Source organism: Telopea speciosissima, chromosome 5 (genome assembly GCF_018873765.1).
Source record: "Telopea speciosissima isolate NSW1024214 ecotype Mountain lineage chromosome 5, Tspe_v1, whole genome shotgun sequence".
Classification (NCBI taxonomy): Eukaryota; Viridiplantae; Streptophyta; class Magnoliopsida; order Proteales; family Proteaceae; genus Telopea; species Telopea speciosissima.
Genome location: NC_057920.1, coordinates 16,337,307 through 16,395,521, shown reverse-complemented (window position 1 = coordinate 16,395,521; position 58,215 = coordinate 16,337,307). Strand labels below are relative to the sequence as shown.

The following is a 58,215-nucleotide window of genomic DNA, read 5'->3' as shown; positions in this document are numbered from 1 at the left end:
TGAGCATATCAGCATAGGTTAAGAGTGCTTTTTCTTTTCTGTAGTGAGGGTTTTGGTTGAGAAACCCTGCTTTTTGGTTACTCATTGTTTGGGTTTTCCTTTTGGCTTCTCATCGTCTTTGTCACATGATTTCCCTTTCTGTTAATTGAAGTTACAATTTTAACTTATGGGTTGTCTGATTAATCGCTGATCAATTCTGGGCTTAGTCCGTTGGAGTCTTAGGGTTTTGTTTTCTGTAGTTTGATCCTGCAAATTGTCGATCTCTGGTGAGGGAGATGGATCGGTAGTTACTCCGAATCTCTGCTGCTTCGGTTATCTGCTTTGTTTGTCTTAGTATGTATTCTTTCCACTTCAGCTCTTACATGGAAAATTTTCGTAATAGCCCAAATTAGGAGCTTTTGGTTTTTTGGAAATTACAGTCTGGTTGTACCTAAATCGGGAATCCTTATTCTTCCTCTTCTTTTCTGCAGGAATTATTTTATTTTATTTTTATTTTCTTTTGGGGTGGGGGGTGGAGAGAGGGGAGATAGTTGGGAGTTGGGAGTTGCAGGGGATGTTGAACCCGTATCTCTTTATGGACGGTTTTAAATTTTGTGCAATGGTGGTTCCATCTGGAATTATAAATTCACAGTTATTTGTTGATAGGGTTTCTCTAGACCAAGTATTACGAATATGTGTCTTACTCTTACCCACATTGTATAATCTGAGCCCTTCATTTATGCATTCTATTGTGTGACTAGATTAATGTTTGGTTTTGGTTAGAGCTAGGTCTGATTATCTTTGAAGATGATTTTGTTGGGTTTTTTTTTTCTTTTTCTGATATATGTCATTTTTCAACCGTTTGCTTGTTGCATCTCTTTGTCTATACAGTATTGTTGTTCAGCTGGACAAATTTCTTATTTTGATTCCATTCCATGTTGTTCTTTGGCTTGGGCAGAGACCAGATTTTCACAGCTGAGGAGCTGTTGAACTAAACATGTTTAGGCAATCACCAAGTAGGAATCAGAGACCCAAAGGGTTCAAGGTTAAACATATTCTCCAAATATGTGTATTGCTTGCCATTTGCATCTGGTTGCTTTACCAAGTCAAACACTCCCACGATAAGAAAAAGGAATTTGAGAACACTAAAAAAATCTCAGAGAAGGTAGAAAGTGGGCATGAAATCATTAAACTCGGAAGAAAGGACCTCCATCCACGTGTGGAGGAATCAGCTTCGGAGACTGAGAGTCAAAATGAAGAAGAAACCGAAGAAGAAGAAAACAAGCCTGAAGAAGATGAAAACAAGCCCGAAGAAACTGAAGAAGAAGGACGAGATGGTGGAGATGATGAGATAGATGAACATGATCAAGAGAGAGCAGACGAGGAAGCTGAACGTGGAGAAGATTTCTTTGATGAAGAAGAAAAGGACAGGGAAGAGAAAGAAAATGAGAAGGAAGAACAGAATGATGATAGCGGTTCATCAGAGGATCAGGATCGTGATGGAGGAGACAGGATTACTCAGGAAGCACGAGAGGAGAATTATAAGGGTGATGATGCTTCCAGTGCTGTGGTCCGGGATACCCACGAAATTGAAGATTCAGGGGGCTCAAACATGGAAGGGCAAGTAGAGAATGTAGGAAACAATGAGTCAGAGCAGGAAAATACATCCCACAGTATCGAGGAAGTCACTGCCAATGAGAATGATTCAAGCCCAAAGATGGGAGAAGATGAAAAAGTTGTTGCTAATCCTTCTGTAAATGCTACAGCGACTGAAGAGAAAGTGGGAGAAGATGAAAAAGTTGAAGTTAACCTCTCTGCAAATGCTACAGCCACTGAAGAGAGGGGTACCGAAGGAACCTTGTCTGAATCAGAGCATGAAACTACTTCTAATTCAACATTAACAACAGAATCCAACAATCAAATAGAGGTGAATGATGACTCAACAACTGAGACCATCACTGATCCAACTCAACGTCAAAATACATCAGAGGCAAGTGGAAGACCTACTGGAGGTGACAACTACTTGCAAACTGTTGTATCGGAGCAGATAAACTCCAATACAACAGATAGGGAGGGGAAACCAGAGGCCAATACAAATGTTGCCCTAAACACTGAAAATTCAGATGTAGCCACTGGAGAACCAACCGATGCTTCTGGTAATTCTAGTTCTGTTGTTCCAGAATTGCAGGCCATGGGAGCTAATGCAACTGCTGGAGCAGAGGATGGATCATCATCTTTGACCATAAATGAGAATGCTGAAATGGTTCAGAGAGAAAAGTCTGACAAAACTACTGGAATGGAGGAAAATAAGGATGGCTCCACATCTTCAATGACCAATGAAAATGAGCATGCAACTGCAATTCAACATGACACCACCGATGCTTCTGATTCATCCATCCCCCAGGAAGTGAAAGAAACTCGGACAGATCTAGGAACCTTGCCAGAGATCAAAACTGAAGGAACGAATCATGATGATGTGGCAACAGAGTGACAATAACAGTAATAGCCCTTTACTTGCTTCTTTTCTTACTGAACTAGATGAGAAAATATGTAAGTTTCTTGCTTGTTTTTGTTCTTGGAACATTAATCAGTGTTTCAGGAGGATGAGTAGGTTGAGTTGTCAAGCTTGTAATTGTAAAATTCAATAGTGTCCGTTGTTCATCGGTTATCTTGAATCTGCATATATTTCTTCTTACGGGTAGCTTAAATAGCTCTAACTGGTCGCCACCTTGGCATCATGAGTCTTGGCTCTTCTAGATGATCTCTGTTAAGTCAAAACAAGTCCATAATTACTAATGCAGCTCCATTGCATAACCAGTATTAAAGTTTATTTGGTGACAATTTGTACTGTGTCAACATGATCATCCTCAAGACTCCATCAAAACAGACTACTGGGAGATCAGGGTTTATAATTTGCAGTGTGGTGTTTCAGCAAGAGAACAGACAAAAGGTGGAGTGGTATGTTCATGGGGCACTCTAGCTCCAATTACACATTATACACTTTTATTTTGCAGTCCGAAATTTGGTTTGCTGTGGTAAAAAAATGGTAGAGGTGGTGGTTTTCATCAGAAAAACAATAGAAGTGCTAAAGTTATTGGAACTCCTCTTTTTCTGTGTAGTCCTGAAAATGGGGCTTCCACAGATGCAGCCCTGTAGGAGAGGCTTTTGCATTCCCTTTCTTCACTTTAAAGGTGTGGAGCCTTTGTATTTGGAAGGGGACGTCATGCCTGTTGTTAGCAGAGGGAAGATCTTATTTACTTTTGTTGAACTACGAAATCTGCAACTTTCCTCTTCTAAAGTAATCTAAACTTTTCTTCACAGAAATAGAAAACATAATCAAATAGAAAAACAATAACGCTGCGTAAGGATTGGGTCCTGAACTTTTTTTTTTAATTTCTTTTTTTAACTTTAACTTAGAAGGAAAAGTACAAGTCTGCAAGCAGCATCATACTTCTCATACTCCCATCTACCTGACCTGGCCTAATTAGCCAGACATTTAACATCCTGCATAACAGACCTTAAATTTTAAGTTTGAGAATTCACACAGTATTTCTCCATCATCAGTAATGCTTGAAAACAATCCCATGGCCATATTGTATCCTGATGCTTAGGGACTGCTTCATTAGCTTGTCATCCAATGCCCACATTTATATTGATTCGAATCCCATCTGCACACCTGCTTTTAGCTGTTGGAGAAGGGAAAATTATCGCGTCAAGTACTTGACGTGGTCAAGTGCGCATCGTGCAGTTGGGCACCGCCCATGTGCGCATAGTGGGTCCCACCGTGCGCACATGGGCGGTGCCCAGCCGCACGATGCACACTTGACGCGATAACGATCCTTGGAGAAGACATCTGGCTTGTGCCTCCATTGCATCGCATGTGAAACCAACCGGATCTTTATCTTCTCAGGTTCCTTACCCGGTACAGTTCATACGGTTCCTCTCATGGGAGGCGAAAATGATCACTTTATCCCATGCCTGAGTAGGGTCCACCCCCTCTTATTAGAGGGACTAGGGAACTGTACCTGGCAGGGAACCTGAGAGGATAATTTTTCCCTAAGCCACATCCCATAAAAGTAATCATGCTCCCAATGAATAATTATAGAGGCCCACCCAGCCATACGATTGGACTGATCAAAATCATCTGCTACTGTAATTGAATCCTTAGTCTGAAATTAGAGAAGTGGCCTCTCCAGCCTATTCCCTTGAAATCTAATCGTTAAAATAGTGTCATCACCTTCCCACATGGCACCATTAGTTGGACCACCCGTAGATTGTGATTGATGGGCAAGAGATCGCTGCGTGATTGCTTGACCCTTACACTAAGGGAGGGGTCAATGAGTACACAGGGACATCAACATGGATGAGATTTTTTTTTCTTTCATGGGGACAAGATGATAATTTTGCATGCTTGTGTGCCTAGGCATATGAGTCACACAACCAGGCAGTCTTTCTCCTTGTGATTTAGTTACCGTCTTTAAGAGAATAAATTTGAATGAGGCCCTCAGCAATCAAGTGTACAGTGGATGAATCGTGCTGGTATAAAAAGGATAAAGATGCATTTTGTAGTCTAAATACCCAAATTCATATTATCAGATCCTTGAAAATCTGACGCATCCAAACAACTGGATTAATATCCCTAAACCCCTAAACCCTAAATAGATTCCCAATAATATGGCTTTGGTGAAGATTCAAATACTGCAACAATTCCCATCAAATCCAGACACTCATTCCAGATCTGCGCATACAAATGCATCCCGAGGCATAAATGTCTTCTACATCATGCAGCCTGAGAAGTATCTAGTCGCTTACTGCAGAGAAGCAGGGAAAGGATAAGCATTCACAGTAAGTACCCTTGAGCGGGATGGGATTGGGAGTAATGCCAATTTCTAAGCCAAAATGCATTGTCCATGATTCCAAATAACATTGAGAAAGAGAACAGAAATTACATGGACTAAGACGCAACCCCTAAACCTAGCAGCACAAGCCTTATGACCAACCTACTGTACAGACACAAGTAACATATCCTGTTTTAAAATATTTACAGACCCAAACCGTGGAAGAGTAATAGATAGATCCAATACCAAAGAGAAAAACTCCCAAGACCAACATGACCTGCTCTTATCAAACCATAAAACCAAGTCCTGATATGCTGTCCAAACTTCTAATTCTGTGTATACCATCTCCATTGCTCCCTGCAGTCGCTGTCGAAGACCCCTTGCTTCTGCTTCTTGAAGACATCCTGAAACACCAAAGTCCAAATAGGAAGAAGGGTTTAGAACTAAACATGAGAAATGGCATTGATAACGTGATAACCATATAAAATAACATGTGATAGCAGCAACAGCAAGAATAGAATGCTTATCAATTATAGTAAGAGAGCTATCACAAAGGAAAGAGTCAAAAAAGACGAAGAGATGGAGCTCAGAAAGTTTCAGTATGCATACCTAAAGACCCTGCAAACCAAATATGTTTAGAGAAACTACATGATAAAAAAATGGGAAAAAGAACCAGGGGGATTAATGTCTTTCAACAAGTATACCGGAGGTTTCAGCCAACCAACAATATAGCCGAAAATTCAGATGAAGACATGGAGACCATCGCTTGGGAAACCCCATTCCCCGAAGATGCTTTAGGGATTAAACAGGACGAAACCCTACCTCTTAATTTTGAAAAAAGATTCACACCTTTAGGACTCGAGTTAGCCAGAGGCAGAAACATTCAATATCTTCATCTGTATTCGAGGTTTCTTACCTCATTTTAGGTCTGCTTGGAACACTATTGGGGTTGGTAGCTTTTTCAGAGGAAGAACTTGAAATGAACTCCGATGGTTCTCAAGCACCTTGTGCCGACTTCAATGGAGCGGAGATTCCCAACAAAGCATCAGGATCATACTTACCTGCCGGCGATGAGTGAAACCAGATTTAGAAGAGGGAGATGAAAAACATCGCCACCGCCATCTCTGAGATGAAGAAGATGAATAGTGTGTCTAAGAGACGTAACTCAAGATAATATACCCTCTCACCCCAGTAATGATAAAAGTAATAACAAAAATAGAAGAAACAGAATTAAGTCCCACCCCAGGCCCAATAAACCCACATAGCAAAAGTTTGCAGACAATGATGATACAACCCCCAAACAAAGGAATTGAGCAGGGGAAGGATGAGGGCTACCATTAAAGGAAAGACTTCTGAAACCAGTTATACACGACAAGCAAAGAACCTCAACCTTAGAGAAGATGAGATGGAGGGAGAAAATAGAGAGGGAAAGTGTAAAAAGATATAGACTTGATCACAATAGAGAAGATGAAGAAAGGAAAAGGAGAAGAGGGACATGGTAATGGAACAGAGAAAGATCGACAAACTTGCAATTTGGACCAATATGTTGCAGAGAATCCTGGAAGCAAATATTGATGTCAGTGATCTCCGTATAGGTGAGAATTATGTGAGTCCCTAGTTGATGAAATTGTTTCCCACCATTCCCCTCCCCCTCCCCCTCCCCCTTTTCTGTGCTTTTGTTTGCGAGTCCATTCCACAAGGTTTGGGCTAGTAGAGGCCAGAGGTCCACTTGCTTCTCATTCTGCACCTTCTAACATCCATCTTGAAATGAGCTACCTCGTTATGTTATTTGCTTTTCTTCTTCATGTCCTTCATGTCTTCTTCAATCGGAAGAGAGCACTCCAACTTCTATACATTATTCCGGTCCTTGATGAGCGATGTCATAGAGCTCATAGAAACTATCGGATGAGCTCCAGGATCTGTATTTATCAAATGAGCTCAAGGTTTTAAAGAACGCAATCGGTCTGGATTGGTCTGATCAGTCTTGAATCGGTCATTATTAAATCGGCCAAAGGAATCGGCTTAAAATTTAAAAAAAGGAGAACCCAGAGGTCCCAGAGGTCAGAGCCCTTCATAATCTCGATGGAATACATCTATATATAAGGGAAATAAAAAAAAAAAAAGAAGACTACTAATTGGTTCTAAACTGAAATAACTCCAACAAGATAAAATTAAAAAGCAAATTACATAAATAACCCTAATAAACCCTACGCATAGCTGCATCATTGAGGAAGCAAGGGAATGTTCTAACCATATCTTAATGTTTAAAGCGATATCTACTGCGAGTGCCCATCAATGGTCTTTATGTTTCTTCTCAAAAAGGCTATGCTCACCTGTACCATAATATGCCAAGAAGAAAATTGTCAAAAGCTTTACAATCACGCAGAAATCAATTAAAATTGAACATAAATCAATGTGACTGGTTATTCAATCATCCCAAAGAGTCTGAGAAATTCAACTCAAATGATAGAAATAGTTTGATCATGAATCACAAAGGATCAAATTTTTTTCACAAATCGAATTCACAAGAAAATTTTCACTGGAATTTCAGTGGGTAAACTTAGTTAAATTTGGAAAGTTTTGAGGCTTAGAACCCAAGCCACAGAGATGTCTGTGTCAATGACAAAAGATATCAGTAGATGCTGCAAAAGGGATTAGACAGCATACCACATGGAACAAAAGCAAAGCACTCTAAGTCAATCAAGAAATTGTAAACACAACTCATTGTAGGCCACTAATTTAACCTTCTCAAAGAGTTCAGAACTTCAAATTGTTAGAGACATATACCCTTAACTGAAATACCTTTAATATTTTATGATAACATTAGTTATTAGAATAATCATTTTTTATGCTTTTATTTCATGCATTATTTGTGAATGACTAGCATCTGTCTCTTAATACAATGTTCCCTATAGTTCAGAAAGAAATCACAAAAATAATGAATCAACTAATTATCCAGCTAACTCCACAAAGATTTCCATCAACTAACAACCATGTGATACATATTTCCATCAATATTCCATATTGGTCATCATACGGTCATACTATGTATTATCGAAACAATTTAGATCATTATCAGATGACATGATACAACAACACATCATCGCTAGAAACTAGGCGCAGTTTCAATTAAAGAGCATTTGTTTAACATCACATGATTGCTGGAATGTGATGCAGTTATGTACATGGTTGCTTAGGGCTATTTTGTAATATTCTTTTTTTTTTTTAATTATTTTATTCCTGTTGATAGAGTTGTAGGAAAGACTGAGTCTGATTCACTCTATTTCAGTGCAAGAGTTGGAGTCAAATTTATTTTCAATTTTAGTATTTTATTAGGAATCGATTTTTATCCTCTTTCTATACAAGTATGTAACCAAGGATTAAGAATGGAATGGAATAAGAAATAAAACTGGTTTGCTATGTTGCTTTGGCATGTGCTTGCTGGCCGCTGGCACAGTTTCCTCTCTTCTGATTCTCTTCAAGGCCTGGCTTCTTCAGATCAATTGTGAGCTATCCTTCTTCCTTCTTCTGTACCTTTTTCTTCTTTCTCTTATTTCATTTGTTTAAAAGCTGAAAGAACCTCTGTTTTCCAGACTCGTTTCAGCTTGCTTAATCTGTTGGTAACTACTACACACTAGATCTGTTTCTCTCCAGATTTTATGTTTGACACATTATTACTGATATCTTTGAAGTTATAAGATCGATTCTTTAATTTCCAGGTCTGAAATCACCAAACAGCAACCAAACTCTGTTTTGAGATTTTTTTCCTGCAACTAGGCTATTGCACCACTTAAATCCTCCAAAGTATTGTTTTCTGCTCTGGATTAAGAGCCGACCCTAAGTTCTGAAATCATAGAATTGTTTGAGGAGTTATAGTTTATTCTTTGATAAGGTTTTACCACTGGGTTTATGTTCCTATCATGGGTCGAAGATGATACTGTTCACTGAAATTACAAATATACCCTTGCCCACTAGAAGTGGTCCTATTTGGTCCCATTTTTATTTAATAAGTACCCTCCGCTTAAGTAACTATTCTCAGTTTATTCCTGAGACTGTTTTCCAATTCCAAAAGGACCCTACACTGTTCACCATAATTAAAGAATTATTATTGCTTTAGAGGGCCATAGTGCCCCAATATAAGGGTTTCGGGCATCAGAATGGATCAATCTACTAGAAAATGCGGTTGTTATTTGCTGACCGCAATAATTACATCCAACACAGTTTTATTTGACAAGCCTTTACAATGCTAGCATGCAATCTTTCTCTTCCCTCTTAAAAGATAGAAAATCAACCTATATTTGCAGAAAAAGAAAAATATTGAAGATGTTACACCAATTTAAAACCCTAAAGCATGAAGAGCTATTGTTGTGGATGACTACAGAAATAAATTATCACATTTGGGGGATGTCTAGATACAGGTTTTTTTTTTTTTTTTTTTTTTGGGGGGGGGGTTGGAGGGGAATGTGTTTGGAAACAGAAAAACAGTTTTGAGGACAAAAACAGCATTAGTCTTTGCTGTCCCCCACCCTCTGGCAACCCCAGCAACAACGGCGTCTTTCTTCCTCCCAACCCATCCCTGTTGCCATCCCATTTCTGTCCCTTTTACACGAAATAACCAACCACTAATGGACGAGAATCAGTTAACTTAAGTATTGATTGAAAACAATTTAATTTGGACGCAAACAAATAAATCATTTTAGTTTTGAAAACAAGTCCATTTGGATGGATATATATGTTCAAAACAAAAACAGAGAAACTAAAATTGTTTCTTTTCCCCTTCCTTTTCTTAAAACAGAAACAAGTCAAAATGTATCTAAACACCCCCCCTTCAACTTGATAACCATTATTTACAAGGCCAAGGCTAATAATGAGTATTAGTGTTATGCTGGTTCACCAGCCAGCTTCAAAGGACTGGATAAAAGAAGAGGAATAAGTAATCTAGAATATAACAAGAAAACATTGCATTAAGATTATTATTAAATTTCCCAAAAGGTTGCACTTTACACAGTAGTGTAACACCACAACCATCGAATGATAATGCAAACACTAAAATTACTAGGCAAAAAAATAAATGTAACATGTTCATGATGTCTGATTTTGTCACGAGTTCATAATGCAGATCATGTCCAGTTGAAGAACAATTTTCAGATTCGATTTGGTTCAGTTTTTTGGGTCAAGTTGAACCCATGTTTCCATAAGTTAGGCCCATATTTAAGACCACAATGGATTATATGGGTCAGGGATTAAGTAATTTTGAATTTTCTATTGTAACGGGCAACTATGCTTGTTGCCCAAGCCTAGATGCCGTGACAACTATGCTTGTCGCCTAAGCTCTTAGGCAACCATCCACTGCCTTGGGTCACCTTGACAACTATGCTATACAGGATTAAGTAGTTAATGTTTATTTTATAATAGCTTCTAAGTTGTAATGGTAGTTACTTCTAGGCCAAGTTGGTATTGCTACTTAGTTGTTTCCTTTCTTTTAGACTTTCTAATTTTTGAGAATTGCCTTATTGTAAAGGATCTCTTTCTATTTAGAAGAGTTTCCTGTTTTTATGATGTAGCTATCAACAACAATAAATAAATGAGGGGGTATGCTGCCCACAGATTTTGGCTATTGTTCAATTGAATGTCTATTTTAGGTGGTGATGCCAAGAGTAGCTCTTGTGGTGAAGCAAGTGCAACCCAAGGTGGTGAATCCTTGGTTTGGGACTGGTGGTGAAGCCTATTGATCATATCCCCTTCTATCTTCTCATCTTCTTTTTTTTTTTTTCTCTTTCCTCCATTTCTATTCTGTATGTATTCAGCAATTTTCCCTCTCTCTATCATGGACTGTTATTGGGTGAACTCTGAATTTTTTTTTTTGGATAGATAACTCTGAACTTATTTGTGTCTTAATAGTCCTTTGTTGCTGTCCTCATAAACTCCTTTATTTTCTATTAATTTTACATATTGTTTCAGGTCTGCGATATGACTGTTTTCACAGCATACATGTCCGAATTTCAGTCACTGTATTCTGAGTATCTAACCTTTAGATTGGGCTGAGTTTTGACTATGTTATTCCCTTCCCCTTCTGCTCCACTAGACCCAAACTTGAGCACCATTGCACTGATGGATTGAAAGTTATTCAAGTTTTCTTTGGTTTCTATTTTCTGTCCATGTTCGTATCTCCTAATCTAACCATCATCTTACTTTGCTAATTAAACACATACTCACCCCAGTACGACCTCTAACATATGTTAGTTTCAGCCCCATCAGATTTGTGGTTTGCAATTTCTAATCACATTTAGTTTCTTCCATATTGATAGTTTTCTGGTTCACTAGTTTTTTGTAGGTTCGCTAGTGTTTGCTTTGTTTCAACCTAGCCTACCTTATCAGTTCACGTTTACTACGCAGTAGACTGGGTGATGCAGATGCAGTTGCATGTCTGGATAAGCAATATCCAGTTTGGAAAACTAGGCCAAGGGAATCCAGGCCTAAGTTAAGCCATCGAGTCCAGCAAAAGATAGCTTAGTCTTCCAGGATTATTTGGTAAAAAAAATATTTCAATTTGAGAAAACTTAAATTGGGGTAATTAGGTATTGTTGACAGGTATGGCTACAGGAGACTGTTTAGCTTTTAAAAAAGGGAGTACCCAGTGTACGAGGCTCCCGCCACTGCGGAGTCTGGGGAGGGTCATAATGTACGCAGCCTTACCCCTGCTTCGCAGAGAGGCTGTTTCCAGAGACTCAGACCCGTGACCACTTGGTCATAATGGAGCAACCTAACTGTTACACCAAGGTCCATCCTCTGTTTAGCTTTTATTTAGTAGTATTTGAGTCATCATAGATTCCTAGGAGCATAATTGTCACGGCATCTAGGCGAACCAAGGCAGTAGAGGGAGTCAAAGAACTAAGGCGACACCAACAAGGCGCCCACTAAAAAAAATGCACCTGGACGCCAAGGCGACGTCATGACAACTATGCATAGGAGACTACATGGAACTAGCGGTAGAGGAGTTGAGTCCAGTATAGATGTGGAATTCAGTTTCAGCTTGCGAGTGGGAATCCATATGTGAGTTGGTATTGTTAGTAGCTCCATATATGTAAGCACCCCTATCGAACAGTTTTGAATGAATGGAAATTGAATTTACACGTCTTGCATGGCTGTTGATTCTGGTCTGACTGACTGTTCCTCTCCTCTATATATTCTGGCCAGGTGTTATCTCTTCCTCTCCTCTTCTTGATGTAGATAAGTCACCTAAAGGGTTTATTTTATTGAAAATAAGCTTCGAGTTGTGCCATATATGAAATGGGACTTCGATCCCATGGGTTTAATTTGTAATCGGCAAATTTAATGATCTTAAAATATGGGTAGAAAGTAGGAAAACGGGATTTATTTCATTAGTTCAGTTAGAGTCCTATTTTGAGTCTGTTTTCTTTATTATTTCACTTTCCTAGTCAATTTAGGTTCCCTTATTAAAGATAGGGTTAGACCTTCCCTTTTTAATGTTTAAGTCTATTTTTGAGTCTTCCATATAAGTTTGCAAGGGAGGCCAACATTGTACACGAATTTGATTAATGAATATTGGCTTGAGCCTTTGTGAAAATCCTGAGATAGGATGGGTGAGATGCCCAGGCTGATATAACCAACCCTTCCTTTCCCCCCTTCTTCTTCCCTACTCGATCCCCATTCTTCTTCTATTTACTGCTTTGCTTTAAAACCTGCAACCAAGCCATCGGGTGTGTATTCTGGAATTTGCATCAAGGTTTTGAGATCCAAGAGTCATTCAACACAACTGGTTCAATTGTTGCGGCTTCTCTTTATTCAGGAGATTATTTATTCTTGATTGCTGCTTCAACAGGTTACAAATTTGTGGGTTTATAATTATTATTTCTCTTGTGATTACCAATTTGAGATCATCTGATTCTCCTCCAACCAATTTGTCTCTTGGTTATCTTTTGAGATCTCATCATTCTTGTTCTTTTGAGATCCCATTGTTCTCTTTGGGATCCCATTGCTCTCTTTCTTGTTCTTTGGATATTTTCAAATTGATCCGGCCTGGGATTAGACCTATTCGGGAGTCTTACATTACTTCTTCTATTCTTATTCTTTTTACTTATTATTTCTTCTACTTTAGGTCAAACCCCTGTTTTCGGTTAAATTCTCAGATTGCTTGATTTGATTAAATCGTCTTCACTTCAGTTTTGGTTACTCCTAGATTTGATAATTAAGGGTCCGTTGATGATATCTCCTGAATTTTGAGTTCATATTTCAGTTTCTTAAGCCTTAGACTACTGATCTGAATTCTATATTCTGCTCCTGGATTTTCTCTAAAACAGATCAATCGCAGATTCCAGATTCCTATTAAAATATTCTTTCTTCATCTAAAGCCAGTCTATTTCCTGGGTGACTACTGACTACAACATACAAGTTACTGTTCAGTTTACTGGGTTTCTAAGGAGTTACTGGTCTTCTTCCTAATTTTTGTTTACCACCCTCTCTTTCTTCTTTTTCTGAAATTTCAAAATTATTTACTCACGGGTACATCCTTAAGGTAATGTTTGATAATTAAAAGAAGGGAAAATTACTTGTACACACCCTATACTATGGCCCGATTGCTTAATAACCCCAAATTTTCAAACAATTACTTGAAGCCCCATGAAACCTGACTGTGTTAGTCTGCCGCTAGTGGTTGAATGGAAAAGTCCATTTTACCCTTATGAGTTATTCAACTGAAACTTATGAAGTTAAAATGGCCAACTCACCCTTTAACCATAGTTGTCAAGGCGGGAAGGCGACAATGGAATTTTAGAGGGTAAAACAACAAGGCGACACTGCCATGGCGGCAAGGCACCCGCCATGGTGCCCAAGGCGTCCAAGGCGACCAAGGAGTCTAGACGCCATGGCGATGCCTTGATAACTATGCCTTTAACTATTTCTTCTTCTTCTTCCTCCTGCAACCACACCTCCTGCTGCAACCCACCCCTACACCCTGAACTTCACGCCACCCCTCCGCCGTCCTCTCCACCCCTGCCCCTGCCATCCCCGCCACCCTTGCCCTGCACTCCTAGAGACCACTGCCAAACCCACCCGAGGCCCCAGGCCCCAGCCCACCCGCATGACATCGCCCAAGCCCATGCACCCCTTGCTCCTCTGTGCCTCCGCCCCTACCCCTTGCCCTGCGGCCATCACAGTTTTGATTCTTCTCCCAAAAACTACACCCTCAGACTCAGAATAAGATTTCACAATATCGTTGTGGGGATTATTACAGCGATGGAGTTAAAAGTCTTGCATAAGAGGGTGAATGTAACCGAGTCAACAGTTTTTTTTTTGGGTAAATTGAGTGAACAGTTGATGCTCACTTTTTCCTTCTACAAAATAAGAATAATCATATTAACGCATTCTTTTCACCTCAGATCATAGTTGCCACGGTGTCACGGCGATCCAAGTCTGTGGAGGGGTGTCACGTCGATATATCGACATGTCGCCCGCCATGGCGAGCATGTCGACCATGTTTTATTTTTTATTTTCTCTATTTTTAATGTCATTTAGTATGATATAATATATATCCTATAACATCAAAATCAACATGAAAGTGTACTCACTAATATACTATGGTTTAATTCATGAAAGTGTAATATCCATTAGTGTATATGAAAGTATGAAAACATAGATTAGTGATCGTAGCAAGCTCGCAATCGCAAGGCAAGAAGAATGAAAAAAAAAAAAAAAAAAGAGAACTACTTCTTGTAAATCTGTAATAAATCCCTGCCCCACCTTCGTCTCTCGATTCTTTCCCCTGTCTCTGTGTGTGTAATTGTATATGTGTGGCTGTGTGCAGGGCAAGAAGAAGGGAAAAAAAACACCTTCTCTATCTATGTGCAAGCCTGCAACTGCAAGGCAAGAAGAAGAAAAAATGAAAAAAAAAAAAAAAAAAAAGCGACTGTAAGCAAGCCTGCAACTGCAAGGCAAGAAGAAGAAGTTAAGAAGACGAAGAAGTGAGAAGAAGAAGAAGAACTCACGGAGAGAGTTGCCGGAACTGAAGAAGACGAAGAAGTGAGAAGAAGAACTGAAGAAGAAGAAGAACTGAAGACGAAGAAGAAGAAGAAGAAGAGTCGCCGGAGGACGGAGGAGATTTGAGAAGAAGAAGAAGAACCAAATAAATAAAAAATAAAAAATTACTCACCTGGAGGTTGCCTGATGGGTTCGAACTTGCCGAGAGTTGCAGCTTCAGTTTTTCTTCTTCTTCTTCTCACTTCTTCGTCTTCTTGACTCCATCAGTCTCAGTCTCAGTCTCCGTGTCTCTGTCTCACGAAGTCTCTCCTCTGTCTCGACAAATCACTTTGTGATTTCTAAAATCTCCCAAATTCCAATTCCAATTCCAATTAGGGCTTTAGGGTATAGTAGTAAAGTGTACTGTTTAATGGTTTTAATTTTGTATGTTAATGTGATCAATACAAATCAAGGAAAAAGCATTTAAGCTTGTAAATGGTTTTAAAAAAAATAATATTAAAACCTAAGTTTTTTACACAAATATCGACCGATATGCCCATATATCGGGCAATATTTATACATAAGCCATGTCGAAGCTCGATATGCCATCTTCTCCAGCGCCAGGACGCCATGGCGACGCCATGACAACTATGCCTCAGATAAACCATTTTTGACTACTGAAGAATTAAATGGATCACCAACTAGTTCTTCAGGATCTAAGAATAGGAACAAAGGGTTACATGCACTGATATCTTCACATGTCATCTGAATTTTCTGGGCAAATTATGACGAGGAAGGGAAAGTATTTGAGAAAATCTTCTATGCCATATGGAAACCGAGAGAACATTAAATTTTCATTAAATAAAGGTAAAAACCAAGAAAGCGAGAGTAGAGAAGAATATGAAAAGTCACTAATAACAAATTAGAACTGTTAACAGATAGAGTTGGAGATTTAATCTAACAATTCAACTGGTTCTATTGTTCACTCTGCCTTACTTACATGGCTTACACTTTTATGACCAAATCTACCACTGAGTACAAACCAGCTCTTCCCCTCAACCTCTAAAGCACCATTGGAAATAAAATAGATAGATCCCATCAAATTAAGTACACCCAATTACCATTTCCATTCAATTCATAATTACTACAGTCTCCGATCATCACGTATTTCACCCACTTTGATGCTTCGGTTTGGAATGATTTGACATAGGGCTGGGGCAGACAGGGCAGGGGGTAGGGACGGAGGCACACAAGGCAAGGGGTGCAGGGGCTTGGAGCCTTGGGCAATGGCATGCGGGTGGGCTGGGGCCTGGGGTGGGTTTGGCGGTGGTCGCTGGGAGTGCAGGGCAATGGTTGCGGGGATGGCAGGGACAGGGGTGGAGAGGACAGCGATGGGGCTGGCGTTAAGTTCAGGGAGTAGGGGGGTTGATGTTAAAGAGTAAGTAGGTCATTTTAATTTCATAAGTTTCAGCTGAATAACTCCAAAGGGTAGTTTGGACATTTATGATTTTTCTAACCCATGACGTCATCACTAAACGGTGACCGACTAATGGATAGGGACTAATTGTTAGAAATCTTAAAATGCAGGGGGTGTTCAAGTAAATTGTTTGAAAAATTGGGGTGATCAAGCAATCGGGCCATAGTACAAGAGGTGTACAAGTAATTTTCCCTTAAAAGAATAAACCATTTTTCCTGAGATTCACATTAAAACACTGGTTTCAGTCAATTCTGATTCTGGTCTTTAAGGTGTGGTTTTATCATTCCAGAGTACCAAGACTCTTTCCAGACTGAACCACATCAGTGGCTGTGTCAATGTGATAGAGGATCCCACACTCATCAAGATCAAATTTCAGCATTAAACAAGCTTTCAAAATTATTAGAAAAAAAAAAGTGCATCCTAGAATGCCATTTCACTGCAATGAAATTTAATGGCATTTCTGTAATTTTCTTTAATTCCAAACTTACTTATAAGGCACTTCCCCTACCTGTTTTAGGCTGGAGCTGGAACTTGACCAGTGAAATGAGTGTAAGCTACTCTTATCACATGGACCCATCCATTTATGCTGATGTGGCAGGTCGTGATGATTCCCATTGTCACAAACAGATCATTATGAATATCACAACCCGTTAATAATAGTCACACCATAAATTATACAGCTAGTATGAAACCATGATATTAAGATCTAAGAGCATACACATAATTCAAAGCATAATGGTGGGTTCCCTTACACTACAGCAATAAAACAATACAACCAAAAACAAATACTCAGAGAGAGGGGAGTGTAAAAAAGAAAACCATTATTCACATAAAGTACTACAATCCACTGAAAAAATGCAAGATTCTCCAAAAATATTTGAAAGGAATGAAACTCACCCCATGGAAACTCCTTGTTACGGATGTGCAAATATGGGTATGGCTGCAGAAAAAGGATTAAGTAAAGAACAATCATTAGAGAAAACCACTAGACAAACAAAATTAGCATCTTTTTTTCTGGAAAGTGAACAAATGAAAGACCAATATATTTCAGGAAACTGGTTAATCTACAACAACAATAACAGAACTACAGAATGCAAAAATCAATATGCAACGAAATTAACAGACTTTGAACGCATTTGCAAATATAGTAGCGGACCCAACTCTAGCTAACATGTTCAGTGTGTCACCTGCTTTCCCCCATCTACGTATTGATTGTTGCATAAAATGTACCATAAAGGATACAATGTCAACTTTACAGGCAATTCTAGACAAAAAGGTTTGTAACTCAGTAGCACTAATTAACCAAATACACTCAACTTTACAAGCATATTTCTATACAAAACAGTTTGCAAGTCAATAACATTAATCAACCAAATAGTTCGTTGATAGCCCAAGTGTCTGTGGCCATTCGTATATGGTTGCATGATTTCTAGATGCAGGAAAACTTCAGACTCTGTTTATCAAAAGAAATTAATTTTAAAGTAATGCTCACATAATGGAGTATTGTATTACTGTGCATTTAAATATTATTTCCTCTTGTTTTTTCCCTTTACAATTTTGAAGAGGTCTAATCATAGGATAGTAAGCTCACATTACTGTGTGTTCAAGAATAATGAAATATGATCACTTTTTTTTTGGGGCAAGGATTGGAATGGGTACCTTATTCACTATGACCAATGGGCAACCTATACCAAGGTATTCACTGTGAACAGTGACAATCTTTCAGTTGCTCTGATATATTCTACAATTCAGATTTATTAAGTTACCTGTCCCGGTCCAATATGTCTATCAGAAATCAGAGTTCTGATATCTGATTTATAATTTCAAAGTAGGGCAGTTTTTGAACATTTAAAAACACAATTTGAAATCCAGAGCTATAGAAATGGTTCTTGGATTCAAAATAGTTTTAAGAAGTCTGTTTTGTTTCAAGAATTTAAATCCTCATTGGTGAAAGATCTAGAACCAGATTCCCATTGCCGACCACACCCTGTTCCTGAAACTTAATTTATTTTTAGTTGGGCCCACTACCTGCAGGTTTATAAATCTTGCTGCATCATTTCCTCTGACCAAGCTCCCAATAAGCATATGGGTTGACTAGAGACAACCACGATTTTAACAGTCAGATGCCTTTTGGCTGAACAATGAAGCATGCTAAAAAGATATATATAAAAAAAATTCTCAGCATGGATTCTCATCCATAGTTGTCACGGCGTCACGGCGATCCAAATCGGTGGAGGGGTGTAACGTCGATATATCGATATGTCGCCCACCATGGCGAGCATGTCGACCATGTTTTATTTTTTATTTTCTCTATTTTTAATGTGTTAATAGATGTATACTCAAGCCATGTTTTATTTTTTCTCTATTGTTTCTCAAGTTTTAAGAAGAAAATTCAGAAATCGAAGAAGAAATCGAAGAGGGAAGAAGAAATCGAAGACAGGAAGAAGAAATCGAAGAGGGAAAGAGAGACAGGAAGAAGAAATCAAAGAAAGTCGCCATGCAACCCTCTCCAGCGCCAGGACGCCATGGCGACGCCATGACAACTATGTTCTCATCAATACTAGAGTGGCACAGCACTGGCTGAAACCAAGCCACCTCCCCCCCCCCCCCCCCAAACTACTTCAATAAAATACGCCAGAGTCGCCTCATTATCTCTTACCATATTGAAGAAGGGGAGGCTAAACACAGGCCTGTCAGCATACCCTTCTTTTTTTTTTTTCAAAATCCTGACCCTTCGCCTCCATGCACTTTGAATGACACCAAATTATTCAAAGCTAATGCTGCCTCAAGGTGTTATTTGTATTCATACTCATCGTAAAAACCTATATGGGTTGACTAGAATTCAGAATCTTAGGGATAATCCATCTTCAGGGTACCAAACTGCAAATCCAGGAGGATATCTCTGAATGGCAATAAACTAGCTATGAATTTTACTTCAGAGAGAAAGACAGGGCATCTGGACGAAAAAGACATCCATATATTTACAGCTGAAACCCACAGTAGAGGCAAAGAAAAACTTACAGGAGGCTCTTCATAGTGTGGATGAGGCTTCGATAAGTTGTAAATTGCCAAGACTGTGCACGCTGCTATGCCAACGTAAGTTATCTTTTCCCATTTTTCCGCTTCATCTGACCAATGATATTTCTCACTTTGATGAGTGATCAAGTCACACACAGGATGAGCCAAAACAAGGAAAATAAAATAATGAACAAGAACCACCTTCTGGTTTTAGTTCAAAACATAAAAAAAATAAATAAAAAATTGTATGTAGAGTGGTTTCATACTTTAAAAAAAAATTCTCATGAACCCTTCCAGAGAAATCATCCCTTTCTTTTTATATGAATCTGTTAATCTTTGATAAAGGATAGAGCAGATTATAAGTAAAATTTAAAACTAACACGAACAAGATGCTTACTAAACCCCAAGTAATGCAAAAATGTCAGCTTTTCCACATGATATAAGACAATAATATCAGATGAGAATGATAACATATAGATAGAACCGAAATCAAAATAATAGCGCGGAGGATAAAAATTAACAACGTAAAAGAACCAAAGCAGAAAAAAAAAAAAAAAAAAAATCAAAGTCGGTTTCCTTTTCCTAATATTGTGACGGAGAGAAAGTGAGAGAGGAAGATGTCTCACAGGCATCATCGTGTTGAGCAGAGGAAGCGAAGCTCCTTTTCGAAGGAGCTGTTCGTGCGCCTCTGCGAAGGGCTGCTTGAAGTCCAGATCTCATCATCGACATCGACATCTTTTGTCGTCTTCCTCCCCACCAATCACGTTCCTTAGCAGTAGTAGAAAAATTAAGAAATTTATTGAGGAGTTCATAATGTATTGTCCTCCTCGCCATCGATCACCTTCCTCAATCCAGAGAATTCTTCACCCAGACGGGAAAAATAAAACGGGAAATCCAGAGAACTCCAGAATGAGGAATTAAGAGTACTCTGGAATCTGGATTGACTAGACCACTCGAACCCGTCGGATTCATAGATGGGCTGTAGTTTGACCCGGTAACACGATAACGAAGTTGGTGGATAAGCATGGGCTCAGAACCCAATGGGCTACTGCCACCCTCAGGGAGTTGGCTCCTGTCCAGCACCCTGTCAGGGCTGCATGTGCAGCGTCGGACACAGTGAGGCATGAAAAGATCGCCTCATCCTTGTCTGAGCGCCTTGCCCGAGCAGGGGTGAGGCGATCTATTCATGCCTCACCAAGTCCAGCAATGCACATGCAGCCCAGGCAGGGTGCTGGACAGAATCCTTTTTGCACCTTCAATGACTCAATCCACATACAAGAATTCCTGATAGGTCTTCGATTTGGAACAATATTTGCTTGTGTCATCACTTATTAGATACTTGAACAATACACTAAAAGCTCCAAAACCGAATGAACCAGTTAAATCAAGCTATTTAATTTATCACATACTAGGTTGACCCAATCTAGCGCCCATACACTATAATGGGCTCCATTTGGCACATAACATCACTCTCTTGAAAAATCCGAGAAATACAAGTATTTGAATTGACGGCTGAATTCTTGGAGTGGTTTCCTTCACTGTACTGGAGTCGTATGTAGGGAATAGTGTCTACACCATGGTTTTCGATTTGTTTTGCAGTTCTCAAGGGAATGTTAATCTTATGCATAAATTATTTCCTGCTTCTATTGCCTTTTGTTATTGTTAAAATTTCTTTAATGCAATTTGATAACGTTGATTCAATTTTTGTCAATACAACAAATAGGGAATGTCTATTTTTGCTATGTTCTTTTATTAAACGTATTTAGGTTGCTAGGGTGCTAGGGCTTAGGGGTCGTAATGAATTATGATCATATGATTCTCTTTTGGGTCTTTTTAGATATCCTCTCTCAGACTTCTCATCCTCTTTGGAATGTAAATGGTTTTTTAGTATATCTATCATCACCCTATATTTCATCTGGGATCATCTGAATCAAGTTGATTTTTGGAATATTTCCTTTTATTTTTCTTAAAAATTTGTCTAGATTAAGGATTTACGTCTATTGAACTTTATTGACACTCCCTCACCTACACATTTTAGTATTACCTCTCTTTCAAATTCTATTCTGACTTATCCCCCATTGTGTGATCTTTTTCTCCAAACTAACAATTGAGAATCATCCTGTTTTAGTCATTAATGGAGTGTTTAATCAGATGAGGATCATGCTTATTTATGTCCATAATCAATTTGTGTTTGTGGGTATGAATTTTGGTGGCGTAGGAGACAGGGTGAAAGTAACAACAATGGGATTGCTCCAGAGTCTTCAAGAGGCAATTTCCTTATAGGGATTAAATCCTTGGAGGTGTGAACTTATTCTAGTGAGGTGGTGCAAATTTTGACAATGACAGAAGTTAACAAATGACCATGGGTTTTTTTCATTCATATTTTGTTAGATATTGACTCTATTTTGAATCATCTGACTTTATCTTCTAGAATGTATTAAGGAATGACTGCATTTATTTAGTGCAAACTCTAGAGAGAAGGTATATAGGATTAGGGCTTTTTTCTAATGTAAGGGATCTCTTGTCTACTCTATGTTAATGTGATGCTTTTTTGATCTTTCCTTTCTTTCATCAAAAAAGGAAACAAAAAAAAAAAAAAGCAACCAACCATGGTCTAGCTGATTAGAAGTGGGCCTGCCCTTGTCCCCTTGATATCAAGTGGATTTGGGCCAGGCATGGAGCCTTCACACCCTCTCTTTCTTTTTTTCTTTATTTTTTTTTTTTTTAATGAAAACACAAATCACACACCAATCCCAAAAAGTTCACCGATTTTTAGGACAATGGAATGACAGATATACACAACACACACCATATGCACACACCCAATATGGGACCAATACACGCACCCAGCGCACATAGCACAACTTTTTTTGATGAAATGTAATCACACAAACCACACACCAATCCCAAAAGGTTAACCGACATTCACACCCTGTTGATTTCATTATAAAGATAGAAGAGTTAAAAAGAAAAATTTTTACTAGGGGTGTCAAATGGTCGGTTCGGCTCGGTTTCGGTCGGGCTGAATCGGTTTCAATCTTTGAATTAGTGAAACCAAAACCAAACCGTTAAGAAACTTAGGTTTTCGGTCGGTATCGGTTTTTCAATACCGGTTTAGATCGGTTTGTTTTCGGGTTTGAATCACAATGAAATCTTACATTCATAATTTGTAGTGAGGAAAAATTCGATAAAAATACTTTAATTCACCTTTCCCAAGTCAAAACAAGTAATCAACCATGAATAAGATATGTTCATGTTTTTTTTTTTATGAAACAAGAAAAATCTTTATATTAACAAACTGGAGAAATTACAAATTGGTTAAAGTTTGGGAAGTTAGTCCTAATCATCATAGATAACCCAAAAAAAATATGGTTATCCCAAGACATATGAACAAAACTACAATTTCGGGCATCATTCAAAACATCAAAAAGAAGGGGGACTAAGATCCACGGCCATGGTTGGTCTTTCGGTTGGGGGAACAAAAAGTAAAACATCTTCACTCGAAGCCCAGATTTCCTGCAGCTTGAGGTCCACAGCTTGAGCCCTCTCGATTCCTTTCTTCATCGCCAAAATGTCTAGTTCCAGCAGGTGATGTGCATCTATTTTCCCCTGTATCTGCCAAAATGATTTTTCCATGCAGAATAACACAAAAAGCCCAGGCCAACTTGTCTAGTCTTGGTTCAAAAGATCCTGTACAACATAGAATAGGATTGTCTGAGTATATAATATTTTGCGGATGAAGTAGAGAAACATGTCTCTTAGGTGAATTCACATGATCATTCATTGTGGGTGGGGAGATATTCAGAACATTGAGCCATCTATTAATATTGTTTAAAGTTTGAACTGGATCTGACTTAAATTTTTCAAAATGTTTTTTATTTCGAGCTTCCCAAATGAAATAGCAAGTGATGATAAGGACCGAAAAGAACCAGGTTCGAGACCACTTATCAAGATTTCCACAATTGAGAAAATGACCACATAAAGATATAATAGAAGGAAAGGAAAGGAATTCCGTTCTTAGGCCAAGGGGTCCAGCAGCCCAGATATGTTTGGCTATCGGGCAAGATATGAGAATATGCCAAATTGATTCCTCATGATCTCCACATATAGCAAAGTTGGATCGATTGCCATCCACTTTGATAAAATTCTTCTTGTTGGTATTCCTGCATTTATGACACGCCAAAAGAAAATTTTAAACTTAGGATAAATTGGTAACTTCCAAAAAAAAATTCCACCAATTGCTATTTTTAGACATGTTGTGCGAATTATTAAGAATAAGGAAGTTAGCAGTATGTTTGGTAGAAAATCTGCCATCTTTGGCAAGAGTACACCACTATTGGTCCTCATCAGAAGATAAACGAATATTGGTAATTCTATGAACAAAAGACAGTGGAAGAGATTCAGCAAGTAAAGAAATGTCCCAAGTAGTAGGGGTACAGTAATTACTTACCAGTTCATGACGAGAATTTAAATTGAGAGAGGGAGGGATGGATCGGTCCTCAACAAAAGGAATCCAAGGATCATTCCTGAAATCAGTAGTAGAGCCATTACCTATTCTTTTGAACAGTATGCGTTTCAGGAGAGGAAGAACATGTGCAATACTGTTCCAAGTCTTCGACCCCCGTTTTGTCAAAGTTATAGGATCAAAAATAGAAAGATGGGAGAAGTATTTGGCTTTAAGTACGCTGGCCCAAAGGGAAGAAGGTTGCGAGATTAATCTCCATCCCAATTTAAGGATAAGGGCAGAATTTTGGGTAGAAGCTTTCCGAATGCCTAATCCCCCATGGAAGTAGGTTTGCAAATATTATCCCAGGCAATCAAGGATAGCTTTCTGGAATTTGAGCAATTATTCCAAAGTTTGATGCAGATAGAGTCTAATGATCGACAGATTTTGATTGGAAGAGAGAAGCATGACATGATGTATGAGAATATTGAAGAGAGAACCGATTGGATTAGCACACGACGACCTGCATGAGATAAAAAATTAGTTTTCCATAAAGCAAGTCTGCGGTTTACCCTGTTAACAATGTATGAAAAATCCTTGACTCTAGATCTAGAACAAAATAGATTGGTCCCAAAATAGGAAGAAGATTTATCCATTTCTTTTATTCCAATAGTTGAACATAGATTTCGTTTATCAGAGGCAGAAACATTTCTACTAAACCACAACCCACTTTTTTCAAAATTAATTACTTGACCAGAAAGATCAGAAAATAAATCCAAAATGGCCTTGATAGTATTGAGGTACTCCACAGTTGCACAACAAAAAATACAGGTATCATTCGCAAAAAAAAGATGCAAGATCTCCGGGGCCCTCCTAGCCAACAAGATATGTTCATGTTGTAATCCCAACAAAGAAAATAAATTGTAAAAAGAAGAATAGAAGATAACTATTATTAAAATCAATGGACAAATAGAATTTGTAGCAAAATCATTGTTACAAATCATGGAATTATTTATCATTAATTGTAAAGGAAAGATAATTAATATTGAAACCAATGAATAGCTACTAAGAAGATAACTAGTATTGAAATCACAAAATGAACCCTACTATCAAATTATTTATTTGAAAACCAACTAATTTTGTATACAGTGAAAAATGAGATCATTGTAAGAAACATTGTTACAATTCAATTTCCCTATTTTCATAACTTCATAATCATTGATTTGTAACAATTCCCCTTACAACCATAAATTTGGTCACTAATATTGAAATCAATGGATAATCAATTCAATTATTCATAATCTTATACTCATTATTTTTTTATCGGTTTCATTCGATTTGGTTTTCGGTTTGTTATCGGTCGGTCCGGTGAGGTCCTGTTTTCAGCCGATCCCGTCATACCCAGTCCAAAACCAATCAAATAAGGTTCGGTTCGGTTCGGTCTGGGTTTTTCGATCGATCATAACGGTTCAGGCTAGGTTTTGACACCCTTAATTTTTACTAGGAGAATTATTTATCTACAAATTAAAGGGTCAAGGACCCAAGGTATAAGTTTTCAAGGGTACATTTTTACAAACAATTTTTTTTGGGAAAATTACATGGCGACCCTCTAAGGTTTGCCACAAAATACAGTGTGATCCCTTGTATTTCTAAAATATACATCCGACACTTTTAAGTGGACGGTGTTAAGCATAAAATTTAAATGGCAATTTTGCCCTTCAATTAAAATAACCCTATTCCAACTCTTATTAAAAGACCCCATTCGAACCCTACGAGTTGCAACCGAACCTCCAAGCATATTCTCGTCTTCGCAAGCATAGGACCTGTAACTCCGGCACATAGGTATGACCTTCTCTACCTGCCAGTATCTCTCTCTTCTCTCCCTCATCTCAATTATCCCTCTCTTCTCTCTCGTATCTCCCACATTGATGTGCCTTTACATAGTGTTCTTGTGTCTATGGCTAAACTCCCAACAGGACATAAGTTGGATAAACGGCCAGAACTTTGAAAGACAGAAAGTAGAGTGGAAAGAGGTGGGTGTTACCAAGCACCGTTGCACATTAGTGATCCACGGCCAACCTTTTCTTGCTACTGATCATAGACCACTCTCTCCCGGTGGTTGAGCTAATTTACCGATGGCGCCCTGTTGAGTTTTGGTTTTCTTGTTGGGGCGCGCGTTAGCCCTTAAAAGGTTTAGAGTTGGGGCAAAGCAACCTGACACGTTGCGGCCCTATCGGGCGCTTTCACTTGCTCCTTTGCTTGCTTGAAATGAAGGTGCCGAATTTGTACTGGGCAGAAGCTGCATTCGCAGTTACTGCATATCTTCTCAATCGCACCCCTACTCCTGTAACAAAGAATGTCTCTCCACTTCAGAGGTTGACTAATCGGGTTCCATCATATGATCATTTACGAGTCTTTGGATGCTGATGTTTTGTTCTTCTTCTGTCCGTCAGCCGTGACAAGCTTTCACCAAAGGTGGTTATGTGTATTTTCCTTTGATACCCATTTGGGCAAAAGGGGTATAGCTGTTATGATCCCTCTTCTTGCAAGATGTATGTGTCGAGGGACGTTCCTTTCTTTGAGGACCAGGCCTATTTTCAGGGGGAGTTTGGTCCCTCAACCTTTTGATGATATGAAAAGTGGTCCACTATTGAAAACTTGCAGAATGTATACGTGTATTAGATATTAGTGAAGAAATTCAAAAATACAAAAACTGTATTATGACACCATTTAAGCTACTCAAACAACCAAATCCACTTAAACAAAAATTAATAAATTGGCACCAAAAATGGAATCAAACAACAAGAAAAGCCCACCCACCGACGTTGCAGGTTGTCGGATGGTGTTGAAGATGGTCTTAGCAAATTGCCACAGCAAGAACTCTAAACCCCTTCTTCCTTATCCAGTGAATGGTTTGAATAGAAGGGGATGGAGTTGAAGATTGCCTCAGCAGATCGCCACAGCAAGAACCCTAAACCCCATCTTCCTTATCCGGCGAATGGTTCGAGTAGCAGGGGATGGATTTGAAGATGGCCTCAACAGATCGCCAGAATCCTAAACTTGCAAATGATTCGAGTAACAGGGGAAGGGGGTGTGAAGTTCGGGCTGTCGTATGGGCAAAATGGTAAGCTCACACCCCATTAGGAGTACATTTGTCATTTTGAAGCATCAATGGCCAACACGTCAGCAACTAACAGGAATGCTCTAAGGGAGTGGGGCTGAGTGTAACAAGTACCCTAAACTTAGGGGGTTGCAGTCTATATTTTAGAAACATAGGGGATCGCACTGTATTTAGGACAAACCTCAAAGGGTCGCCGTGTAACTCTCCCTTTTTTTGTCCTTTGTAAACATTTGAAAATGGTACTACCAAATTCACTTCTCAAAGAAAAGGGGATCATTACCCAGTGTTGGTCCCACCTACACTGGATCCTAGGAGGGCTGAGTTTGGAGTTGATCCTTACCTTTGGCAGTTTTTGTGTAAAGTGAGAGTCTCAAGACTCCACCGACCATAGTAAGTTTGGAGTTGTTTCTAACCTTTGGCATTGTAAAGTGGTAGTCCTCAAGACTTTGTTCTCACCCAAGCATTCATAATGAAATGCTAAAAAATAGGATTCATTTGATAATAGGGCCCTTCCTCTTGGCTTCTATCTTCGCCTCAATTTTTTCATGGCAAAAGATCCCAAAACTAAGTTGACCCAAATATTTTCCTAGTCTTTTTATTTGAACTTAAATTTTCTTTTTTTTTCTCTGCTAAATATAGGATTCATTTGATCAATCCAACCATCAAATAGATGTGTTGTCCTCTAATAGATATTGGTGGACAATATATCTTTTTTTTGTTTTTATTTTCTGTGATAAAACCAAACAGAATCATATATTGCTAGATTATGTCCCTTTTTTTTTTTTTTCTTTTGGTGAAATGCTAGATTATGTCTTTATTACAATTCAAAGAGAGATATTATTATCCATATAACTTCATATAGATTCACACTGACATCTACAGACACTCGGGTTGATAGAACGCATTGAGCTCCTCTCCAAGGAGCCTAGCGCCCAGGGGGCATCCAACGGCTAGGTTGTGCTGAACACATCCTGACGGTTGACTAGCGCATGCGGGATGTGTACAGCACAGCCCAACTGTTGGATGCGCCCCCTAAGCGTTGGGCTCCCTGAAGAGTTGGATCCGAATAGAACACTGGATTTGGCTCCTCTCCTATGAGTCTAGCACCCAAGGAGTGCCCAGTGAGGCATCCAACGGTTAAGCTGTTGGGTGCGCACGGGGATGTGTGTTTGTATGAAGCCCATTGCGCATCCCAATGCGTGCCTAATAGCCCAATTGTTGGATACCTCACTGGGCACCCGCTGGGCTCACAAGAGAAGAGCCCGATCCTAGAACACTTCCTACAAATGGAAACATATAAACTTTATCAAAAAATAAAATAAAATGGAAACATATGAAAATCCATACCTCTTTTTTTATTCCCACTTGGTTATACTCTCTATATCTTTTGTTCTTAATTGGCAAAAAGTTCTATGAGTGAAGACAACATGCCTTGTTGTGCCACGTTGAAGGTTTATGTGACAATTCTATCTATTGGATAGGGCTCTCAAGTAATGACATTACCTGTGATGTTTGAGAAATCAGAACCTAATTGCTTTGCCTCCGCCGTTTAGGATTTTTCATCGCTTTGCCTCTGCCGTTGTGCGTGTAACACTAGGATTTTTCCGTCGTTGTGTGTTTATCACCTTCAACTTGTGCGTGGAATCATATTTCTCTCCTTCTTTGCTCATTCAGCCATGATCCTTGGAACCGCTATAGGTGACGATGCCGACGACGCTGACGATGATAACGATGACGACGAACCTACCTGGAAAAGCATTCCCCCTTTCATGGATCATCACCGTCCTCTATGCCCGCCCCCCCCCCCCTTCCGCCCTGCTCCACCGCCCTCTGTGCCCACCCCCATTCCGCCTTGCTCCACCGACCACCGTCCTCTACGCTCGCCCCCTTGCTACCCTGCTCCCACCATGGCTGTCACTGCCAAACCTTTCTGCCATACACCTCCCCCTCCCTTGAAGCTCCTCGTTCTGCCTTATCCATTTTGCCCTCTCATCCTATGGGCTTCAGCTATGTGCTTGGTTATGGTCTTTAGCCATCGTCAGCAAATAATCGTAATTTCTATGCTTAAAATTTGGGTTTTAGTTTTTGGGCTCTCTGTGGACAACGCCGAGGGGCTCCCAAACAAGGGAGATATTTCCTTTTTCTTTGTTTTTGTGTTTGTACGTGATGTCGACTCAGGTGCTAGTGACACCGAGGTTTTTATCGGCTCCGAAGCTCCAGCCGCTGTTAAATCTTCACCATCCCTCTCTTATTGCCAGACGAAGCTCCACTCATCGATCCGACAAATCCTTGCAGATCTGTTCGAAAATAGGTTGTGGCAGTGATTCTGGTGGTCTTCTTGCTATCGGTCGAAGCTCCACTCGTAGATCCAACAAACCTTTGCCAATCCGGCAAATCTATTTGAAAGTAGGTTGTGGCAACGTGACGATGAACTTTTCGGCACGTATGGGCCCCCCTCTATTGGCACACATGTGCATGCACTTAGTTTTAATTGTATCTACAACGTTTTATCTAGAGAAGTGCTTGCAACCCATTCCCTAGTCTGGATGACCTAGTCAATGGCATGTGAGACCAGATCAATTTCCATTCTTTGATTTTAGATACCGTATATCTATACCTTGTGTTTCTCATATTCTCTATCTGTTTTACGCTTGATTTGGACACGCTTCAATGAATAGCCTTCTTTCTACCCATAGAAAAAAAGTAATGGCATTAAACTTCCCATGTATGTTCATTCATCTTTAGTGATTTTTTCAATGATTTGTTGCCTCTCAAGTAATGGCATTACCTTTCCATGCATGTTCATTCATTCCTAATTTTTCAATGATTTGTTTGCCGGATCATGGCCAATTCTTTCTGGGATTTGGATCCTCTCCAACGCAGGAGTGGCTGGGGTCTCCCAGTGAGCTACACAGGCCACTCAATCTGACACATGTGCTGGAGAGGATCCAAGGGCTGGTCTCTCACTCTCATGTGTTCTCCTAGTTTTCCTCTCCCCAATCTGGAACCGACTCTTATCGATCTAGTACGAGACCAAACCCATATCGTATCGCAATCAATTATGTTATCAAACGCAATATATCACTATGATAGTCATGCCATATCGCGGAAACAAGATATTGCACGATCCGATCGCAACGTCGATTTTTTGTCGATCATTCTTTTCTTCCTCTTCGTGCAACTAAATCCAGTTTCAATTTTTTTATTGATACCAAAAAAATAACAAGAATTAATAAAGAATAAAAAAAAATTGATAACTTTTGAATAAAAAATGAGAAAAAAAATTGAAGACACAGAGAAATTGGGAGAGCACTTGCTCAAAGCTCACAATTCATGGCATTTAGTAAATCACCAACCTGATGATGTATAGAGAAATTAGATGGAGGGAAAAGAATAGCAGTAACACCTTTCACAAAGAAAGAACAACCAAATTCCAAAAGTTGTTAGGAACTTTGGACCCTACCTCCGTACTAGTTTAGCTTTAGGATTGAAATCGCCATTTTAATTCGAATCAATCAAAAAAAGCTAGGTACTTTACAGCTAACAAATCCATAATTTATCCCTTAAACCAATACAACTCCAAGACAATAAAACAAGTAACATCATCCAGCTACATGTCGTGCGTCGTGCGTGCACGCATGCAAACACTTCGGTTACCAAACATCCGTCCCCTTTATTTGTATAACAACTTATTCAATTTCTTCCTCCTCAAAAGAACCTTTAATCCCTTTCATGGATAAAGTAGTTAGGGGGAGAGGAGATCATATTCTTCATATTCTACAATTTATCTGCCAAACACTTTTAGTAACTTTAATTGATCCAAGTCAAAAGACCGTGTAATTGAAGAACAAAAGAATACACAGCCAATCCATTCCCCACTCAATCCTAATAAAGAAGAAACAAAAACCCAGCAAATTAAACCGCTAATCTCTATACTTTCTGTACAGTTTCAGATCAGGAAAAAGAGGAAAATAAAACAACTACACACTACACTGTTGTTAGGTTAGTAGCGACGAAACAAAATTTACGGCCAACCCCACTAACAAAAACACAGGGAAAGAAACGAAGTCGAAGGAAGAAAAAACATTAGAAGACGACGAAGAACCTAATCCAAATTAGCCCATCAAATCCTTTTGTTGGCACATTTCCTTCCTTAGTTTCTGAGAAAATAGCCTGCAAGCGTCCATGCTGAGATCAATGGCAGCAGCCAAAGCCACAAACGCAGCCGCATCTTCAGTGCAGCTCACGTGCTGCACACTCACTTCCACAGCGGGTTTACTGCATTTTCCTTCCCCTTCCACTCTCGACGACATCACGAACCCTCTGTACATACAATACGGCCATAAACCATATCCAAAATCACCGCTGCTTGTTGGGCTACTAGATGGTGTGGACCGCCCATTTGCACTCATGTCTATCAGGAATTTCCCACCTTTGTTGGTACTCAGCGTAGACTCGGCCAACACAATGCCTGCCGTGTTCATTCCACCATTGGTGTCAGGGAGAAGCTCGAAGCGGTAGCCAAGGCCATCGCTGCCGCCCCGCTCACGCCAAGCCTCCAGACGGCCCCAGGGCTTCCAGGTACCATCACCAGGGCGAAGAATCAGCCAAGCCCCTGGGTTGGTTCGGCTAACTCGGTCCGAACCCGGTGATGCGACGAATGGTGTCACCATCGATGCTGCCGCCACTGGAGAGCCAGAGAGGTCGTGGACTGTGATCGACCATCCCTTTCGCTCTTTCCCACTTCTCTCCCTCTCGCTTCCTAGCGAGCTCAACCATCCCCTTGAACTGCCCGCGTCTGGCAACGATGATCTGCTCAGCAACAAAGCACAAGATTAGATAATGAATCCATGACGAAAATTAACTCAAAAAAAAAAAAAACGGAAAATAAGATGCCGCGAGGAGATTTCGAAAATTCAAAAGGAAGTAAAGGTAAATCTGGCTGAATAAAAAAAGAGAGAAAAGTTCTCTGTGGTCTGGTAGTCAACTTTTCTAAAAACGAATAAAATCAAACTCCCTTATCTCCGTCTCTCCCTCCAAATTGAATATAGCGTATTAAAAACAAATCCAGAGAGTTCAAAAGATTGTGATTCCGTACATTTCCAAAGTTCTAACTATCACTTCACCACTACAAGCTCCAAAAGAGTCTAGAGTTTAGGGTTTAACTAGAATTTAATTGCTAAATGATTATTTCCTAAAGAAATTATTCCGTTCGTTTTGAGAAAGTTTTAATCGTCCAACGCTTCAAATATTAGTTTTGACAGAATGCGGCTTGACTCTCATCGAAAATAAATCCATCAATAACGAACAATTCAGTTTTCTGTGTTTAGGGAAAGGAACAGGAACAGGAACACCAAAATCTCAATCAGGCCAACATCTAAAGAAAGAAAGAAAAAAAAAATCAGAGGCTTACCTGGATCTCTGGTTCCGGTCTCCGGAATTTCTGAAACTGAACTTGCAAGAAAAAACAGGCTGTCGAATATACCCCTGGATCTGAAACACTTGAGGACTGCACTCCGGTTCGCCGTCAAACTCAAACACGAACCTCGGATCAGGCTCAGCTCTCACATTCAAGTGCAAACGAGCAGACGAACCCTTAGCATTCTTACCAATCGAAATCCAACCATTATGAAAAACACAAGGCCTAGACTCAGTTCCTTCCAGATCCAAAGGCACCGTAATCCTTCCCAACAGTCTCCCAGAGGTGACACCACAAGTGGTTCCGCTACGACCAGTATAGATAGCAATCTCAAGGCAAGGCTTGGCAGCAAATAAAGACTTCGTAGCAAGCTTCTCTAGATCGGCTTTACACAAGTGAAAACTTGCTGCTAAGGTTTGAGCTTGACCATCAGGAAACTGACTCTCTAACGTAATCAAAGGCACGATCGAAGTCTGAAGAGGGAAATTCTGAAGCCTGATCTTGCAAAAACATGGAGAAGACGCCGGATGGATAACGGAACGAGCAGGCTTCGAAGCCACCGGAATCTTAAGAGCAAGGTTTCCAACGAGAAGTCGCACGAACGGACAAGGATCCATGTGTCCTTCCGGCGCGTTACTGTTGAGTGCGTCTTCTTCTTCTCTGCTTCTCTTCTTTCAGTTACGTGAAAGAAAGTGATCAGAAAGATCGAAGAAATAAAGGATTCGATGGAACAGCTTTAAGGGAAAGTGTAGTGCGGTAGGGTCGCTAAGACGTCAGCTCTGCAACAGGCTGGAATAAGTGGGGACCATTCTATAGAATAGCGTGCGCCATGGGTGCACCAAGGGTTGAGCTGGTGCGCAATGCGCACTCTTTTTCTCTCTCTGAAAACAGTAGTCAAGCTTATAGTTCCGTACAGTAGTAGTTTGGTTATTATGTCTCTTACCTGTAATTGGTTTATTTACTTATTTTAATATTTGTTTAAAATTAAAATTAAAATTTTAATGAGATTTTATGCTTAAACTAATTAAACGAAAGAGTTGCAGGGGGGGAGATTTGATTACACACGCTTCGTTGGGTTACAGCTATGGACAGGCTGTCAGTGGACCCCACTAATCCACCGCTATTGGATTAGTCGATGGAATCAGCTCAGCTCAGGTCAGGTCTCCCGTCTCCCAAGCTAAGCTCCAAAAAATTTCCAACTAATATCACCTATATATCCAGCTAAGCTTTACTACCCAACCCCAATTAATTGTCATTTATACCCTAAGGACTTCTTGGAATGACAATAATAGACTTGACACATCACATATGAAGTAGGATTAAGAATAGATACCAGATTGTCAATAATCAACGGATGGGATAGTGACACGTCGTTCGTGACGTTCGAAGCTGGATATGAGGACCAGAGTCTATCCAACAGGAGCCAACAATATTGGATTATTATTCGGTTTGATCTTTTTTTTGTTTGGCAAATAAATACCATTCCACTTTGACCCACGACATCCTCTTCCAAATTCCTACCAAAAAAACAAAAGACATCCTCTTCCAAATTCTTCTTTTGGAAAAATTATTTATCAGTGAAAAAAATTCACACGAGCGCATTGAAATATAGATTTTTTTTAGAATGTTTTCTTTCACCTTATGTTGACTACCATCCTAGGGTTCAATAACCCTTATAGGGTTTTAGTATGTTTTCAAGAAGTGGAGCCCTTGTGGGTCTTCTCTTGTCTCTTTGTGGGTCTTACTGGCCAATAGGTCTTTGACATGGATCTGAAACCTCGTGACAAAGACATTCTCATTCACCATGATTTAAGGAAAACTCGGTTTATTTTTTCCGATGTTCAAATCCCATGAAAAGAGAAAGAAGAAAGTTTTCCTTTACTGCATTGGAAGGCACAACACCATCCTAGGTAAGGGTGCAAATTTGGCTCTGTCGACCTGAACCCGTCTTGACCTGCCCTAAGCCCAAATAGGGCTTGGGCTGAGATACCCTGACCCCGAGGTTGGGTAAGAGCTGGAAGTTTTTGACCCTGAGTCAGGGTCGGCCCCAGCCGGGGTTGAGCCTAGCCTTGTTTTAAGATACATTTTTTTTTTGGTTAGAATACTATAAACTATACATTATATAGTATAAACATTAAACATTACACACATTTTCTTATATAATATATGGAGAGCGTTCTCTGTGTAGAAGCATAGGAGTCATGTGTGCGCGGCAACAAATGAGAGCACACACTAGCATTTCGGGGGATTTCCGCCTTTCATAGGAGTGGGGTGGTCATTTCACCCCCCACTGTGTCTGGGCGTGGCCTGTGCCCTCCCTTTCCCCCCCTCCCCCCCAACAAAGAACATTTTCCCATAATATATTTTATATAAAGATAATAAGTGATATAATATATTTTATTATAATGTTATTTTATGTAAAATTGATACTTTTCTACATGGTCCAACCCAACCCATGCATCTCCCTTCCCCCTCTCCATGATCAGGGATCCGGTTCCTCTCCAACGACCTAACCGACCTCTCTCCCTCCAACCAGACACAAGCAAGGGGTGGACCCCACCCGAGCAGGGGTAGGGCAATCATTTCGCCCCTGCTTGTGCCCAGGTGGGGTCCACCCCTTGCTTGTGCCTAGTTTGAGGGAGGGAGGGAGGACAGGTCGTTGGAGAGGAGCCGGATCGCATGATTAGGGCCAATTAGGGTTAGTCCGGCCTGACCTTGAGGGTAGGCCAGGGTTGGGTTTTTCATGCCCTGAGTTAGTGTGAGGCCAGGCCTGGGCCCAACTAAGGGGACTCAGGGTTGGGCTGGGGTTTTAAAATACCCAGCCCAACCTGACCGACCCTGTTGTAGCCCTAATCCTAGGGTTCACAAACCCAATAAGCTTTCAATGTGTTCCCCAATAAACCTTACTAATGCCCTCCCATCCGCATTTGAAGCTCACAATCAAGGCATTCTGACTGTGGCTTTAGGAAAACTCGGTCCAAAGTTTTTTAGTCTAGTCAGACAAAAGCTGATATATAATCTTAATAAAATCCTCATGAAATGAAGACTCTTGTGAAGAAATGTGGATGAATTTAACTGTTTTTTCATACATTTTTTTTCCTTATAAAGTGAGGGCTGGAGTGAACCCAATCTAGATCATTAAATGGAAAGTGAACACATAATATGGTTAGAATTTATTAGGGGTGCATCTTGTAGTCACCATGTAGGTGAACTGAGAAATTGTAACATACTTTTTGACCTCTTGTTTTATTCCTAAAATTTATTTAATGTAAGGGTAATCTTATCATTTCACATGGGTAATGACAACTTTTGAAAATGACATTATGATAAGTCACTTTAAACTTATTAGTTATTTGAGAATATGATAAGGGGCAAAAAAAAGTAAGGTACCTTGGTTACAACAAGATTGCTCCATTTATTAGAAAGATGATACTTAAATTGTTAAAATGTTAAATTTCTTTCTTTAATTCAATTATATGTTTCACAACCTTTAGTATATTCTACATCCTTATAATTTTTAGTTGTTCATAATTTTTTATAATTTGTTTTCGAAAGGGGATTCATGCACACCATCCAACTCCATCGACGATTCATCAAATAGGAGGTGTTTTGGTTTTTTTTTAATGGGGCTTTTGTTCCCATCAATTGTCTTGTGCATCCACAACTTTTTGCCATTTATTTTAATCTTTTTAAAATATGAGAGATTTTTTTTCCCAAGTCTAATGAATTCCATCATTAAATTTACATCTATGCCCCTATTTCACATGATCAATAATACTTTTTCTCATTCCAATCCAAGCCTCCAAGATCCAAATAAGGTGCAAGGAATCATGGGGTGAAAGGAAACCTTTTTTTTTTTTCTTTTTGATAAAATGGGAGAATGGAAACTTGGTCCATTTCTTTGTAGCCTTAGAGGTCCTTCTTGTATGTCAAGTTTTATGTGGGTCCTTATGTTCAATTTGGATCCTTTAAGACCGGGCAGCCGAACGGCCATTGTGCGGCCTCATATAGGCAAGGTGCACAGATAGTGGGTACACAGTCATTTTGCCTCTACCTATGTAAGACCATACAATGGCCGTTCGACTGCCTGGCCGTAGAGTATCAGGATCCCCTTATGTTTCAACTATACTTATTTTGAAGCACGCTTCAGTTGTAAGAGATGGCATCCTATCGGCTCGATGCTTGGGTTGCAACAAATTTTGTTATGTGCATTTTAACTCTCTTCAGCTTACCAATACTCATAATGAGGAAACTCATGACTTCGAGAAAGTCAAATATATTATAGAAGATGTTAAGTTATTAACCTCTGATTCATTCTCTTGTAGCTTCATATATTACCAAGTTCAACAAATAAGGGATAGGCAATCTATTATATTTATTTTGTTTGGGTTTAGTTCCCCTCCGTCAATTATTGTACCTATTCTCAACTCTGATCTTAGTAGGTGCTCTGCACCTTGTATTTCTTCTCTCAATAGTCAATGAAGCAAATTTATTATATTTCAAAATTTAAAAAAAAAAAAAAAATGGTAAAACAAAGTATTGAAAATCAAGACTACAAAGTGATTAGGGGGAGATTAGATGATTTGTGAAAATGTTGTATTAAATGAATGGGACGAAACGCATGATACCAATGTGCAAATTATTGTGCATGTCCTCTCACATCCCGTCCATGGACCTCACATTCTCTCTCTTTAATAAGTGTTTTCTACTGGACAATTCGTCAACCTCTCCCTTATTGGTGTTGAACTGCATTTTGACATTGTCATATGAAACCCTCTTCTTAAATGAATTTACAAAATAAAAAAGAAGTTTCAAAATTCCTCTTTTGGTTTTTTTTGTTTGTGCATCCCATAAGATTTGAATCTAAAACTTCTTCGATATTGTTTTTTTAAAGAAAAAAGAGTTAATAATCTTTAGTCTCACATTGTTTATCGAAGAGAATACTTAGAGTAAGGTTTTAGAAGAAGTACTCATTGTACCAGGCGAGACCTTGTATGTATGTGATTTCTTTTTTGTTGGTGGCAGGACTTGATTTGTACTCGGATTTTTTTTTGTTGACAGCAAGAGTTGACTTGTACTAGGACTTCTTTTTGTACCTGTTCTCAACTTTGATCTTGGCAGGTTCTCTGCACCTTATATTTCTTCTCTCCATAGACAATGAAACAAATTTATTATATTTAAAAAAAATTGTAAAACAGAAAATTGATAATTTTAAGATTGAAAAGTAAGGACACATGATCATGAACCACCGAGGGGATGCATACACACATGAGAGAGTAATGGAAACTAGATAACTAATTTGGTTTTATGCTAGATACATTTCATATGGTCTTTATTGATTTACAAAAAAAAAAATAAAATTTATGATAGAGTTCCTAAAGTGTATATTTGGCCAGTTTTAGAGAAAAAAAATATTTCTAGTAAATATGTGGATATAATTAAAGATATATACAATGACGTAGTGATTTGTGTTAGAACTATGAAGGGTCGGGATAGTGAGTTTCCAATAACAATGGGCTTACATAAATGTTCAGCTCTAAACCTATATTTGTTTGCACTAATCATGGATGGATTGACTAGAGACATTCAAGATCAAATCCCTTGGTGTATGTTTTTCGTAGATGATATTGTATTGGTGGATGAAATAAATATAAAATTGGATTTATGGAGATCAATCTTGGAAGCAAAATGTTTTAAGTTATGTAGGACAAAACAGAGTCTATGACGTGTAATTTTAGTAACAATAGGATTGAGAGTGGAGTTGTAAAAATTGATGATAGGGAGTTACTACAAAGTGATAACTGTAGATAGTTAGGTTCAATCATGAATAACGAAAGAGAAATAGATGATGATATTATACAAATAATTAGAATAGGGTGAATGAACTTGAGGGGTGCATCCGGACTGTTGTGTTATCGACGTATCCCTTTAAAACTCAAATAGAAATTTGCTAGAACATATGACCAACAATGACGTATGGAGCTGAGTGTTGGATAGTAAAGAAAAAAAAATATTTAAACAAACTTAATGTAACTGAAATGAGGGTATTGTGGTGGATGAGTGGTAAAACTAGAAAAGATAAGATAAATGATGAACAATTTAGAGGACATGATCATGTGAAACGGAGGCTTCTGAATGCTCCAGTATAGAGAAGTTATTTATTTCAAATTGAATGAGCTAAAAGAGCTAGAGATAGGCCTAAAATTCATATAGGATAAGTGATAAGGAAAGATATGCATAGCTTATAACTAAAATCTTGTATGACTTTCTTTTTGTAGTTAGGATAACCTGAGTTGGGTTTAGTTGAATTGAATTATTCTCCTTTGTGGTAATTCTTGGAAAAAAAAATTTATTGATAACAAGAGCATGATTTTTAGCCTCAATTGACGAACATCTTAGTATATCAGGGGAATTTCTTTTGGAAGCGCAATTTTTTTAGAAGCGATAAGATACTTTGTTTTCCTTTTTCTGTCGTATCTAGAGAAAATGACTCTATTATATCTCTAATATGAGGGGTGGGGCACCAGGTTTCCCTTTCTTGAATATATTAGGTTATCTATTGGAGAAAAAATAATTAGTCATTATAGTAAAAGCTGATTCTATGATTTCTAAAGGAATATTCTTATTGATACCCATAAGAATTCAAATAATTTGTAATCTTTTTTTTTTGCCATTTTAGTATGTATCATATTTTTTTCACAATAAAGGTAATAGTGTTATTTCACATGTGCACTCGAAAAATATGCATGACAATAACACGATTTGATAATGATATAAGGGAAAAAGTTCTTTGTCTGGGAGTGTGGCCTATGCCAGCACTCCCTTGATTCTATCTCTCTCCTCCTCATTTGAAAAGACACCTCTATCCCCTTGTTTTGAGGAGGAGAGAGATAGACACATGGGAGTACTGGCGTAGGCCACACTCCCGGACAAAAAACTACTTCCCATGATATAATTATATATCACTTTCAACTTATTTTTGAAAACCCTTTTAAACCCTTATCTTAAAGAACTTTTAGACATAAGACAAAAAGTATCAACGATGCCAGGTTGGGTTTGAACGGCAAGCAGGTTTTGGTGGAATCTAATAACTTAAAGCTAGTGAAGCTGATCAACGATGCGAGGAGCAATCCTCCCATATCCCTTACTTATGTTATTGAGGATATTCGTTTCCTAGCAAGCCAACTTAATTGTTCTGGCTTTAGCTGGATCCCTAGAGAGGCGAATCGGGTCGCCCATTCTCTAGCAAGGAAGGCTCTATATCTTTGGCAGGGAAGATAGTTTGGCCATTAACCACTACTTGGATCCTTGATTTATGTAATCAGGATTCGTTGTATCATCCCAGCCGCTCTTTGCAATAAAATTTGCCTTCACAAAAAAAAACAAAAAAACAAAAAAAAAAACAAAAAATATCAAATTCAAAATACGCCTGTACAAGAGATGATTCACTATCAAATATTTTGATAATGAATTATCCCTTATCTTATTTTTTAATATAGGTGTATTTTGATAATGAAACTATCAAAGATATCATAAGATACAAGAGATAATTCATTTAAAAATGTCATCAAAATATCAAACGATTTTTTAACCACAATCTCTAAGCTTCCATGCATCCAGGGTGTAAAACTTTGTAAAAGAAATTTTACCAAAAAAAAAAAAACTTTGTAAATGAAAGCTATAGTAGTTTGAGCTATTTTTATAGGTGCTTGTCTTAACCCAGCCCCCCCCCAGTGGATGTGGCTCTTGTCCAGTTGCAGCGGAAGCTGGACCATCCTGCACCCCCTTAAGAGGCATGACCTTTAATACATCCAATGGTAAGAAATGAGAAAGTCTCATGTTAACCCATATTCATCCTTTCTTCTTCTCTCACCTTCTCGTTTGACGAAACCTGACCCGAGTGGATTCAAAATCCATCTTCCTGTCCTCAAAACCCTCGTTTCTCTTTTTCTTCCCCCTTCTTCTCCTTAAAACCCTCGTTTCTCTGCAACTTTCATCTTCTGCAAGGGATCCAACGACAGCGACGGCGAGGCTAACCATATAAAATGAGACTCATCTTCTTCTTCTTCTCTCTCTCTCTCTCTCTGTCTCTCTCTCATTTTTGTTCTGAAACCCTAAAAATTAAATTTTCATTCTTGGTATGGGGAAGGGGAAGAAGAATTTTACCTGCTCACTGCCATAAAAAAATAAGAAAAAAAATGATGATACAATCATTGATTTATGTGTCTATCTCTCGCCTCAAATTCAAATTTTTTTTTTATTTTGTTCTTTTCTTGTCTAGGCTACCAAATATAGCTTAAAGAGAAAAGTTTCATGTATGACTGTGTAAAGTGCACGGTTGTACTTGAACCCTTGGATGGAGACAAAAACCATTTGAAATACCACTTCTACACCTCATCCAATAGTTGTAAGACACGACTTTGTATAAAAACTGAATCCAAAACTTAATGTTTCTTTATTGTTTGAATTTTTTTGATTTAAGGGGTGTTTTGGTAATTTTATTTCATTTGGCAGGGCCGCAATAGTTTCAAAATGGTATTATGACTGATTTGAATCCCAATAAAAGTTTTACCAAAAAAAACCCTAATAAAAAAGACATTAAAATTCTCTGTTGTATTGACGGAACGACGGTATACATCCGGTGGCACAGATCATGTGTGGCATGCATACCTAAATCATAAGCTGTAATAAAGGAGAGTCAGAGAGAGAGAGAGAGAGAGAGAGGGTAGGTATGCATGCATGCATGACAGGGTCTTTTAATGAGGAGGAGTAGTGGATCATGAGAATGAGGTGATAATTGGGGTTGGACAGCATTGCTATGCAGCCCGTACTTCAAGAGTAGACCTACTTGTAGATCAACCTTGATTTGGAATCAGACGAAGTGGATTTCTAAAACTCTAGATTTACCCTCTGAAGAGAAGAAAATTTTCTAATTTATTTGGAATGGTGTGGTTGCCTGGCTGGCCTCAACAGCATTTCTCTGGAGACTGGAAGTGTAGGAGAGGGGGACCACCAGTGGCCACTGTCTATTCACAAATTTCGTACAAATCTTCAATTGATGGGACCCACTCATTAAATCCTAGACGATTGAAGAAACCAAATCTGTGTGATCTGCAGGAATGGCAACTACGCTCTACGCCAGCTAGCCTTGGATCCTTAGTTGGAGTTTCTAGGCTGTTCTTTTGCTGTTCATATGGAAAAAGGAATATATTTTGTAATTGTCTTTCTCTATTGGCCTATTCCATATTATATGGCTAATAAAATTTCTGATTAGGTTTTTGCCTTTTGGGGGATCTATTCATTTAAAAAATCTCTTCTTGAGGTTAGGAAGGAAGAATCTAGAAATGACTTAACCAGCAGTGCGCACCCAGCCACGTTACCTATAAAAAAACCCAAAGGTTTCACATTCCATTTTTATTAATTGTTGGCAAAGCTGGAAATTCATCACCAGTGGGCCCACACTCACTCATCAATGGAAGGTTACCCAAAAATGAAAAATTGGAACAGTTGGCCGCACCGGTTTTGAATTTTGATTGAAAAATTATGCAAATGGATACGAATTGTGTGGTTGGATTAAGGGTCGTGGGAATTATGGAAACTTCTAGGACTTTAGTTCATCGGGGGAAGAAGAATTTATTACCAGAGTGCAAGATTTCAAGACGGTCGAACCATCAATAAAGTTGGTTTGGTCGAATCATCCTATAGGGATTAGGGGGTGTCAATCGATCTGTTTGGTCTGGTTTTGATTAAACTAAATCAGTTTCAATCTAGTATGAAGCCAAGCCAAGCCAAAGCCGAACGGGTAAAGCAAATTTATTTATTTTTTTATTTTCACTCAGTTTTATTGGTTTGGATATGAGTTCAATGGAAAATTATCCTTTCTAATTCCTTAAAGTGTGGTTGGTGCGGCAGTGTGCCAATGCTAGGTGGAGATGTCAACACCTGGCAACTACTGCATCCAACGGTCTGATCTCATTCATATAGACCGTTGGATGCAACAGCTGCTAAGTGTTAACATCTCCACCTAACACTGCCGCACTGCCACACTTTAGGAATTAGAGAGGATAATAATCTGAGTTCAATTCGATTGTCGATTATTTGCTTGAGTTATTTGTCAGTCAATCCAGTTGAATCAGTAAACAGACCGATTTGAACTGAAATTTGACACTCCAAAGTCCCATGGTCAAACACTACAAGACATCAGAGCCATGGTTTTAGTTGTTGTTTTTTGTTCATCAACTGTAGTATCAGAACCAATATCATGATGAGTATCGATCTGTATTGACATATCAGACAATTTTTCCCTCAAAGATACCAATATTTTAAGAGTTTCACACCTATGTCAATGACGAGTATTGGATTGATATCGATATCGGCCAATACTAACATGTATCAACCCATATGACGAATACTTAAAAGTTAAAACCATGATCATAGCACATAATTAAAAGTGAAGTGTTTAAACCTTGCTTGTACTTTAATGAAATATTACTAACATTTTTTTTTTATTAAAGGCAAATTATGAAGCGGTGATCATAGATTCAAGTTTCACTTCGCTTTCGCTTCGCTTCTAATTCTAGACTTCAAGTAGAATGCGTAGGGGGACCAGTGCCACTACACCGCCTAAAAGAAACTTATTCGTTTTTTTTAAGGGCAAAACGCAAGTTGTAGGGTTGCTAATGCACACCTGCTCTATGGTGCTTCGCCCCCTGCACTTTTGTAGCCCTGATTTCCAGTTACCTACCAACCCAAGGAAGGTAATAAGAATAGGGAGAATGTTCTCTGTGTCGCAGCGCAAGTTGTGCTCAAGTACATGGGCCTGTCACTCAGGGGAGCAAGGTGGTCATTGCGCCCACCTTCATGTGCCTGGGGGCAGCCTGCGTTGCGGCACAGAGAACAGCGCCCCTAAGAATATATGGTCAATCATATAGTATAAATGCTTTCATGCGGTCCTAATATCTTTGGTCACGAGGCCCCTGTGCTAGAGTGGGACCAATGGAAATGCACGCCCAAGCCTCCAATATGGGGGCGGGGTGGTCAATTTGTCACCAGTGCGATCAAACAATCTTTTGTACCATGTGAACAGATGATGAGATAATTTTGACTATTGGATTGAGAGAATTTAATTAGATACGATTAGAAGTTAAATTATGGGAAAAAGAATACTGTTAAGCTACTTGCATCAGACACAAGAATGGTAAAACCATTGCCGCGTCTCGTGACATGAAAAATCCCACCTCTATTGAATGTCCCATGCTCTTTCATTGCCCACCATGCTGATGTAGGGCCACACGGACCTTTATCTGCTCCATTTCCTGGGCAGATCCATTTCCACAAGTTCCTCTAATAAAGGGGGGGGGTAAAAAATGACCACCCTACCCTTGCCCGAACACACTACCCAGGTGGGGTCCATCCCCTCTATTAGAGGAAACTGGGGAAATGGAACAGATAAAAATACGTTCTCCCATAATCCTGTTTTTTCGAAGTTCTGTATTCATATGAAATTTGACATGTAAATATGAGACTTTGGGTGTCACACAACACATGACACATATTTGAGTTGCAAAAAAACCCCTTCTCAAATAGGCAATAGAGGAGCCAAACATTCTTAGTAAATAAACTTGTGAATTTCAATGAAATATAATAGGTTTTGTTCTTATTTTTTATTATATTTTATATTTATATAACTAGCAATTATATGATATAAAATATTCAAAATAATATATGCACGCATCAAATAAGAAAGTATTCCTTAGGAGCGTGGCCAGTCATTAGACTAAATGCTCAAGGAGTACAAGCAAGGAGAAGGTTTTAATCCCACTTGAAGGTTTGAAATTTTGATGGTGAAGATGATTTCGATTTTTGACCTTGGTGGCATGGAAAATATTCATCAAATTTCACAAGCTTTTGCCAAAATTGTTTGACCAATTGTGCTTGAACTTTGACTTGTTAATCCTATTAAAGCAATATGTCGTTTTCAAACCAAAAAAAAAAAAAAAAAAAAAAAAAAGTCGATCATGGATCATTTGATTGACATTCAAATAAAATGAAAATCCAATAATCTACCGCATCGCATATCACAAAGATTCAAAATATTTGGATAGTTAGACCCAGGGTCTCCTCTTCACATATCAAATTTCAATCTAGTATTTCGCACAAGGTAAAATAGAGTTTCAAAAATTCGGAATCATGAGAGAATGCATGGTATACGAATTGGCAAGGGTGAAAAAACAAAAACTTAAGACCCCTAGGTATAGGAGTGTAAATGACTAGTCAAAAACCATTTTTGTATTCATGTCTATATCCGTTTAGCACTATTCGAATCCATCCGAAAGCTAAACCGATGCGGATACGGATAGGCTATAACTATCCGAAAAGTTATATTTACATGTAAATGGATAAAATATCTGATCCGTATCCGTTTAGCACTATCCGAATCCGTCCGAAAACTAATCGGATGCAGATATAGATATAGCATTATCAGAGCCGAATCTGATCCGTTTACATCCCTATCTAGGTATGGGCAAGAAATCTTTACCCAATGAGAAAATGCAAAACACTTATACAAGGCAATAGGATTATCTTCCCTACTAAACTGTCCATACAAGAACAATCTCCCATGTCACACTAATAGCGGCAATATCATTTACATGGGGTCCCACCGATCCAGAAGGTCAAGGCAAAAGAAAAAAACAATAAAAATCTATGAGAGGAAAAACTTTTTTCTTTTTGCCAAAATATATAAACCTATGACTTACCCAACGGAATAAAATCCTCTCCAATTCCCTAAGGCGTTGTTTGTTTGACAGAGAAAAGGGGTGGAACATTGATATTTGTTATCCACAAATGTAATTGTTTGTTTACATGGGGTGGGAAACTTCTAGACAAGCTTACTAAATGCATTTATTCTTGTCTAGTGAGGTGACGAATTTTTATCACTTCCAATTCGTTGCCCGCTCCAATTCCCTCCAATCCCTCACATAGGAGCAAAAATGACCACCCTACCCCACCTTGGGCAGTGTGTTCGGGCAGTGGGTAAGGTGGTCATTTCCACTCCTATGTGAGGGATTGGAGAGAATTGGAGAAGACAGCGAATTGGAGGTGATAACGATTCGTGAGGTGACACCTCTCTTTTTCTCATCCCATTCACTTTCAAAGTCTTACCAACTTTGGGCACTATTCATGGAAAAGTTACTTTTGAATCCATCCCTCTCTTCTTCCTATTTCCTTTCTTTCCCATGGAATCCCACCCCATGTCAATTTCCACTCTCTCCCATTAAATCTCACCCTATTATAAAATGCAGATTCCATTATTTTCTTTTTCTTTTTTCTTCTTTTCTTGTCAATCCAACCCACAATATGTGGGACCTATCCTCACAAGTTTCTCACTTTTTTTTATCCGTTTAAACAAACGGGGCCTAAAAGTGCAGTTCAGGGCTGAGAGCTCAACACATTGAAGATGCTAAATCCAACGGTGACGAGCTCGATTAACCCAGTTTTTTTTTTTTTTTGGTTTCTTTTTCAAGAACTCGGCACTATTGGATTTAACATCTTCCACGTGTCAAGCTCTCAGCCCCGAACTGCATCTCATTGAGAGAATTGGAGAGGATTTTTTCCCCAACACAGTATACCCAAAAAACATTGGACCGAGTTTCCCTCCACCCATGGTGAAATGGGATCCTATTCACCGTGGGGTGGGAGAGAATGAAAAAGGGCATCAAGAGAGTATTTTGGAACATACTAAAACCCTAAGAGAGGTTTGTGAACCATCCTCTATGGATGGAGGGAAACTTAGTCCCAAAACATTTACCTAATACTTCATAAGCCATACGTCATAAACCTATAATCAGATCAACTCTTGAAATCAAAGTTGAACAGTGTAGTTACACTCTCAAGTAAGTCTCAGGAGAGATTAACAAGGACCTTGGTCTCGTAGGGAGACAGATTCAAGCAAGAAACTGACGTTGCTTAATTTCCTTTTCTTTCACCATCATCTATCTCTTTGATGTCCGGCCTCCACCGTCAAAAAATGAAAACCTTTCTATTGCATGTTTTCAGTTTGCACAAAGAAAGGAGAGGGGAGATAATGATGTGCAAAAAAGGACCACCATCAGTTAGGCAGCCAGTCTTTTTCCATTCAGATAGAAAAATTCTGACTCTCTGAGGCATTTAGTTGTCTATTTTTGGAAATCCAATTAAGTTGGGAACAGACTTTAGTAACCAACCACATTCAACCAAAACAACCAAAGCCATAGAAAGAACGGATGGGTTGGCAATATATTCTAGACAAACAGAGACAGTAGTCAAACATCAAGCATAGAGAGTATAGTGAAAATATCTACTTGATCTGCCTCTCAAAATCAAAATCATCTACAAAGTTCAGGCAAGGAGTCTCTGAGCTGTCCGGTTTCCTACACGTCTTCAAATTTTCATGTGAGAGGGTGTAGGGAGGATCCGGCTCCTCTCTAATTAGTGCCAGCCCAATGAGCATTCAACAGCTGGCCTGGCCTGGCTGGTACACATCTCTGAGCGTGCGGTGGGATGTGTGCCAGGCAGCCCAGCCGTTGGATGTCTCATTGGACACTCATTGGGTGGATGCTTCCAAAGAGAGGAGCCCGACACGCATAGGGAACCAGCAATTAAGAGGCATTTTTCCCAAAAACCTCCACTACGTCGTACATTTCTATTCAAATCAATTGAAATTGGCCAAAATCAACTGAGGGTGGGTGGAATGACCGCCCTATCTCTTGAATCGTGAAAATACCAACCCCCATGTGTCTGGGCACAGCCTGCGCTGTGGAGATATTGGCATGTGCCTAATGGAGCTTGATCTAGTGTGGATTCGGCTCCTATCCTGCAGTGGTGGGAGCTGGAGCATCCAGCACCCCCCCTGCGATTAGGACACCTGGCCATGTGATAATCTAACGGTGTTATTACATTTAACCTATTATTTTAATCCACCCCTCCCATCTACCCCTCTCACCCGCCTGTATCCTATTAAACCCGACCCGTTTTTCAGTTTTTGAAATCCAAATCGAAAATAAGAGAGAAGATAAGAGTCCCATTTCGTAGAGCGACAAACCCTATTCCAGAGCTCTCACCTCATCTCCCCTAGTTGAGCGAGCGGCGGCGAGTGGCGACGAAAATCATGGACTATCTACCTAGCTATCTATCATGTCTTGCATCCATTGAAGACCTTGGAGAGTACCTGCCGGAAACTGCAGCAGTAGATCCCCAATAAAAATGCCGGAAAATCAAATCGCCGATGCGAAAACCGATAGCAAATCCACTAAAAAGAGGTTAATTGCAAGAAATCGGCACATACTCTTCCTCAGTATTACTTTCTACAGTGTGGAAATCCCAGCTTTAAATCTAGACATTTTATTTTCTCTTTCAATTCTATAACCACTGTCAGAAAACCAAACAAACATTGGGAAAGAATGAAATGGGAAGAGAAATCAATCTTTTTTCAGGTTTGTTGTAACAATTTCTGGGCATTTCCCCTGATGTCTAATAATCAACAGTAACAGTTTTAAGTCAACTACCATTTGAAGAAAGAAGACTGAAAAATTAAAATGTTCCCAATTTTCACCTTTCTGAATCTATCAGATTCTTCATCGTAGATGAACATACTGATCTCAGATCTTGAACCAATAGGAAAATACAAGCCTACATCCTCCAACATCTGATGAGGATGATTTCTTCCCCATCTCTTTTATGATGACTAGAGAATCATTAAAATCGATCACTTACAAATACAACATTGGATAAACAAACCCACCTTACAGAAACTTCCATCGACAACATTAATTACTATTTCACGATCCCGTGAGAGGGTACTTAGCAATGACCCAAATATCACCCTCGTTAGGGTTTTTCAGGAACAAAAATGAGGCACAGCCAAATCCAAGAGAGACAGAGAGAGAGAAGGAGCGAGAAGTCACATTACCTTTCGTCGCCGGTCACCGGTCACCGGTAGGTTTCATCGCCTTTCGTAGCCACTCGCCGCCGCTCGCTCAACCAGAGGAGATGAGGTGAGAGCTCTGGAATAGGGTTTGTCGCCCTGAAAAAGGGGTCGGGTTTAATGGGATATGAGCGGGTGAGAGAGGTCGATGGGAGGGGTGGATTAAAATAATAAGCTAAATGTATTAACACCATTGGATTATCACATGGACAGGTGTCCTAATCGCAGGGGGGTGTTGGATGCTCCAACTCCCGCCACTACAGGACAAGAGCCGAATCCATCTAGTGTATAAACGCTAGATTGGACCAGCCTAGTATGGCTGTATGAAATAGATTAAAAGGCTTGATTTGATGTGTTCTATCAGTTCTGGAGTTTTTTGTGTATTGGTCAACTATCTAATATTTAGTAACAAAGCTATATGTCACACCACAGGTTAGAGTCACTGAAAGGATTACCTAGGAGATGACTACCTAGAATTGAGTGAGCCGCTAACCTCTAAAATGAGATTCCTTAAACAGTTCAGGTTTAGTCCCTTCTTCTCGATCGTGCATCAATTAAACCATTGAAATTAGAAAACAACTTGAAAAGATGGAAGAAAATTTAGAATCACTGAGCCAACTGTTTAGACCTACTCTTCAAAAGGATGATTTGAAAGGTCAATAGACTTTGAGCATCAAATGCTCCCAGTACAATGAAACCTAACGACTACACCTTTGATCAAAGAAAATATCCTCTTCAGTAATCCTCGTTATGGGAGGTTACCTACCCACAATCTATATAATTCCAATACGTCAACAGTTGTCAAATCAATGAATGACTGATATTTCATGCAATTGGGCCAAGAAAGCCAAGAACCAAACCTCCATGGAGGGTTCAGATGTGTTCTCACCCGTCCCCATGTGGGTAGCAGATCTAAATTCGTCGCAGAGGCCTTAATATTCTCAGGCCTTAATATTCTCAACGGCATCATCCAAGACATCCCTTGGAAGATTAACTCTATTATCAAGGATTGCATGGTTCCTTTCTCTTTCTTTTAACCAGATTGTATTTTCCCACACCTTTAGAGAAGCCAACGCCGCAGCAGATTGCTTGGCATCTCTGGCTGCAGCCTCCCAGTCCAATGGTTTCTGGATGCATACACCCCCACCTTGTATCCTCTGCCTATGTACGCTGACTTCCTTAATAAAATTTTTCACCAAAAAACAAAAAAAAAAAGAAAAAAAAAGGGTCAAAATAATGGCAATCTTGGTTAAAGCAAAGGTTGACAAGGAAAAAGGTTTCATCACATCCGATGTTGATGTCCATGTGATCATACCTGTATTATTGTCCAATGAAAGTGATGTTGCAATAAGTCCTGAACATTAAATGTCTAGGGGATAATGTTTCAAATCAAAATTTTACATACTCTTTCATAAACAACCATCCCCTCCGGTGTACCTCGATCGATGCACCTCTACTGTACAGCCCTGGAGACCTGATTGTTAGTCAGATTTTTCAATTTCTGATTTTGCCACTTGGCACACTCAGATTGGATGAAATATTCATAAAAAAAGGGATCCTACGATCCTAGGATACCCAGTGCACAAATTTTCAGCCTTGTCTGAACGACCACATGACAGTTATTAGATATGAATGCTAATTCCCCGCTCCCTTATCGATAGATGAACATAATACTGATTCTGACTATTCAGAGTCATAGAACAAGAAACATGAAAGGTAAAATCATTGTGGCTTCGCAGAAAGCTACGGCTTAGGACATTGCAAGTAGGGAACTGTGTACCTTGATATACCAAAAATTTGGAAACAAAAACGTCGGTCACTGCAACTCCCACCAACAAAAACAAAAAGAAGACCTATCCTGTCTAGCATCAAAATAACTAAAAACCATAAACAAGAATGCTACAAGCTGCAGATCAAAAAGAGAGCCCATACAAACAAATATATGAAAGATGGCTATTTTTTTCCCTACATCTCAATCTAAAGCTCGAAATTCCAGAACACCAAAGCAGAGTTGAAAACTACAGATTGGCCTTTGATAATTTGCCCTTTCTACTGCTACGACATGAGTCTTAAATTCCAGTGAAAGCCTTCTTCCCCCCACCAGAGGATCCAGCAGCCATAACCTTCAATACGTTGAACCTTACGGTCTTGGACAAAGGTCTAAATATAAAACATAAGAGATTGTTTTATCAGATAAAATGGTGGATACCGGCAGACATGCATATGAATCGAAAATGTAAGTCTTTCAATTAGCTGGCACTTACCTGCACTGGCCAATGGTCACATGGTCCCCCTCCTTCACACGGAAACATGGAGAAATATGGGCAGGTATATTAGAGTGCCTCTTCTCATATCTGAAAAGTTCACATTTAAGAATTCAGACACTCCTACCCCAAGATAATATCAGACAGGATGGATAATAGTGACAGTTTTGAAAATGTCACTTGCCTCTGATATTTCTTCACATAATGAAGGTAGTTGCGGCGAACAATGATTGTTCTCACCATCTTAGCACTGTGGCAGGTACCTGCAAGAATACGGCCCCTGATGGAGACACTTCCAGTGAAGGGGCATTTCTTATCAATATAGGTACCTGAAATCAATACATAACTTTCTTAAAATCTGGGTTTAAATTGAGTCACAAGGGAAAGGGATGTGTCAACCAACACTCACAATCATAAAGCATCCACAAACAGCCTGTGGTCGATTGGTTTTTTATCAAACCCACAACCTCATTGTTCAAATCATTTTTATAAAACCACAATTTTATCTTTTTTCCATCACAAGCAAAAGTCAAACTGCCAATCAAAAAGCCAGTGAAATATTGAGGAAAACAAGAGAAGCATGAAGATGCACAAAGCCAACCAAACCAGTGCATATGCAATAGGAGGGATTCATGCTAATCACCAGTTAGATATGAGTTTGTAGATCTCAATTCCAATATTTATGGTCAAACATTAATGCAAAAAAGACCTTATTGAATATTTGGCGAAGATTGATTAAATCACAAAAAGTGCTTTAAAATTTATGAAAAAAAAAAACAAACAAAAAGGAAATGGAAATAAGAAGGAACAGAAGATATGATAGAATGAAAAAACAACCACTAGATTATTTGGAAGATACTTTCAAGAGGTGGTACCAGATTAAAGTCCTCATGGTTCAGATAAGATCACGCTATGCCAAAAACAACCACTAGATTATTTTAGAAGTGACAAACCATTAGAACCATAGTTACCATATAGACCAGGCCAGGGACCACTAACCAATGAATGACATATCTTGGCATTATTTTTCCCTTCCCCCACAAACTTAGTTGGCTCCGTTTAGTTGGAAGTAAAGAGAAGGGGAAGGAAATGAAGTTACGAGAAAAAAAAAGAAGTAAGAGAACTTTTCTAATCATTACCATCAATGACTTTAACTAACTCAAAATACTTATTAAATATAGCAAATAATATTTCACTTTTCAACCAAATTACTTGAATTTGAATAGGAAAATATGACAGAGATAAGAAATCTATTTGTAAAGTTTAATTAACATTTGGTAAGATTTAAGTTACACAATCATGAGTCATGACTACAAAAAGTTCCCATTTCCATTTTCAATTAATTTCACTACCACTCATATTACCCTTCATTAGTAACCAGACAGAACCTATATCAATCTTTCATTTCTCATCCACTTCTCTTATGTAGTCAGCAATCTAACTATGTTCAAAAGCATGTAAGGAATATTCCTACATAAATTGAGCATATTTATCTATGCAATCAAGAATAACAGGGCAATCCATGCTTCAAACACATACAAAGAATCTTAAGCCTACAATGATAGCCATACCATTACGGCATTACCATTCCAGTGTTTCATAATATGACATCAAATAACATTCAGGATACGAAATGAAAAATCACAATAACAAAGAAGCTTGCACAAAATCAAAAACATTACTCACTATGAAAGAGAAACCGAAACAGGTACAACTAGCCAGAAAAAAGGCTTGATAAATAATTTTATGCAATCCAGGGTTCCAAAACACGGTTACAATCACTTATGGATCCACCCGAACAAATAAACCCAATTATAAGCAAGCAGTGGCAGTGTTGTAATTAAACAGAATCTTTAAGGGTCCTTGGTAGTAAATAGGGGGAGGGATACAATGGTGATTAGTAAATAAAGATAGAGGACATGCTTGGAACAAAAATAAAATAGAGAACAAAGAAGGATAAAGATAGAAGAAAGGGGCAATTAATTAACTACAGCAGGTGTACTTTAAATGTAAATAAAGAGAAGGACTTCATCTTCAACCCACGATTCTCAGAAACAAGGTGGTGAACTAGATTTGGTCTAGAGTGAAGAACTCACTCAATAGGCTTTGGTTTGATCTGAAACTTCATGACCAGAGTCTTATCTTCTAAGCCTCTTAGCGACAACCGACAGCCAATCAAAAAAAAAATGCAATCCAGTGGTAATCCTGCAGCAAACAGAATCTGGCAATCGTGGTAAGTTCAGTTCTGATCTCCAATCGATATCACATAACAGGTGGGGGTTTAGGAAGTGATATTCTAGAGTTTGAACATAGAACTAAAACTCGCAAGATCTTAGGTGATACAATTTATTAGCCCATCTCGGGCGAGATCTCAGTCGAGTCGAGACCTGACCCAGATTGAGTCGAGATCTCGATTCTATCTTGACCGAGAGGTGCTCAGACCTTGCTCCCAAGCTGCTGCCAGCCATTTTTCACCTGGATTTCGACTTAGAAGCTACCGGAGAAATCACTTATATGAATTTTGTGGCAATCTAAGTGCAACACTACAGCAGCACTATGACACAGGAAGACTTTGTGGAACACTATGGGACTGAATACGTGATTCAGCCACATGTTAAGGATGATAGATGCAATATGTTAAACAGATTGACGTATTGTACACTTTAACATTTGGAATGTTTATTTTAGTTGTTTTATATTAATTGTATGATTTGATTGTTGTTTTATATTAATTGTATGATTTGATTGCTTTTAATTACTAAATTATTTGTAGAATAGGGTCTATTAGTATGTCTTCGCCTACCAACCTAGGGTCCGATGTGAAACTCCTATTTGGACTTTGTTTTTGCAAAATTTGATAGTATCATTGTGTTTAAATGGCCTAAAATAGGCTGAGTACCAAGTTTCAGCCCAAAAATACGTCTAAAACCCAGCGAAATCAGCCATCGAGTTGGAAGAAAAATACCCCAACTCGCTATTTGGCCCTCGAGACGAGTTTTAGTTCCTTGAGTTTTAATTGCATGTGCCAGGGGTACCACACCTAAAATATCAGTTTGAGATGGAAAGAAAAAGTGAAGTTTCAATGAATTTTTCTCAGGTCGGCAGTACCGCTAACAAAGAAGAACACAGTAGCAACAATAAGGAGGAACAGGGAAGCAGGGAAGAGAAGTAAGAGAGAAGAAGAACAGAAGAGGAGAACCAGATCGCAGGGAAAGGAAGAGAGAGAAGGGAAGGGCACAGAACCAGAACCAGAACCACACAGGCTTCTCAAATCATTTCATTCCATCATTTGAACAAATAACGAAACCTACTCAATTAGGAAACAAACTCAAAAAAGAAATTAATCTTAAGCAAATCCCTACTCCTAAACAGGTTCAGCCCAGTCCAAGGAAATGCTCCTGCAACAAATTGCCTTTCATATAGCTAAGAAAGTTTGCTTGCAGGAAAGAGGGAGAAAAAAGATTAACATTTAATCACTTTGTGAGGAATCTGGACAAATGGTATTGGCTTTCAATGAACCAGCATTGTAGATTGGTGACAGGATCAAAAATAATGTGGGCACTCAGAGAAGATCACTTTATATTTATTAAAAGCCAATCACAAGCCACCAAATTCCTTGAATACTGGGTTTGATTATTGAGTTCCTACTATCCACATTAAAACTTCCTTTAATGTACACAATAACTCTAATGCAGGAACAGTTTCATTCAACTTGGGTAGGGTCTGGTTTGGTTCAGATCTGGTTCTTCTAGAAACATATATCGTGAAGGTAGTGTCAGATTTTAATATGTTATGCAATTTCATAATTCCTGATTTTCAAGAATTTCATCTTCACACAACTCGTGGGACTCAATTGAAGGACTTTTATGGCTTGCCCGTAAGTTATTAGTAGTCTTGATTTCTTATCTTTTATTATTGTTAAGTTGTTAAGTGGGACCCGGATATGTCCAGTCCCTTTCTTTATTCAGTTGTAGTTTCCTTTTTGGAGTAAATTTCCTGATGGTTAACGAACTCCACCTTAGTTCACGCGACGGAAGTTTCATTATTTGGTTTGCAATTTCTTCTTCAGATTTTGATGATTAATTTATAAGATAAATAATAAATACACTTCTAAGGCTACAAGCCTAAAACAAATGTTTTATTTATTTTTTTTGAAGTGGAGGTTGGTGCCTCTCTTTTCTCTCCAGTCTTCCCATAATTTGAATCTCTCCCTCTCTCTCTTCATGATCTAGTTTCTCTCCTCTCTTTTCTCATAATTGCGATCTGAAAACCCACCACCAACAGATACATCTCTCTGATCTGCACCAACTTGGTATCAGAGACAAACCTGGCCGTAGATCGCATGGACCCTACTCTTGTTTGCTGTCCACCAACTTCTTTAAGCCATGCAGAAGAACATACAAAAGGTTGAAGAGAATCACGTGATGTAGATTGAAGCACGAAGACCCAAGAAAAAAAAAAGTTACTGTTCACGTGAACAGTGATTTGGGGGCTGATATGGACTGCTGGCGTAGAGGAGTTGATTTTTGTTATTATTGTTATTATTAGACGCTTATTTAGTTTCCTATTTGAGTTGTAATCCTAATTGAGAATCCTAATTATGTTAGGAATCCTAGTTAAGAGTAGTTTCTATTAAATAGGTTTTATTAATTAGTTTCTTACTTAGATTAGGATTGAGTTGTTTTAGTTTCTTATTTAGTTTCCTATTTGAGTTGTAATCCTAATTCTGTTCAGAATCCTAGTTAGAGTCTAGTTTCTATTTTATAAGTTTTATTAATTAGTTTCTTACTTAGATTAGGATTGAGTTGTTTTAGTTTAAATACATGTATGTGGCTGAACAGAAAAGAGAAGGAGATTGAAGAGAAAAGAGCTATTGATGAAGCTGTGAGATGTGGCAACAGTGAGATACCATGGGTGAGAAGCCCTTGGCGAGAGGATGATGGGTGAGATAGCTGATCCTATCCCCCCCTTCTATAGCCCTTTCTTCTTCTTTCCTAACCTTTGATGTTCTTCTTCATATGTAAACAGAAAATAGCAGTAAAAAAAGAGTTCAGTTATTTAATTTTATTCCTTTTATTGTATTGATCCGGCTGCAACTGATCTCCTGCTGATTTCCCTGGTTTGAGGTTAACTTTGCCTTACGACAACAATGCAAATAATTTAAGAATCAGTTGCTGGTCACATTTGCGCTAAATTGCACTATTGCAACCTGTTGGCTGCGGGTTCAAAACTTGGAAACAGTCTCTCCTGCGAAGCAGGGGGTAAGGCTGCGTACATTTGACCCTCCCAGACCCTGTAGTTGCGGGAGCCCCATGCACTGGGCCAATCTTTTTTTTTGGCTGGTCATATTTGATCATATGGAATCTTCCTTCGACAAACTTATCTCAACCATTAAGCAATGGGTGGAAGAGTAAGCAGACGAGCCATTAACAGAAGACAAAGTGGTTCCAATTATTGTTAAAGAACCACCAGTAGAGGAACACACACACACTAGTTGATCTTTTGATTGAATCAATCAAATTTGTGTTTCCACATTGCGACCAACTTCCACAACGGACTCATAATTGCAAAGTTGTACTATTGGATCATGGTCTAATTGTTGGTTTCATTAGGTCAAGGAGAATGATTGCTGGTCATGTGTCGAAGATCCCCACGTTATACAAAACTCAAAAGCTGGTTACTATAAACAAGGGGGAGTTATGCAGGACTGGTTTTGTCAGGTTAGGTTAGAACTATGGTTCAAAACATGGTCCAAAAGATGGTTCAGATCTGGGTCTTCAAGAATCCTATATCGTGGAGCTAGTTTAAGACTTTACTATGGCATGTGATTACATAATTCCTGATTTTCAGGAATTTCATCTTCACACAACTTGTGGGGCCCAACTGAAGGACTTCTACGGCTTGTGGTTACTGGTTTCCTAAAATTTAGGAACCTAATCTTCATCCCAACCATGGGTTATTAATAGAATCTTTATTTCTTATCTTTTACTATTGATAAGTTGTCAAGTGAGTTTGTGATATGTCCACTCCCTTTCTTTATCCAGTTTTAGTTTCCTTTTTTGTGTCAGACTGTTAGTTTCCTAAATAAGGCGGAAATTTCCTTTGTTTACTTGGTTTGCTATTCCTTCTTAGAATCTGATTAGTTTAGAAGATAAATTATAATTACAGTTGTAAGGCTACAGTGCTACACTACAACCCACAATTGGTAATCAATCTCTCTCTCTCTCATCTGTGCATCGAACTCTCAACCAGATAATATCAGCATTGCTCTAACAAAGGATTAGCCCGTCAAGAACCAATGCTGGATCCTTCATGCATAGCATGGAATCACCTGAAGATCTAAACCATCAAGAAATATCCTTAAAAACACCTAAACAACAAATTGGCAATCTACGTTTTTTCCTCTTTTTTTTTTTTTTTTTTCTGTTAAGAATCTACATTTTTTCTTTCTATAATGAAAAGAATAGTTTGACACATTAAAACTTTCAACTTTATTTTTTGATATGTAAAATTCATATATATTCAATTTCACATTTTTACAGTAAAATGGTAGAAAAAGTACAAACAAGAACATATATGTATAGTGCACTTGCGCTCACATTAAACGCTTGTGACAATATATTTTTGCAATACTAACTTAGTTGGCTAAGTATATCAATATATCCAACCACAAGACCAACAAAGGGATAGTAAGACAAGGAAAAGGCTAACAGACATGAACATGCAGAAATGAACTGTGCTCAAGTTTCAAACGAATACATGGGAAATCATCACGGTGGTTTCCTAGGTCACTGAAAGAAACTTCTAAATGAATATCATTTTTTTTCCTTTTTCCCTTTCTCATCCTTCTTCATATTCCTCTATAAATTTAAGAGTTTAATACCTCAAATAGAAAATGACATTTAAACAGTCAATTGCACCTGTCCAATTAGGTAGGACTCATTCAGATAAAATTTGAACCTTTGTAATGGACTTATTTGTAGCAGCATTTGCAATACGTCTAGCTTGCTAATAGACATATCTTTAGTATCACCAATAAATAAACTGAAAGATTCCAAAAATTCAGTTGCAGAAGTTTTTTTTTAACATGAACTTCTACCAAACAGGGAATGCTGTGTGAAACAACAAACCTGTAATTATTACAAGCCACCAATCAGAGAACACTAAACAGCTAAACCATTTGGTAAATATGATAATATCCAAATGAGAGCTATCAAAAAGTTGTAAAATCTGTCAATTCCATAATCCTTCAGATACATAACCATGCCTGTTAGAAAGCTTCAAAGTATGATTGATTGATAATTAGCAACATTCCAATCTTTTGCTATAAGATTGACTGTGAATAATACAAATCTTAAGTTTGCTATAACCCTTGCTTGGGAAAAATGCCTCCTATTTTATTGAATCAGTCAAGTTGAAAATCCATATCGGACAACGGCACCTTATTTCGTTTCAGAAGTGGAGAATCAACTTACAATCCAACCACTTTGACAAACATACAGTCAGCTTATATTGTCACTAGAAACTAAATGAACCACGAAGAAATATAAATTTACGATTCCATCAAACAATTTTCATATAAAAAAATCAGAAAGTGTGATATAATTAAACGAACCTTCCATAGCTTCCCTGGGCGTCTTAAACCCCAAACCAATGCTTTTCCAGTAACGGTTTCCACCTTTGCCAGGCCTTTTACCCTTCCCGGACTTCTTGGAA

The 58,215-nt window shown here is 38.8% G+C and overlaps 4 protein-coding genes across 5 annotated transcripts in view; 1 reads left to right on the top strand and 3 right to left on the bottom strand.

Moving 5' to 3' along the window:
- The first annotated feature begins 879 nt into the window (after positions 1-879).
- On the top strand, positions 880-2,598 carry LOC122662113 (myb-like protein X). Its single transcript, XM_043857675.1, has one exon. The coding sequence runs from the start codon at positions 977-979 to the stop codon at positions 2,468-2,470; it is 1,494 nt and encodes a 497-aa protein (XP_043713610.1). The 5' UTR covers positions 880-976; the 3' UTR covers positions 2,471-2,598.
- A 2,272-nt stretch (positions 2,599-4,870) lies between these two features.
- On the bottom strand, positions 4,871-20,133 carry LOC122662132 (cytochrome c oxidase subunit 6a, mitochondrial-like). 2 transcript variants are annotated; one of them, XM_043857697.1, is made up of 5 exons: positions 19,914-20,133; positions 19,291-19,397; positions 17,167-17,209; positions 7,069-7,150; positions 4,871-5,228 (listed from the first exon to the last, which is right to left on the bottom strand). In XM_043857697.1, exons 1-4 carry the CDS (start codon positions 20,119-20,121, stop codon positions 7,110-7,112), a joined length of 399 nt encoding a protein of 132 aa, XP_043713632.1. In that variant the 5' UTR covers positions 20,122-20,133; the 3' UTR covers positions 4,871-5,228; positions 7,069-7,109. The 2 variants fall into 2 exon arrangements, with proteins under 2 accessions (XP_043713632.1, XP_043713633.1); XM_043857698.1 differs by having other exon boundaries at positions 4,871-5,221.
- Positions 20,134-30,785: 10,652 nt separating this feature from the next.
- On the bottom strand, positions 30,786-32,993 carry LOC122662131. Its single transcript, XM_043857696.1, has 2 exons — positions 32,266-32,993; positions 30,786-31,664 (listed from the first exon to the last, which is right to left on the bottom strand). The coding sequence occupies exons 1-2, from the start codon at positions 32,886-32,888 to the stop codon at positions 30,968-30,970; spliced, it is 1,320 nt and encodes a 439-aa protein (XP_043713631.1). The 5' UTR covers positions 32,889-32,993; the 3' UTR covers positions 30,786-30,967.
- Positions 32,994-50,063: 17,070 nt separating this feature from the next.
- LOC122663416 (40S ribosomal protein S11-like) overlaps positions 50,064-58,215 on the bottom strand; it is an 8,633-nt gene continuing 481 nt past the window's right edge. Inside the window, exons 3-6 of the mRNA XM_043859096.1 lie at positions 58,115-58,215; positions 50,684-50,828; positions 50,500-50,589; positions 50,064-50,395 (exon numbers count right to left, since the gene is read on the bottom strand). Coding sequence (XP_043715031.1) covers positions 50,305-50,395; positions 50,500-50,589; positions 50,684-50,828; positions 58,115-58,215 — 427 coding nt within the window. The 3' untranslated portion in view covers positions 50,064-50,304. The remainder of the gene's footprint in view (positions 50,396-50,499; positions 50,590-50,683; positions 50,829-58,114) is intronic.

Coding starts and splice junctions, on each gene's coding strand:
- LOC122662113 (XM_043857675.1), top strand. CDS start 977: ATGTTTAGGCAATCACCAAGTAGGAATCAGAGACCCAAAGGGTTCAAG.
- LOC122662132 (XM_043857697.1), bottom strand. CDS start 20,121: ATGGCGAGGAGGACAATACATTATGAACTCCTCAATAAATTTCTTAAT. Junction 17,210..19,290: donor CACACTATGAAGAGCCTCCT/GTAAGTTTTTCT, acceptor CTTTTTCTGCAG/CCATACCCATATTTGCACAT. Junction 7,151..17,166: donor TAACAAGGAGTTTCCATGGG/GTGAGTTTCATT, acceptor ATTATGGTACAG/GTGAGCATAGCCTTTTTGAG.
- LOC122662131 (XM_043857696.1), bottom strand. CDS start 32,888: ATGGATCCTTGTCCGTTCGTGCGACTTCTCGTTGGAAACCTTGCTCTT. Junction 31,665..32,265: donor GACCGGAACCAGAGATCCAG/GTAAGCCTCTGA, acceptor GTTGCTGAGCAG/ATCATCGTTGCCAGACGCGG.